Source organism: Rosa chinensis, chromosome 7 (assembly GCF_002994745.2).
Source record: "Rosa chinensis cultivar Old Blush chromosome 7, RchiOBHm-V2, whole genome shotgun sequence".
NCBI classification, from domain to species: domain Eukaryota; kingdom Viridiplantae; phylum Streptophyta; class Magnoliopsida; order Rosales; family Rosaceae; genus Rosa; species Rosa chinensis.
In genome coordinates this window covers 18330072-18381034 of record NC_037094.1, presented here as the reverse complement: position 1 = coordinate 18381034, position 50963 = coordinate 18330072, and the positions used below count along the sequence as shown (strand labels likewise).

The window sequence follows — 50963 nt, the reverse complement described above, 5'->3', positions numbered from 1 at the left end:
AGAATTTTATGATCAGTTGTCACAGTGTAGCAATTATAGATTTGAGCTCTCACATGAGAATGATACGTATATGGTGTATATTTCATTGAGAAAAAAAATGGAGAACCCCAAGGGTCATGAAATTATTTATGCTAAAGAGTCAGATTTTGTATCATGTGGCTGCAAAAAATTTGAGACGGTCGAGATACCATGTAGACATATTTTGGCATTTCTCATATTATACGACTTGTTGATAGATTGCCAGATCAATACATCTTAAAGAGGTGGATGAAATCAAGAAAAACTGAGACAGTTCTTGATGATGTCGGTGTGGAGATAACAGATAATAGAGATTTGCTTGCCAGGCGGAGTCGGTTATGCCAATATGTTGTAGATGTAATTGATAAGATTATGAGTAGCGAAGAAGTAACTGATTTGTTTGCAGATTCATTAAAGAGTCTTTTGGAGATGTAAAATTCCATGATGGCTGATGGTGAGACTGTTAAGTCTGCAATAGTGCCAGCTGAACAAAAAAGTCTTCATTCTCAAAACATTTATAATGAACCTATTCAAGTAAGGGCCAAAGGATGTGGGAAAAGATTGAAGGCAGGGAAAGAGAAGGGCAGATTGAAAGCTGTAAAGAAGGCAAATGGTAAAGGTATATTTTGTCATGGATGTAAAAAAATGACCAGCAACATGATAAAAGAAATTGTCCTGAGTTGAAGAATAAAAATGACATATCATTCCCTCAAACTGGGTAAGCATTTAGCTGTTGTATCTAATACTTATATTGCATTATCCCTCAAACGGCATACTTATATCAATCCCTGATGGTTTTTTTGGTTTCTCGTTTTTGATTTACAGAGAGGATACAAGTGACCCAAGTACGGATGAGGAAGAGAATTCCAACACAGGAGTTGATGAGTCTGCTTAGCAAGCCGAGCATGATTGTCCAAAATTCTTTGTCATTCCCTTGTTGATTTTGTTTGATTATGCACTCATCTGCAGTGCTAAACAATTTTCTCATGTAGGATTGTTTAATTTGTAACTATTGTTACTATTCAGAGATGCTGAAACTATTGCAAGTCCATTGTTATGCCTTTTCCTTGCGAAGACAAGTCATAATTATATATGCATTGCAGTAGAATAACAAGCTACTTGAGTTTTTCATGTTGATATTGTACTGCAGTAGAATAAGATCCTTCTACAATAGACATGCAAATTTGATTTAGCAAGCTATTTGAGTAGAGATATAAACTAGGCACTAAAAGCATTAGCTCCTTTAGTTGCTTGCAAGTTATGTTTCTACTTTGTACAAATTCTGATATTGGTATCCAGTTCATTCCACCAGAACTGTTGACATAAGGGATTAATTAATAAGAGCAAATATGTTTGCCTGACGATAATATGGACATTCTTCTCATTCTAAATACTTAACAGAATATGGAATAGAGGAGTGTGCCCGAATGATGCATAAACTACTAACAGAAAATGACATTTCTTGAAATGAACTGTTTGAGTACAACAATGGTAACTTACAGCTTCTTGCCTTTCCTATTCAACTTTAATCATTCCAAGCACTCTAGAGAGGGTAGATTGGATACAACCTTGTTTCCAATATATATACCCAAATAGCAATTGTAGAGTGCTTGGAAATACAAGAAAAGCTATTGAACAGTAAATTACCAACTTCACAAATCAATTCAGAGTTAAGGCTAATATAAAACTAAAAAGCTTCCTTATGATGAGGGTTACATCTGATCTGCAGGCTTATTTAGACCCTTTTGATCAACTTTTACACTTGGTTCCTCCATAGACCCAGATCCCATATCCAAAGCCTGCAGACATCAATGTCAACAATGATCAGTGTCAAAGCAGTTTCATATCAACTGAGTCCTGATTCTATCAGTTCTCTAATGCATTTAACTAACCTTTGCGCTTGTTGTAATTTCATCTAGTCTTGCATTATAGCCTCTAGAATTCTCTACAGCTCTTTTTTGAAATAGGCCACAGTAAACCAGAATTAGAAATTGCTGAGACAAGTGAACATGAAAAAAAGGATCAAAATGGTTCAATGTTTTGAATCCTACCAAAATCAGCAGCATTCAATACAAATGCAGAAAACATAAACATATAAACATAAGCAACAGCTACCAGAACTTGAAACAATACTAATTCAATTTTTTTTGTCATAATACTAATTCAAATTAGGCTTTGGATAACATCATATTTGAAATAGGAACATGGGAGAAAAACAAAAGAGCGGACTCTATGCTTATGCAAGAATGCAAAAGAGTAATCAAAACTTCCATTGAATGCAATGATCGTAAGTCCCTGATAGTTAAAAGGTATAGAATATCTTTACAAAAAGATATATGGGTCATAGAAATCATGGAAGTTATAAAAGATAAACTTGGATATCTGTTGGGATCATAAATTTACCAAATTATATTTAAAAAATCCCCAGACCTCTCCTTGATCTAGGCTTTTATAGACACTTCAATTTTCTAATAAATTTGTTATGCTCCCAGCCCTGGACCTATATCACCCCACTCTTCACCCTTACATGAAGTTTGAGAAGTGCATAACAATTATGATGAAAAGAAAATTTCAAGCAGCCTCCGAAGTGTAAATCTAATTCAAGTAAATTAGAATTAGAGAGATGAGTTGTGCGTGAAAACCCTTCGAAATTTCAGCTTCTACTTGCATACGATTATCTAAGATTGATATGGTAAATCTATTGAAAAGAAAGGAGCACAAATTAATGGGTAAGTAGCAAGGGAAGAAAGAGAACACACATATATGTACCAGTTATTGAGACATCTTGAATGAGAGGAGCACAGCAGAGGAGAAGATCGAGCACGGTAGAGGAGAAGAGGATGAGACGTCTTGAGCGTGGAAAACCTAGATTTGTGTGTTTGTTTTTTTTTTTCTTTCTTTTTCTTATTTATTAACCCGTGGGTTTTAACCTTGGTTAAGAGAGATGAGTTATGGTCCATTAGATTTAAGTCAATTGATCCAAGGGCTAAGAAAGGAGCCTCGCACTTTAATTTCAGAGCGAGACATCGCTCTAGATAGGATCTGTAAATATATATATATATCACTACACCAATAAATGAATCAGACGACAGTTTTTCACTGTCGTCTGATAAGGCCCTCTGCTGTTGTCTATCTCAATGCCGTCTGATGGATAATCAGACAACAGCACGTAACTGTCGTCTGAGAAAATTTTGCACAACATCAGCGGCTTACATGACTGTTGTCTGAACACCAGAAAGAACAACAGGGGCTTATATTCTTACTGTTGTCTGAAGGCTGTGTCAGACAACAAGTGCTTATATGTTTGCTGTTGTCTGAAGGCTGGGTCAGACAACATGTAGCTGAAAATCCCATTGTCTATCCATTATTGATATTATAGGTTTCTCCAAAAAACTGTTGTTTGTTGTTTTGCCAGACGATGGCTTTTTCATTCTTTTTTGTCCTTAAAAGTATTATAGTTAGATAGCTCATACAATAGTTTTTGCTAGGTATTTTATGATGATCAATTATTGGACAATAGTTTTTAGATGGAATAGAATGGTTTGAGAGACATGCATTCAAATGGCCTACATTTTGCATATATGGAATCCAAATGAGAACACATTCAAAAGAGATTCATTTATGTAAAGATCTGATACATTCATCCATATATTCAACAAAGTCATTCCATCCCAACATTAACCCTAACCATAAACTTTGTCCATAAATGTGATGCACATTAACCCTGCCTACACCTCACAAGTAAGTGAAAACAATGCACCAACAGCTTTAAGCCTTTACTCCTTTATGCCTGCTAAGATAATCATATTTACAACATCAACTGGCAAAGCATAAGCTGGATTTGTGGGTTTCACCATTGGATATTCAAGGAGGGAAAGCCCTGCATCAAAAAGCATGAACCTCAATTATGTGATGAAAACAGCGGCATACAAACTAATAATCAACCTCAATGTCCTGCAATTTTTAATAATTAACCACAACTCATAAAAATTCAGTCACAATTAAAATTTCACTTTGGAAACTCCTCAAGAATATTCCAAATGTACAAATAGGTTATGCAAAATCAGACAGTCTAAAATGAACTTGGCATATAAAAAATTATATAACGCAAAAGCCCTTTATCGTAAAATGCTTATCAGTTTATGCTGTGTACTTCAACAAACAGAGCTGCAAGTTAACATTATTCTATCAAAGTCAAAAGAGAAACAATTCGGTATACTATGAATCAGGCACCCTCAATATACACCAAAAAACCTATCTGTATATTTGCATACCTAAATGCATTCAAGATTTTTTTTTTTTTGGGGGGGGGGGGGGCAGTAAAAATTGGAAAACCCGGAATTGTTATAAACTACTCAGAGAAAGACAGGAGCCATGACCACCATTTTTGTAGCAAGCATTTTAATAAGGACATGAAGTGAAGGTCCAGCTGTGTCTTTGAATGGGTCTCCCACTCTGCAAAACAAACAAGAGGATATCATTTTTGAGAATTCAGAGACTGGTAAATGATTAACAGAATATTAGATAAATCATAATGACGAAAACAATAAGAACTTGGTCAAATCTGCTGCCATGCCACAGTACCACTAGACATCTCCAAATTAACAGAAAAAGGAGGACAGCAGGACTTACATGTCTCCTGTAATTGCACCCTTATGACAATCACTTCCTTTGCCTCCGGATAGTATCCAAATATTCAGAACGCAATACCTGCAAGGGATTCAAGCAATAATTATTCCTTCATGATCTAATTAATATGGAAGCAACAACAAACTTATCTCCACTCCATGCCCAAATTTATAAAAACATAATTGACCCACCAACTGCTATAGGTGAAATAATAGCCAAGGCACCAGGTTTTATCATCTCCCTCAAAGATGCAGATGCTACAATAGCAACACAACGTGCATAATCTGGGTTCTCCTTATATTCTTGCAGCAACATGTCAGAAAAGGCATTACTAAAAGGAATGCAAAACATCAAAAATTCACACTGTACCTTGAGCAATAGGTGAATAGGCAATCGAAGTGATCCCAAGTTCGTCACATGTAGCCTTATCTCCATTCTCCTCTGGTGCCTTGTATATGAGACTATAATTCACTTGCTTTGATACTAGTGGGATACCTGTCTTTTAGAGTTTCTCGTATGCATCATGCAATCTCTTTTCTAAAATAAGGAACTTTATGCATCTTCTATACTTACTAAACTAGTGGGATACCTATCTTCTAAAATAAGGAACTTTGATGCTAGTGGGATACCTATCTTCTATACTTACTAAACTAAAGAAGAGAATAAAATAGACAAGCTGCTTATAATGTAGAGAAAGTATTTCATTGTTCATAAGAACAAAACAATAGACTTGTCTTTCTTTGGAAAAAGCACAAGATAATATATAGAAGTCATAGAACCATGATAACTAGTTACTAGCTGCCACTACGAGCTGTCATGAATAACTGCCCTGCTATATTTGCTTTTAGATTGAAAGATGTGATCAATGTATAAATTACATGCTACAGAAACAAAACAAAAGTCCTCCATAAGCAAAATAAGAACTACAACTTCTGGAAGTCAAGAGACATAATAAGATAAATGTCTTACCACCCACTTTGTTAGAGTTTTCCTATCGACTTGTCCAGTCTTTTTTATGTCAATTAGTGGCCACACAAGCTCCACTTCTTCCTCGATCATAAACCTCAAGAGGTCCCACTCATCGATGTAAATACTTAGATGCGAGATACTTAACAAAAGTATTGAAAGGGCATGAAAATGTACAAAAAAGATAAGCACTTGAGTAAGGCATTTTTAGTTTTTCTCACTTGGCACCAGGCTCTGTGACGTTAAGGAGCAATTAAATTACTACTGAAGTTAAATTTCTATGCATCTCCTAGTTAAAATGACAGGTTAAGATATTAGTATAGAAAACGACAGGTTAACTTCCAAAAACACAAAGCCAAACAAATTAATATAACTTCAGACTGTTCTGGTTAAGGTACTAGTAGAAATGACAGCTGCATGAGTAATATATGTGCAGAATATGATTATCGAAGTTTAGAGGTGACAACCTTATTTAAATGTTCAGAAAGAAATTTTTCAAATACTCCAAATGGTAGGGCAACTGATGTAGGAATTCCAACCCAAGAGGGTAGTTTTCCTTTTATATAAGAAATATTACATGATTTAGCTCCAACCTGCCATCACCATAGACGTCACATAAAACTGTCAGAAATTAAGAAGATGCCTGGGTTTAAGGATATTCATTTATAGGTAGGTTAAAGGATTCATTTATAGAAGATGCTTGTCACAACACTTACTTAAAATCCAGAACACATAATAAGAACGAACTATTTATTTAGTATTGAAACTAGGACCTTTTTGGTTGGGAAGGGAGGACTGGAGGAGGAGGGAGAGGGGGAGTCAACTCACTGGACTCACTGGTCTACCAAGGTATTGCAATCCAGCAAGCTCAAGGCGGTGATGTAGTCTCCAGCTGAAACAAAAAGACATTGATCAGGAAGAGACAACCATCAGATAAATGCAGAAAACTGAAAATGAGAACATGATAAGAAAAACAAACCCAGATAGAAAAACCCAACACCCATCTTTCATATGGAGCACCCACTATCGCATGCATCGAAATTCAAAACCAATCAACCAAATTTGAAAGCAGGAATTATTATTGAATCAAGCCCCAAATTATAAATCCAAGCGTATAAAATCAAATCAAACTACCAGATCAATCAAAACAACAACAGATCAAGCCAAAGAATCACACTACATCCCACAACAAAACTCCAAACAACAGAAATATCAAACAACAAACACAAAACAAAAGCTTGAAACAGTGATACATTGGGTACCTGAATTATTCGATCCTCGATCCAGACCCAATAACACCCCCAAATCCAAAGTTACTGACTTACAAAACCACAAACCCATTGATATATACATGAAACTGAGCATTATTTCAATCAAAATTACAAGAATTGAAGCCCTGGAAATGGAGTCGTACCATGTGGGTCCCCGGCTCGCGGATCTGGAACTCATACTGGATGACCGCTGGAAAACCCTAGCGGTTTGGTAAATTTGGGGGGAATCGGGATTGGGGTTTTGGTTTCAGAGTGAAATTGAGCGATCTGAAATGGACGAGTCCAGAATGAAGTGGCCGCCATCGTCGAAGGTGGAGTCCACGTTGGAGCCGTAGTCGAAGACGTTGTCGACAGGAGAGAAGTCGAAGAGGGCGAGGGAGAGGGTAGAGAGAGAGAGAGCGTGAGGTTTGTGTTGGGAAACGCCATCGGAAATTCGAAGGTGGAAGATCCGACGATTACACGGGTAGGGGAATTTCGATGTTTGCTATGATGGATTGAGAGGGAGGACGAGAGAGACAGGTTTTGGGAGAGTTTTTTTTGTTTCTTTGTTTTCTTTTCTCAGCTCAATCTCGTGGGTTTTCATAGCAAACTTCAAAAAGAGGGAAGAGATGCACAACGAGAGAGAGAGGTCAACTGAAAAATAGAGGCGGGCGAGCAAAATTGCAGTGCGAATATGTGTGGGAAGAAAAAGTGGGAAGTTTAACTTTCGACCAAAAAATTAGGCGGGCTGAGCAAACTATTGAACCCTAAAACTCAGACAACGTCAATTTCAATACATTGTCTGAAATAAAGTCACACAATAGACAACTGAAAAACTGTTGTGTGAATCAAAACAACAGACGACATATTTTTCAACCATTGTATTAAGAGTAATTGCACAACAAAGAAGTAATAACTGTTGTGTGATTAAAAACAATCAGACAACATCTTTTATCCACCACTGTGTTAATCAACCTTGGACAACATCACATAATTACTGTTGTCTGAATTAATTCATTCAGACAACATCAAAAAAATCAACCATTGTCTGAAATGTTATTGCACAAGAGCAAAAAAAAAACTGTTGTTGGATTCGAAAACTTAGACGACAGAATATTTCTTGCTGTCGTCTGATTAATTCAGACGACAGTTAAAATGTTTGCTGTCGTCTGATATGTGTTGTCTGATTCCGAAATTGGTGTAGTGTATATATATATATATATATTAATGTCATAATTCTAACCCACAAAAGTATTAAAAAAATTGATAAAAAAGAAAGTCAAATTTAAAACTGATTCTACAAAAATGGAAAGAAAATATATTAATATCTGTTAAAGTAAAAATGGATTGGAATTGGTCTACTCATTTCATTTCATAGCCCCTTTATATAGGAAGAGAATTACAACGGAAAGAACAATTACAATGATGACATTAAACGCTAATTGATCCGTAATTGTGCTTATTGATGGTAATCACTAATTCCTTGATTCCCTCTCCGTCAGTCGCTTTGACGAAGGCACATAATGTGCTTTTCCTTTAACACTCCCCCTTGGGCCAAGTCAAAGACTAAATGGTGCATGAGTTGTTGCCTCACTAAAAACCTTGCCAAGTAACAATAAAAACTTTGTGGGACAAAAAATACACCTTGGTCGAAGGAAAAGAGCACAACGCACCTTTTACATTTGAGTATGACATGTGTGTGTTAGACTCCCCCTGACGTCTACACCTCCCCCTGATACTTACATTAATCAAGGGAGCTTGGGAAGTCTTCACATTCCTATGCTTTTCACATGTTTCTCAAATGTGGCCTTAGGCAGTGATTTGGTGAACAAATCTGCCACATTCTCCTCAAACCTTACTTGATTCATTTGAATCTTGAGGAGACCTTGTTGTTGCTGATTGTAGGAAGAGTTTGGCGATATGTGTTTTGTATTATCACCCTTGATATATCCTAGCTTCATCTGTTCGATGCATGCTGCATTATCTTCATAAATGCAAGTAGACTCTTTAGTGGTAGATTTCAAACCACTATTCCCTCTAATATGTGTAATGATAGTTCTTAACCATATACACTCACGAACCATCTCAAGTAGAGCAATAATCTCTGAGTGGTTCGAGGAGGTAGCCACAAGGGTTTGCTTGGTTGATCTCCAAGATATCGCCGTGTTCCCAATGGTAGGTACATAACCATTTTGGGAACGACCTTTATGTGGTTCAGAGAGGTACCCACACTATAAGAATAAGTTAATCACACGACACATGTGTTTTTTCTGTCGTCTGAGTTAGTCAGACGATAGATTTGTTAAACCAGTCGTTTGTTTGCTTCTTAGCCAACACATGGTCATATTCCATCTTTGTAATGAAATTGCCAAATTCCGGACAACAACAACAACAACATCTGTTGTCTGAGAAGCCCAAAAAAAAAAAAAAAAAACTAATATAAATTGTCCGAAACCAAAACACACACTCAAATGCCTTGGCTAGTTGGCTTTGTTTTAGGTCACTCCCGCACAAACTCTTTCCATTCCCGCCGCACAGAACTCCCTCGCTCTGAGCCCTAATTCCATTCCCGCACAAACCTTCTTCGCTCTCAACCTCTCCCTTTAATTCCATTCCAGCACAAATCTCTCACTCTTAGCCTTGATTCGATGAGTTAAGGCTCAGCTCTCACTCACAATCGTTTGCTAGAGGACGATTAAAGACACCGTCGACGAGCTCGATGACGATTAAAGACATCATCTGTAGCCAACTCTGTTCACACCAACAAAATCATCTATCTACAAATCTGGAAGCCTCTATATATACCGAAATTCGCTGTCTCTGGTTATTGGGTTCGGTTGTCAATCAAAGCTTTCAGAGTTTGATAACGTTCACTCCTCCAAATTAGTTGGTTCGGTGATTGATCAAATCTTGATAGAGTTTGGTTCTTCTTGATACCGTTACCTCTTCGATACTATCAGGTATGGTTATTGATGAAAGCTTGACAGAGTTTGGGTCTCTTTTGATGGACTTTGGATTTCTATTTCCTATTAAACCTGACAAAATCGTTTTCCTTTTGGGATTTTGTTGTTCATTGAGCACACAGATAAAGAGAGGGATATGAGAACTGGGGAAGGAGGAAAAGAAGAAGAAGAAGAAGAAGAGAGATTAGAAACTCTTGCTTGCTCGAGAGAAAACAAGTGGACGGTATTTTTTTAATCTCCTCAAATTTTCTGATTGAAGCTGTTTATGAGTTTTGTATTCAAGTGATTTTTTTCTCAGAAGATTTGTGTTTTAGGTGTGGGTTATTTGTTTTCTTGCATGTTTATGGGTAAAGTTTGAAGTAAAGAAATAGATTGAGGTAACTTTGTGAATTGAGAAAACTTTGTTTATGGGTAGTTTGTTCATTTTGGGTTTGATTGGCAGATTCTTTCTCTGCTATTTGAATGATCCCACCACGAACACTACTGAAGCTACTATTGCTAGCTTGTTAAACTTTTTATACATTTGGAACCTTGACAGCTATAGTCAATTATGCTCTTATTTTTCGATGGACCAAACTATGAATTCTTTGAATTTGTACAGTTATTCTGCATAAACATATGCATCGATATTCTGTTTGCTGTCAACAATTGCAGAAATATATGTGCTACTAACTATAGGGGGAAAACGCAATATGCTTTCCTCTGTGTGATTGTGTAATGCCCAAGCTCCAGAGGAATACTTTGTGCTTGTTTTTAGAAGCAAGGTGTTATTATTTTCATATCTGGAATGGAAAATGCAAAGAAAATGATGGTTATTGTTTTGGTGAATCAACTTGAGTGCATCTTTATTATAGGGAGGGGTTAATGGTTGAATTTTACTTTGGCTGGATGATGCGCTAGAAGCAAGCGCATAATTTAACCCTGAAATGTCGTTAGTAATATAAGTAAATAGGGATCGTTCTATTCCGGGGATTGAGGGTACACCTGTAATTGTGTAAGAAATAAAGAAAAGTATTATTTACAGAAATAAAATAAAGAATAAATATATACAAGTGAACAAAAATAAAGGGGGGGTTTTAAGAATTAAAGAATTGAAAATTAAAATAAAGAAAATATAAAAACACATGTACAAGAATGAAACATAAGAAACAAAGATTAAACCCTAGTTTATCATTGAATTCGAATTAACCCTACATTGTTCTTCCAAGTCATGTGAAAGGAGTTGATCATGTGAAACATTCGAAAGCAAATGAATTCCCATTTTTTTTACTTTTCAATGCTAATTAACCTAAGCGAAAGCACCTAGATTAATCCTATTAAACATGCAATCAAACCCTAGAAAGCTAGTCAATCATGTCATGTTTAACGCATTACACATAGAGAAAGGCTATCAACTCAAGTGTACAACTTAGTATGGAAAAGTCCACCTAATTGCAATCCTCTTTAATTAAATTCGGTCTTTGCACAAAACCTTTACTACTTTGATTCAAGTTTACACAAAACGAAAAGTCGATTTCATGTTCTTAAACCTAGCATCATTCATATCAAAACCCTACGCGTTTGCAACCACATAAGATTAAAATACAAAAGTTATCTATAACGCAAATTTAATTAAACAAACCCACATAAGCAAATTAGAATCAAAATTATGGAATTCGAAAACTTTATTTAAACATAGAAGTTGGGTTTAAACTTTACCCTAAACATTATTGTTAACTAGAAACAAGTTCATATGAATTCAAACAAGGAAAACAAAAGATCATTACAAGGAAAAAGAATGAATTACACCGTGAGGGGAGATGGAGATGGAGAGCTTGAACGTTGGAATCTTGAATCTTGGAAGCAAGTCTTCAAGGTGGACGATGGAGGCTATGTCCTCACGGCTTCTTCTTCTTCTCTTTACTTGAAAATGCAAAACTAAGAACTAGAGAATGGAAAAGGAAAATGGAAAGGAAATTGAGAGACAAAGAAGATGAGATGGATGAAGGAATGTGTGGGAAAATGGAAAGGAAATGGAGAGACAAAGAAGATGGAATGGATGAAGGAATTTGTATAGAAAAATGGAAAGGAAATGGAGAGACAAAGAAGATGGAATGGATGAAGGAATGTGTTTTAGAATGAGAGGAGAATGTGTTTATATAGGGAAGAAAAAGAAGAGTGAAATGATGAGTGGAAGAAAAATAATGAAAGTGGAGTATGAAAGTGATTTGTAGAATATGGAAAAGAAAGAGAAATGATGATTACACCCTAAAACATGGAATGTTTTTGGGTGATGATGATGGTGGATTAGTGTGAGAAATGATGGAGAAAACATGATGATTACACCCTAAAACATGGAATGTTTTTGGGTGATGATGATGGTGGATTAGTGTGAGAAATGATGGAGAAAACATGATGATTACACCCTAAAACATGGAATGTTTTTGGGTGATGATGATGATGGATTTCCTACTCATTTACTTCAATTTTATCTCCACCGAAAGTTTAGATTCTGCCCAAGACTTCTTCATAACAAATATTCCCCCATGAATGTAGATTACCCTGGTAAAATTTCAGATCTTTTAGAAAGGTATTTTGGCCGGAAATGCTTCCAGAATACGTTCAGGTCCGACTTTCAGTTTTCGTCTTTTAGTCAGAACTTTGGACCGATCTTTTGAAGGCCTTCCACTTCTATCTGGATCTTGCACTCTTCATATGAAATGTTCCTTTGGGTGTCTAGAATGGATCTGGAAAGTTTCAGCTCATTTGAAGTTCATTTGGTCAGGCGGCCGCTCCTTCTTCCTTGCTTGGCTTGGTTTCTCCTAGCCGGAGTAGGAAAATGTGTAAAATTGACATTTTAGTACATTTCCATTTTTCTCCACCATTTATAGGTAAGTGTGGACCTAATGCTCATTTCACCATCATTTACTCCAATGTACCTAAGAAAATAGAAATTGAGTTAAAAATCGATTCGTTAAGGAATTAACTAAGCAAAATGTGAGGAATTAACTATTAAAATATCACATTAAAATGCTCCTATCACTGGACCATGACTCCAATATCATTTTTCTATTTACCTCACCTTTGAAGTTGCAGTAACTTTGTATATATATGATATATATTTGTTTTGTTTCCTTACTTGAGCAATTCGAAATTCTGGAGTTCCTTTATTGCTTTTCAGATTTTGAAACTTGGTTAGAAGTTTTAGTAATGGTATTTAGTTTGACAAGAACTCCCTTACTTTCTGCCACTATATATTTATGAACGGTGTACTTGTGAATCCCTACACTTGTTGGAAGGATGATCATAAACTTTGAGGACTATTTAAGTGTCTTAGAACTTTCTTTGGATTGTTCTTACTTTGTCAATGAGGTTCCTGAAAAGAAACAGAAAAAATCTAGACGGCACTCTTTCATGGGGTATAGTTTCGCTTCTTCTTATAAATAACTGCTGAAAATTAAATGATCATGCATATATGTAGCTTAACAACTGTGTGTCATACTTCAGGGTTATTCGGAAAAGTCAAACTCAAAGCCAAGGCTGCCTGATAATCCCATTGTAAGATTTCCACTCGGAACTGTTTAGTTCATTCTTCCAATTTCATTTCAATTTTGCAGTCTAGATGAGAATGCAGAATGTAACAAGAATGTGATGTCTTTGAATGTATGTATTTCAGATATTTGCATCCGACAGCTTCTTAGAGCTAACGGAGTACAGCCGCGAAGAAATATTGGGAAGAAATTGCAGGTTACTAGTTAGTGTAATAGTGCTCACTGATGCGTTCAAGCTAAACTCTTGCTTGTTTGGATTTTGTAGATTCCTTCAAGGACCTGAGTCTGATCCAGCAACTGTGAAAAAAAATAAGAGAGGCAATTGACAACCAGACTGACGTGACTGTACAACTCATCAATTACACGAAAAGCGTTATGTTTAATTCTCCTGTAAAGGTTAAGTCCATAAAGCTCAGTGATTGTGTACTTAGCTAAAGTCTCTCTGTACTCAATCCAGGCAAAAAGTTCTGGAATGTCTTTCATCTGCAGCCTATGCTTGATCAAAAGGTAATATGTCTCCTCACATATTCTTTATTACATTACAAAATCAATGTTACTGTTGAATGCAAGCTTATTTTAAAAGGGTATAATAAAATTTCAAATTAGACAATTACCAGAATAGAAAAGAATATGGAACTGATTTGCCATTCTACTTGTTTATGTAAACAGGGAGAAGTACAATATTTTATTGGAGTACAACTTGATGGCAGTCAGCACATTGAGCCTCTGCATAACTCTATTCCTGAAGTTACAGTAAAAGAGAGTGAAAAACTGGTATGGAAGATACATTGTGCACTTTTCAGATGATTGTGATCATAAATATTGAATGTTCTTTTCCTTAAATTGTTTGGTTGGTTCGTTACGCAGGTCAAAGAGACTGCAGTTAATGTTGATGAGGCAGCAAGAGAACTTCCAGATGCCAATATGGTAATGCCACTTTCTAAATCCACCGTTTGTAAAATCTAAAGGTTTAAAAATTTGACAGAAGTTTTCTCTAACTGCAGAAACCAGAAGATTTATGGATGAATCATTCGAAGGTCGTTCATCCAAAGCCTCATAGACGGGACAGCCCCCCTTGGAGAGCTATTCAAAAGGTATTAATTGTTCAATTATATATGTATGGTATTGTCGAATAAAATTTTTATAAACTTCCATCGGAAAATATTGGTTTTCTTCAGTGTCTATTACTGGTTCATGGAAACATAACATAGACATACTCATCTCTAAAATTTTTCTTTTCTATCTTCAAGTGTTAGGGATTTGTTCTGTTGTTTTTCTTAAAACTATATCATGATAGATTGCTGATCGAAGTAACTCTTGATATTACAGATTCTAGACAGTGGAGAACATATAGGATTGAAGCATTTTAAGCCTATAAAGCCCTTGGGATCTGGTGATACTGGCAGGTTAGTATGTTAAACAGTTTTATACCTCAGGTTTGAAGTAGTCTATGGAAATTGAGGAATCTTAACTTAGATTCTACTTACTTGAACTATCTTTTGGAAATATTCAATGTCAGTGTGCATTTGGTCCAATTGTGTGGAACTGATCAGTACTACCCATGAAGGCTATGGATAAGGGTATCATGCTCAATAGGAACAAGGTATTGGATAGTTTGCTGACCATTAAGTGCAAATCAATTTGTTTCAGTGGGAGAAAAAAGGAAAGCAGCATATACCCAGCAGCATATTGATGAAGTCAAAAACGAGTGGGCAAAATTTGTTGTTAAAACATATATGTAAACTTGTGGTTGGTGATCGACTTATTTTGGTAACCTTGATTTTACAAGATATATAGACAATATTATTTTTACTTGCTAGATTGAGGTTACTTTTGGTTAGAATTGCTGGATTTGATTATATCTGGATATGGATATATACTTTTGGAAATGTTTTAGATTGGCAATGTAAGAACATATGGCATTGATATATGACAATGTTATATTTTGGATTTGTTCAGGATTTTTTTTTTTTGAAGGGGTTTGGAACCCTGCCTAACTGGGAGGCTCAGCCCCACGCCCGGTTTTAATTATTGAAAAAGAGAAAAATTACAAAAGGGAAAGGGGGACTAGACCAAAACCTCTCCCATAAAAAGAAAACAAAAGAGAAAAACCCAACCAAATCAACGATAATGGAGGACTCCTAAGGCATCATTACGAAGCTTAGAAAAAATCTCCATTGGAGGCGTAGGGAGCCAGCAAAGAGAAGGAAAGGCCAATCCCAAATTCACCAAGCAATCCGCCACTGAATTGCCTTCCCTATGAATATGACTGCAATAAAAATGCATCGAATTAAGACGAGATAAGCAATTGTGCCAATGAACACGCAGAGGCCAAGGGGGCTTGAAGGTAGAAGACCTCAACCCTTCAATCACACCCATAGAGTCACACTCTAACCAGAGAGTATGCCAACCAAACTGATAAGCAAACTCCACTCCAATAATCACTGCCATTAACTCCGAATAAAAAGCATTCTGGAAACCCAAGTTCTGACAGTAGCCTCCAACATAACGCCTACCAGAAATTCTAAATATGCCACCACATGCCGCTGCCCCAGGATTCCCTTTAGCAAGGCCATCAGTGTTGAGCTTAATCCAGGAATGAGTCGGAGAAAGCCACCTAACCATACGAGGGATGTGCACCTGTTGAATAATGGGCTGAACTCCAAATTCCTTAAGAATATTTACATCCAGTAATCCTTTCGAACTACCTGGAAAGTAGGGTGCCTCAAAACGAACCCAAGATTTAATTGAACAAAGAACACGCCAGAGAGAGGGCTGCTTATTATCAAAGACCAGCTTGTTCCGCACCTTCCAAATCTGCATCAGAGTAAAAAGACCCGCTGCTAACCAAACATTAGCTAATTGAGAAGAGAATCTCTTACCAATAAAAGCAGTCCAGAAGTAGTCAAGCGACCCTTGAGAAGGCAAAGAAGTGCCAAAACAACAAGCTAACCACTGCCAAATATGTTGAGCAAATGAGCAACTGAAAAAGAGATGCACTGAATCTTCCACACACCCCAAAGAGCATAAGGGACATTTCGAAACAAGGGTAACCCCATGACGCTGGAGCTGCAAATCCGTGGGTAACCTATCATAGAAAATCCTCCAAGCTAATAAGGAATACCGGGGAGGAATAAAAGAATTCCAAATGCTAGTAGCCCAACTTTTTTTATTGGACTTCTGACGAACCAACTCATAACCATCAGAAAAAGAAGGGACCCCAGAACTGGAGTGTTCCCAAATGAGGCAATCACTTTCAGCTTGGAGGGGAAGAGTAATGTTGTGGATCTTTTGTGCAATATGTGGATACAGAGAGTAAAACCGAGCTGGCAAGGACCATTGCTGGTTAGCAATAAAGTCAGAGACAAGAGCATGCAGTTGCGGAGAAAGTGAAACACGTTGCAACTCCTCTAAGATTGGAACATCCAACCATTTATCCGACCAGAAATTCACCATAGAACCATTGCCAATAAGCCATCTGGAGTTCTGATATATTAAAGGGAGAGAAACTTTCAAACCATGCCAGATTGAGGAAGTAAAAAACTTTAATCTCATAAACCGCGAAACGAAAAAACGGCGCCGAGCAAAGAGACCCCAAGGAGAGGCTGAGGTGAGAGTTCCCCAGCTAAACCGAAGAAGCGCTGCTTGGTTAAGAGCCTTAGGGTCCCGTAAGTCGAGCCCCCCCCTCAATCTTAGGAGTACAAACCTAACTCCAAGGTACAGTAACCATCTTTCGTATCGCCAGGTCTCCAGACCAAATAAAATTCCGAGCACAGACAGCCAAATGCTTTATAAGAGAGGAAGGCCAAATATACACTGTGAAAGTATGAAGAAGCATGCTTTGAAACACTGATTGAACAAGTTGTACCCTGCCTGCCATAGATAAAAGCTTTCCTTTCCAACCAACAAGCTTAGATTTAGCCTTATCAGCAAAGGCTTGGAGATGAATACGTCGAGGCTTACCACGAAAAATTGGTACTCCCAAATAGGTGAATGGGGTCACACCTCTCTTGAACCCCAATAACCGCTTGAAGTAACGCTGACGATGCAGATAAGGAGTACCCAAGTAGAAAGTGCTCTTGTTCTTATTAATTAGTTGCCCTGATGCTTCACCGTAAAGAGTAAGAAACTGTTGGAGACAACGAAGAGAAGAGACATCACCTCTGCAAAAAATAAATAGGTCATCTGCATAGAGGACATGAGAAATTGGAGAGCAACCCCTTGGAGTAGAAATAGAACGAATACGCCAGCAGAAAACAAGTTGGCAAGCCCCCGGCTTAAAACCTCTTCCGCTAAACAAAAAAGAATAGGAGAAAGAGGATCCCCCTGACGAACACCACGATCACAAGAGAAAAAACCATGAGGAGACCCAATAATAAGCACAGAAAGCCGAGCAGAGTGCAATATTGTTCGGACCCAATCCACAAAAGACTGAGAGAAACCAAACTCATGAAGCACTTGGAAAAGAAAAGGCCAACTGAGAGTGTCAAAAGCTTTAGCAATATCAACCTTTATCCCAACATTCCCACCACGTATCTTTTTCTCAAGAAGATTGAACCCCTCAGAGACCATACCAATGCAGTCAGAGATTCAGCGTCCCTTAATGAAAGCCGATTGTTCAGGAGAAATAATCCTAGAAACTATTGGAGCCAGCCGCATTGCTAGAATCTTCGGAATAATCTTAAAAAGAAAATTAGCTAAAGCAATTGGCCGATATTGAGAAATTGTGTTAGCTCCATCAACCTTGGGAATAAGAACTATAAAATTTGAATTCACATTGGGAAGCAACCAGTTATGATGAAAGAAATATTGCACAAAAGCAACAACATCCTCCCCAACAATATCCCAACAGTGCTGAAAGAAGAAGCCTGGAAAACCATCCGGCCCAGGCGCACTTGACGGGTCCGTAGAGAAGACTGCATCCCGAATTTCTTCCATGGAAGGCAATTTTGTTAAAGAGATATTTTCATCATCAGAAACCAAGGAAGGAATAACCTCACAAATAGTGAATGAACTGACACTTGAAGCACCAGAATTGTACAAAGACCTGTAGAATTGCACTATGTGACTAGAGACAGCAGCTGAATCAGTGAGTACGTCATCCCCATCCATTAAAGTATTAATGTGAGATCTAGTACGCTTAACTTGAGCATAAGCATGAAAAAATGAAGTGCACCTATCACCTTCAGTTAACCACTTGACACCTGATGCCGCATAGCTTCCAGAACAGCTTGTTCAGCAGCAACCTCCATCTCATACAGTTGTAAAGTAATACCAGATGTGGCAATTTCATGTTGAATATCAGAAAGAGCAAGACGAGCACCTTGAAGATTACGATGAACATCCCCAAAGACTTGTTTATTCCACATCCGTAAGGAAGCCTTTAAAGCTTTTAATTTTTGCACTGTAACAAACATAGGACAACCACAAACTTTAGTATGTTTCCAACAATTTGCCACAAGCTCTTTAAAAGTGTGATGAAGGGTCCACATAGACTGAAATCGAAAAGGCTTGGGACCATCCGAAAGTGTGTTGGTAGGTGAAAAGATGAGACAATTATGATCAGACACCACCCTTGGCAGAGCTGTACATGAAGAGAAAGACCAAGAGCTTAACCACTGATCATCACATAAAGACCGGTCAAGCCTGCGTTCCAACCGACCATTGAACCAAGTTCTTGACCAAGTGAAAAAAGAACCTACAGTGTCCAAGTGAGTGAGACCACATAATTCTGTGACACTGCGAAAATCCTCACAAGAAATGCGATTAGGCAAACCTCCTCCTGTCGACTCATGAGCTCCTAAAATAGAATTAAAATCACCGATTACCATCCAAGGTACAATAGTAGTTTGATGAAGAGCCAACAGCTCCTGCCATAGGGATTTACGGCCTAAAGTCGTTGTAGCAGCATACACCAAAGTAAACTGGGACAACACCCCTTCAAAGGTAGCTTGGATTGTAACTTGTTGAGCTGACATAGAAATCACAGAGTAGTCAATATGTCCCTTGCCAAGCAGCCAAATATTCGGGGCTGACTCAACCCGGGAATTAAAAGAAATCAAGTTAAGATTTAACGAAACCCAATAAGACACAGGTACAGAAGCAAAAGAAACCATAGGTTCATAGATATAGACCAAGTCCGGTGTATGAATACGATAGATGTTAGATAATTCAGAGCGTGAGTCACTGTTACCTATGCCCCGAATATTCGAGTAAAGTAACTTCATTGGAGACGAACAGACTTTTGAATGTTCATATTTGCAACAATTGTGCAAAGTTAATTCAGACAACATATATAGGTCAAATAACTGTAGTTTTCAAACGTATCACACAACTGAAGGGTTCACAAAACCATTGTATGAGATCCACTCATACAACACATCTAAAAACAGCAAATAATACATGTTGTCTAAACTTCATTTCAGACAACAGAAATAACAAATTGATGTCATGTGATCTCCATTCTGGTAACATGTATAGTAAAGTTCTGATATTCAAATCAGACAACAGATATAACAATAATATGTTGACTAAGATTCATTTCAGACGACAGAAATAACAAATTGATGTTGTGTGATCTCCATTCTGATAACATGTATAACAAAGTTATTGTCGTCTGAAATTGAAATCAGACAACAGATATAACAATAATATGTTGACTAAGATTCATTTCAGACAACAGAAATAACAAATTAATGTTGTGTGATCTCCATAAGACACAACTAAAACAACAATGACAGTTGTTGGAGATTCATTTCAGACAACAGTGTCATTATAACTGTGTGGTGTGAAATTCATTTCAGACATCATGTAGTTGTGTTGCTGTTGTCTGAGATTCATCACACATAACACAGTTTTCCTAAAACTGTTGAGGTAATATAGCTTTTCTCAACAGTTAATAAATGAACTGTCGTGTGAGTTTGTAACAGACAACAGTTAAACCTAATTATTTTAATTTGGAAATATTCAGACGACACATACTTAGCTATATATGTTGTGTGAATTTTGAACAGACAATGGTTTTTAACTGTCGTCTGAATGAGGTCAATCAGACGACAGGCTACCAGACAACAGCAGCTTTTTCATTCAGACGACAGTTCATTAACTGTCGTCTGTTTAACTTTGTGGTATAGTGCCAGTATCAGCAAAACCAACCAAAACGTCATTTGGTGTTTCAGTGTAGTGAGTGGCGTTTTCGCCATCACATTTTCTTTAGGGATTGTAGTTCCATATGCGGTCCCTCTTGTCTCTCTGTAGGGACCTCTTCGTCATCTTCCTTTGGACGAAATGGATCTTTCTTTACATCCAAGCTTCGACCGATCATGGGAGTGCTAGCAGGATGTGCTTTGTCCATGTTATATCGCCTGACTTTTGGACATATGCAGACTGATGGATTAGTATTCCACAAACTCAGTGTTCTAGTTCAAGGCCTAGATAGAATCGAGTTTTCCCAAGATCCTTCATCTCAAATTCGGATTTCAAGTAGCTTGCGGTTTCTCTTATTTCATCAAGAGTACCTATTATGTTCATATCATCGACATATACTGCTACAATTGCAAATCCGGAACTTGTTTTCTTTATGAATACGCATGGGCATAATTAATCATCCTTGTATCCCTTCCCAATCAAGTAGTCACGTAGACGGGTATACCACACCGCCCGGATTGTTTCAATCTGTAAAGTGAGCGTTTCAACTTAATTGCACGCACTCTGTGGTTTAGAGTCACTTGACTTGAGTAATGTAAGGCCATCAGGCACTTTTCAGATATATCTCTGAATTTAGATCCCCATAGAGATATGCAGTAACCACATCCATGAGCTGCATTTCCATTCCTTTGGAAATTACTAAGCTAACTGAGTAGCGGAACGTTATTACTTCCATTAAGGGAGAATATGTCTCCTCGTAGTCAATTCCAGGGTGTTGTGAGAAACCTTGCGCCACAAGGCGAGCCTTGTACCTCAGGACTTCATTCTTCTCATTACGCTTTCTGACATAGACTCATTTATATCCTACAGGCTTTACACTATGTGGGGTTAGCACTACCGGACCAAATGCCTGTCTTTTTGTCAAAAAATCTAATTCTGCCAGGATTGTTTCATTCCATTTAGACCAATCTGCTCTTTGTTGACATTTTACAACAGAGCGTAGTTCGATATCATCTTGCTCTGTGATCCCTTAAGCAACATTATATATCATCAATGTGTATGGAAGATCTTTCTATCAACTCATATGCACTCTCATAATCCTCTGAGATTTCTTTGTTCTCTGGAATCATTTTAAACATCAGAGCGTCATCCAGTATTGATTCATGGACATGACTATAATCAGAGACAATCTTATGAGAGGGATTCTATGCATTGATGATTGGTTTGTGCCTTACTCACTCTTTTCTTCCTTGGGTGAGTGTCAATCGAACCAAGTGACCTTCCCCTCTTCCTTGGGGAGCCACGGCCTCAACCACACCTCTACTAAGTGCGGTTGCAGTGCCTTTATCTGTGGCACCGTGCCCCTTGTTGGGGACTTCTAACCTTGCAGGCACATTTGCAGTTGGTATATGTGATCTCGTCACTTTTACGATATCAGTAAATGCATCAGCATCGAATCTGCTACGTTCTAAAGATCGATTATTCTTTTCACTTCACTTTCACATTGTGAAGTGCGAGGATCAAAATGAGACAGAGTGGGGACAAACTAGGACAATTCCTGTCGTTCCCTTGGAAAATCCTTTTTCCTATCTCCCCCTAACGACGGGAAGACTGTCTCATCAAAGTGACAATCCTCAAATCTAGCGGTAAAGAGATCGCCTGTCAAGGGTTCCAAATAGCGGATAATCGTTAGAGATTCGTATCCAACATAAATACTTAATCGTCTGTGAGGACCCAATTTAGTGCGCTGTGGGGGCGCAATAGGCACATATACTGCGCAACCAAATATGCGTAAGTGTGAAATGTCAGGCTCATATCCAGTTACCAACTAGTACGCAAAAAATGGTTGGCTAGTAGTGAATCTTAAACGAATAAGTAAAGCTGCGTGCAATATTGCACAACCCCATGCAGATGTAGGCAGGTTGGTGCGCATAACCAATGCCCTAGCCACCATCTGTAGCCTTTCGATTGTGGCTTCTGCGAGACCATTTTGTGTATGCACATGGGGTACATGATGCTCCACATCGATCCAATAAACATGCAATAATCATCAAATGCTTTTGATGTAAACTCTCTAGCATTATCAAGTCTTATAGACTTGATAGGGTTATCAGGGTGGTGAGCCCTTAAACGTATAATCTGTGCTAGGAGTTTTGCAGTATTTCTTGTGGACAATAAAGCGACATATGACCAGTGTGTCGAAGTATCCACCAGAACCATAAAGTACTTAAAATGGTTCGCATTCTGGATGGATAGGTCCACAGATATCTCCTTGTATCCTTTGTAAGAATGGAATGTTTTATTTTATATCTTTAGCATAGGAAGGTCTTGATCCTGTTTTTGCTAAAGAGCAGGCTTTGCAAAACGAGTGATGTGCCTTTGAAATAGTCAATGAGGCATAATGGGAGAGTGGTAGTGCTTCTGGTACTTCAGAAGGCAATGACTGCATTTGAGCAGTACTAGAACAGACACCGTGCAGTGTGAAGGATTTTTGTCCCATTTTATTTTTCACTTGAAAGAAGGGATGTCCATATGAGTTTTTTAAAATACGGATCATCATGTCACGACCGTGGTGCCCTAGGCGGTCATGCCAAAGCCTGTATGAGTCAGTGTCCCACATTTCATTGTTGGTCCGAATCGTAGTGAGGTACAGTCCACTAGATTGACTCATAAGTTTCTCTAAAATGCGTTTCCTTCCGCATTCATTAGAGTTAATATCAAGGTATTCAGTTCCATTCTCACAGTGTGTTTCTACTGGATAACCGTTGGCACAAATAACTTTGAAACTTAACAAGGTTCGATTAGCTCTTGGTGCATACAGAGCGTATCTCATATTCTTTAGAGTATTTGTATTTATGTAGAATGATAATCTTTTCATCCAAATAATTTGTTCTTTTTCTAGATGTATTGCTTTACATCTTTATAGTGCAATTTCGAACCATGTAAATATGTGTATAGTAAATAAATTTGAATAAATTCAGTGCTTCAGAATAAAATTCAAAATTTATTAATAAGCCAAAGACAATCAAATCAAGGTTTTATTCAGAAATCTTATTCATCAATCCATGATTGAAAATAAACTTTAAGACCAAGCAATAGTCTAATTAAAAATGAGGCATTATGCCTTCACATCTGTCTTTGGAAAATAAAACAGATCTGTCAAGATTGAGAGCATCCATTGACTTAGCAAGTTCCTCTTTGCCATTGAAGTCTGCAATTGTAAGGTTAACGTCTAGGCCATGACCTCCTTCTTCCATATAGTGAGCCTCTTGTTCTTTAGACTCTCTATTCCTCTTATAATTGGCTGCTACTCTGTTGTTTGCTTAGCATTTCTTGTACCAATGCCCAATGAATCCACACCTATAGCATGGTTCATTGTCAACTCTTTCCTTTTGCATCTTGTTTCCATGATCCCCATGTCCCTTTCCACGTAGTGCATGGTTGTCACGTGGGTAGGATTAGCAAGTCTAAACCCCTTTGCATTTGAGTTCTTTCCACCCTTCATTTTTTCATAATTAGCCTCGGGAATTTTCGTTGTCCTAGTGGGCCTGGCATTGTTGTTCAAGAGAATCTCATTATGTCTCTCAGCGACTTGCAATAGGCTTATTAACTTATTGAAAGTTGTGATTCTTTTGTTGTCATACTCCAACTTATACTGGTTCGCTAGTATAAATGTTGAAGTAGGAAAGGTGGTAAGAGTCTTGTAGATCATATCATCTTCTGTGATTTCCCTTCCACAGAAATTGAGACGTGCCTTAAGGCGCAACATGTCCTTGTTCAAGTCATTGACCCTTTTGTAGTCAAGCAAGCAGATTTCATTCCACTGAACGGCCAGTTCTGGGAGCAAAATGTCATGAATGTTCCCAAAACGTCCCTTAAGGGCATCTCACAATTCTTTGGGTGTCTTCAACTGTAGGTATTCCCAGCGTAGGCTAGTATCAATATGCGCCTCAGAAATATTAAGGCATTTGCTTTCACCTTATTAGATGGTTCATCATCTTTGGGGTCGGTAATGGTGGCAGTGTAGTCTTTTGCCACAAAGGCAGTTTCTACATCGAAAACCCAACAGTGGTACTCAAGTCCTTCTGAGTCCAAGATGTCAAATTCAGGTCGAGTTGGATTAGCCATCTACATAAACAAGAGAGAAGATATAAATTACGCAGTCATAATGACATCCACGTAAATTATTTTCCAAAAATGTGAATTAGATTTCAAGACCAAGATTTGTAATGGTCACATTTTTTTTCGATGCTATGTGACAATACTTCATCACAGTAAGTGTGTATTAATAATGCGCATGAACTTTCATTATCATGGCAAAACGCAATTCTTTTTGTATAGCATTCTAAACAAGTAATAATCATAGCACGTAATAAATAATAAAAACATAGCATATATTAAAATAAATTGCATGACATGCTCAAATTTTACAAATATATACCAAAATATATGTTACACATAATAATAGCAATAATATAACATTCGTAAAATAAAATATAAAGAATAGCATAATATAAAGGCATGCTTAGGAATAACTATATAAGAGTAAATAAAATTCACAAAACATGCTCACAATTGCATAATAATATACAACAAGATATATATCGCATGTTCAAAAATAAAGTATAAACTATAGCATAATTAAAATATGCTTAAACATAATTATGTAAAACATAAATAAGAAAACATGCTTAAAAAGATCAAAATTATCTAACTAAACATGCTCAAAAATTCTAATTATAAATAATGAAAATATACCATAGTATGAAAATAAATAAAAGAGAACATACTTGGTTGCGAGAAAATAAAACATTCCTAACGCACGCGCGTGTTGATGCAGGCGTGCGTAGCGATTGTTTTTGTTTTCAGCAGTGGGCCGGGGTCTTCTTCCTTTTTTTTTCTTTTTCTTCTTGTTGGGCTGATCACCAGTGAGGCCTGCTTTTTTTCGTCTGGTCCAGGTCACAATAGTGGGACACGGCCCTTTTTTTCTTTTTTCTGGGCCTTCAGTTCTTTGGGCCTCTTATGTCTTTTCTTTGTTTTGTTATTTCCTTTTTCTTTTTGGGCCGCACGGCCTTTTTTTTTGTTAATTTGGGCCGGGTCTTTACTTTGGCCCAGTCGTCCTTTTTTCTGTTTTTTTTTTCTTTTCTCTTTTTTTTTTCCTCTTTCTCTCTCTCTCTCTCTTTTTCGCCTGTTCTCTGTCCCTCTTTTTTTTTATTTTTTTGGCAGGGCAGCTGCTGTGGGCGTGGAGGCTAGGTCGAAGAAAGCCGCGGCTAGGCGAGGCAGTGGCTAGGTAAGGCAGCAGTTAGGCGGGATTGGTGAGCTGCTGGGATGGGCTGCAGGTGCAGGTTTGCCGACTGGACGTGAATGTGATTAAGGCCAATCCTTGTGAATGTGATTAAGGCCAATCTGCAGGTAGGAAGGAGCTGTGCTTGCAAGTGAGAGGCCGGTAAGGTGAGGGGGGCCGCACAGGGATGCAGGCACAAGGATAGGTTGCCGGAGGCCAGTCTGGCCTGCGAGGACGTGCTCTGGATGCCGGTAGAGAGCAGTACTGTTGTAGGCGGGATCAGAAGAGATCTGTAGCGGGATAGGGTGGGAAGGGCCGCCGGGGAAGAAGAGATTTTTTTTTTTTTTTGGTTGTTGGTGGCGGCAGAAAAAGAAGAAAATATTTTTTTCTTCTAGGGTTTTTTTTTTTCTTTTCGATAGAAAGAAAACTAGAAAAATAGGATTTTTTTTTATCTTTGGCTATTGGCTCTGAGCGTGCTGATAACGTGTTAAAGTAAAAATGAATTGGAATTGGTCTACTCATTTCATTTCATAGCCCCTTTATATAGGGAGAGAATTACAATGGAAAGAACAATTACAATGATGACATTAAACGCTAATTGATCTGTAATTGTGCTTATTGAAGTTAATCACTGATTCCTTGATTCCCTCTCCGTCAGTCGCTTTGACGAAGGCACATAATGTGTTTTTCCTTTAACAATCACTACACCATAGATTTTCATCTATAGCGTTTGAAAAACACTATGGTAGGATTCAATAGCGTTTTAGTAAACGCTATGTCTGCCTGAGCTATAATAGGTACAGGGTCAGTCATAGCATTTCCGGAAACGCTATAATACGTCTTATATTGATAGCTTTTTTGAAGCGCTATTGCTTGACCTCTAGAAGCGTTTGAAAAATGCTACTGTCGAGTTAATAATAGCATTTTCTAAGCGCTGTAGTTTGACCTATCATAGCATTTAACAAATGCTATTGTCTTGGTTTCCATAGCATTTCTCAAGTGCTATAAATTGACCTCTTTTGGTGATAGTAAACGCTATTGTTCAGTTTTCTATAGCACTTATCTAGTGCTATCAAATGAAAATTCATAACACATTTACATATCCTGTTTCATAGCATTTAAGAAACGTTGTCATTGTCTAGACATTAATTTATAGCTAGCTAGTACAAAATTTCATATAAAGCATGAAGATGATACAAAAATAAATGTCAATCGTCTCATCAATACTCAAACTTCATACATGAATTTCAAATACAATTCAATAAAATTGTCTCAAAAGCTAGCAATCGATCAGTTTGCATAATTAATCCAAGGAAAAGATAAACAAGTACTACAATGTCTCAATCAAAAAGTACTTATGCGCAATTCCTATCATTCATGACCACATCAGTCCATTAGTAGCTTCTAACCTTCATATATAGCTCTCTTAGCATCTCTGAACTGTCACAAAATAAGAAATAAAAAGCAAAGGCAATCAAACAAGTAGTCATTCTTCATTAACTTAGTTTCCTACAACTTACTGAGAACCAACTAGCTAGAGAAATTTTGTCAATGTTAACAAATTATTTGGGAAGAAATATAAACATAAGAGTTTAAATGCATACTGGAGCTCTAAAAGAAAACCACTTTGTCAGCTGGCCATGCTATTGGAGTACCAATAGCATCTTCAATAATTTCCAGCTCAGATGATGGCCTCCAAAGGGATGCAGTTGGTACTTTCGGTGTATCTACCCAAACTCTCATAGCATTAGGCCCCAATAAGGGAACAAAATGAACAACCTGATCTGGATCACTTAAGGACCAACATCCTTCAGCAACTATTTATCCCGATCCACTAACATCCAACAACTTGCACCTTTTCTTTGATTTGGAGTTGACACTCTACCAAGTTTATCAAGAAAAAATATATTGAGTTGAGGACAAGATCCACACACAATGTTCAGCAATGATAATTAACAATATACGAAAAAAAAAACAATTATTACCGAAGGAGAGGATGCAATTTCACCATCTTAACTTTCTGATATCTTTTCCAAAACAACTTTGTTAGCAGGCCATACTATAGCAGAATTCACGGCATCTTCAATGCATTTCATATCTATTGTAGGCCTCCATAAAAACGCTTCATGATTCTTTGGAATATCTACCCAAACTATCATGCCATTAGGTCCAAGAGGAATACCATTTACTAACGCTTTTGGATCACTTGAATGCCAACTTCCTTCTGCAATAGTTTCATCTTTTCCAGTCCAATCAAATAATTTGCACTTGTTCCTTGAGTTGCTGTACAAACTCTATCAACAATGAATATACAAGAGTCACGACATACTAGTTATATAATAAAGGATACAACAACTTAAGAAAAAAAAAAAGAGGATATGAATATTTTACCGAAGGCATAGATAAATTGTCTTGTTCGTCAGACTGCTGATCCATTTGAAAAATAACTCTGTCAGCAGGCCATGCTCTTGTTTTACCTTGAGCATATTGAAAACAAAACATATTAGATGTAGGCCTCCAAAGAAAAGCATCTGGTTTATTTGAGATATCAACCAAGACTTTCATTGCATTAGGTCCCAAGGGAATTTCATTGACAGACTCTTCTGGATCACTTGAAACCCAACGACCTTCAGCAACAATGTCCTCTGTTCCACTCCAATCTAGTAGCTTGCACTTATTCAATGAGTTGGTGTTGACGCTCTGCAATTTACGAATGACAAACACTATAATTGATATAAGTTTTGGTTGAATATTTAATGCCACATTTAGTTCAAAGATGCAACGAAAATAACTTTACCACTGGAGATGTTTTCTCCTCTTTCTCACTTTGTTGAATCTAACAATAGAACAAGTTTGGTTACAATTAATAAAAAGTTTCAAGCAATAGCTAGAATTTTTCCTTTTCACTAATCATAACATAAACAAAGCTTACCTTATTTTTCACTAATTAATTTATTGACCAAGTTCTCCAAATGATTTATCCTGTCTTGCATGTTAATTTGTTGCTCTTGCATCTTAGCCACATGCTTGTCCTTAGTCTGAAAGAATGCCAATTTGCTGATGGTCATTCCTCTTCCCATTCCTCTTAGTCGTCCAGGTTTATCGTGTCCTAAGACTTTAGACAGAGCATCTTCTCTCACATTAGTTGTTGAGGATGATGGCAAATCACTTTCAACTACATTTACCCTCTCCTAAATAATTGAACATATAAATAATATCAATTGTTAGAAACCCAAAACATTTAATTGGTTAATAAATTTACACAAAACTCTAGATACATAATGCATGCCCTTACTATAGTTTTAGAAACTTCAGTGTTTACTGGTTTACCATCCTTTCTAGTACGTGATCTAATCCAAACTTTAACTCTAGATACAGAAGAAGGGTCGGCACTATTCCTTTTCTATAAGAAAGAAGATAAATTTATTTCAGGTTATGAGAGATTAGTCATTGGAGCTCTAAAATATGTCAACTGCAACATAAAAATGCATATATATGTATCACCATATCTTCTGCCAATCGAGCCATTCCTTTTCGGCTACATGTGTGTGGGATTTGCTTGCGCCTAATTGCCTTATACTTATCACTGACAGCCTGAAATCATTTTATTTTTGCATGATTATAACTGTACAATCTTTCACAAGGAAATAGCTGCTGTAGGACTTTTTCACCGAGTACCCTAATGCTGGACTAGTTTTTGCACGGATGAACCTTTTCCACTCTACTCTACTTTGAATGTTCCTAGGTTGGAGTAGAAGTTTTTCTCCTTTGTTTTTGGCCTCCTGTATTTGGCTCACTAACCTTGACTTTGAGGCCCTCCATATACATCCCATCGATTTAAATACGACAACCTTCTGCCATTCCTCCTCCAAGTCAAATCTTGCCTGAAGATTATATACAATTAGCTAGAAGACATTTTAATAAAAGAAATAAAGAAAGCTAGAGGTAATTTGTATGAAATAGCCAAACTTATCATTTATAATAGAGATCACCGACCTAATATTTTAGAAAGTATTAGCAAAGTAATGCAGCAATATAACAAAATTATAAAATGCTAGTATGAATAACTTGTATGTCAGAGTGAGGCTAGAGTAATGGAACATAATACCTGAATTTATTTCCACAAAACTACTTTTATGTCATCACCAAGCTTCTTCTAATCGTAGAGTGTTACAGGTACGTGTTCTCGTACAAGTGGGCCTAAATAAGAAGACAAACTAGCTGAGCTCTCACCACATGGTTCACCTTTATCAGTAAATTCAACATGAATTCGACTTACAGGCTCCACAGCAATATCTTTCATTTTCGTTGGACCCCTAGTTTTCTTAAGTCCTCTCGGGTCTACAGCTAAATCTTGTGACGGTGGTGCATCTTCTTGTACCACTTCTTTTGTGGAAGGTGAGTGGTGTTGGATGTTAGGTTCTGGACTCTCATCACATGGTTTTAATGTATCTTGACATAGTTCTGGACTAACTTGTATATTCTTATCCCCTACATGAGAAACCTTTGATGCTTGTGTGGCTTCCCGAGTATGTTTCCTCTTATGAGAACTTCTCATCTTTGCATCACCAGCCATTGTTATTCACCTGTTCAAAAAAAAGAAAAAATAACTGTAAGTATATATTCATTAACTTAAAATTAGGCATATAATATATTAAAGAGACAAGCATAGTAAGTTCTATAAAAAAAGCACAGCAAATTCATGACACATGTTACTAACTTTGTCACTACTAAATTCAGCCAAAATGCAAGCTAAATCAATCACTCTTGAACCAAAAAATAACCCAGATCATGATAACTTCGTCACTACTATGCCTTTACACAAATATGACTTCACAATCCGCCTTAACATATCTAATTTCATCACTAGACTCGTCAATATCCATGTCAATTTCTGGTGGCATTGAGGCTACATCTGCATTTTCATCGTCGACCTGTAGCTCATGGTAACCTCTTGGTGGTGCCTTCAATACAACATACCAATTAGAGGAATCATCTTCTCTTGAATAAAAGACTTGTTTTGCTTGAGATGCTAGGATGTATGGATCTCTCGCAAATGATACTTGACTTTGGTGAAGGTTCACAAGGGTAAATCCATCTTCAACCTTAACGCCATTACCTTTCTTTGCCCATTGACACCTAAAGACCGGAACATAGAATACGTGATAGTCTAGTAATATTATATCTGTCAACATTCCATAGTAAGTAACCAAATCAGGCACTTATGCAGTATCTTTTGCGCTTGCCCTACACATGCTAGTTGCATCATAAGTCACCCCACTGTTTTGCGTTTCTCTGTCAATATTTTTTGTGTGAAACCGCTGCCCGTTGACAATATACCCAGTAAAAGACAACGCACTACTCCGTGGACCATATGCAATCCATTTTAATGTCTCCGAGTGATTATTTGAATCAATAGGAACCTGTTTACAGTGTAAAAAGATATGAATTATTTTAATTAAGTAGAGCTACTAAGAAAATGAAAATTAATAAAAATAAGGCAGGGAACAGTTCACCTAACCTTCTTTTTTATCCATTCTACAAATTTTTCAGTATGTCTATTCCAAAGTAAGGTTGCATCATTTCTAAGGTGTTTGTTTGACTCTTGTAACTCCTCCAAGTGTATGCTAGTAGTAGAAAACTAAATCAGTACTTCCAATTGATATCTAAACATACTGAAACACTGGAATAATATAAAATGTAATTTTACTTACTCTAAATATGGATCCACCACAACTGTATTCATTAACACAGCAAGATGTGCAATTTTCTTCTCTCTATCACTTAATGTGATCGATGTGGCTCCAGAAATTGGATGACCTTCGAGAATCACTTCATTGCCAAAATCATCATTGCGAACTTGTTTTTCCTCCACGTGTATTGTTTTTTTCAGAAACTCACTACAAAACCTCATGCACTCTTCTGCAAGATATGATTCAGCAATACACCCCTCTGGTCTTGCAGGGTTCCGGACGTAGTCTTTTAGTGTTTTCATATATCTGAAAATAAACAATACAACAGTAGTGTTGGTAATGCATCAACTACAAACTATTCAGTTTTTTTTTTTTTTTAGAAAATATTTCGTACCTCTCAAAGGGATACATCCAACGAAAATGAACAGGACCACATAGTCGGGCTTCTCTTCCAAGATGAACCGTTAAGTGCACAATAATATCAAAAAAAGAAGGTGGAAAGAACCTTTCGAGCATGCACAAAGTTTCAATGATCTCTTCCTCCAAGATTGCTATTTTTTCTCTATCTATAACACGCTGACATAGCTTGTTGAAGAAATCACATAACCGAAGTATTGCTTTTCTAGGCCCTTTCGAAATCAATCCTCTTAAAGCAACCGGAAACAGCTGTTGCATTAGAACATGATAATCATGGGACTTGAGGCCAATAACTTTGCATTCCTCCAAACATACACACTTCCCAATGTTTGAGCAATACCCATCAGGTCCCTTGAAGTCATACAATCTCCTGCATAATCTCTTTTTTTCTGACCTTGAGAATGTCCATGGAGCTGGAGGAAGGTATGTTCTACTTCCACGAGGTTGAGGATGTAGATCCTCCCGAATTTGCATATCTTGTAAATCCTTGTGAGCATTAAGTCCATCTTTTGACTTAGCACAATGCAACATTGTGCCTATTATGCTTTCACAAACATTTTTCTCTACATGCATTATGTCTAGGTTATGACGTAATGGAAGTTCCTACAAAAGCATTAAGTTTATTGTCAGTAATTATCATTTGATACTCTGCAACTAATTCAGAAAAAAAAATGCATTTAAGACATAAACACTAACCTACCAATATGGTAAATTAAAAAAGATTGACCTTTTCTTCCACCTTGATAGCTCCTCCTGATCATCATAGTCATCATTAACATCATCATTGTCTTCACATGATAATATGGATCAGCATTGTCATTCCTTTTTCTTTTTTTGTTACTACCTTTTCCAAAATCATTTGGAAAATTTCTAAGAGCAACTGAAATATTCCGACCTGTGAAGATTCTTAGCTTCCTTCCATGTTCCACATTGTTGTCAAACCAGGCCTTTTTTCCCCGATATGAATGTGCAAGTGAGAGAAATTTCCTATGGTCCATGTATGCAAATTTTCTACCATGAGTTAACCATCTATGATGTGTATTCTTTCCACAAAGAGGACATGCCATTTTTCCCTTTGTGCAACATCCTGCAAGGTTTCCATACGCTGGAAAATCACTTATAGTCCATAGCAAAATTGCTTTGAGATTGAATGTTGTTCTACTAAAAGCATCATAAGTCACCACTCCATTGTGCCACAAGTGTTCCAAGTCTTCTATAAGTGGTTGTAAATAAATGTCTATGTCGTTTCCAGGTTGCTTTGGACCCGGAATCAATAGTGTTAGCATAATATTCTCTTTCTTTAGGCACAATCCAGGAGGCAAGTTATATGTAACCAACATCACCGGCCAACAACTATATTTGGAGCTTAACATGGAGAAGGGATTGAAACCATCAGTAGAAAGCCCAAGTCTAAGATTGCGTGGATCAGCTGCAAATGATTCCCATTTATGATTAACCAAGTCCCATGTCACCTAATCAACAGGGTGACGCATTTTCCCATCATTACTTTTATTATCGAAATGCCACCTAAATCTTCAGCCATTTTCTCAGACCTGAACATCCTTTTAAGTCTTGGAATGATAGGAAAGTATCTTAAAACTTTAACCGGAACACCTCTTTTAATCTCATTGGTCCGCTTGTTTTTTTTCCATCTTGAGGCACCACATTTGGGACAATTGTCCAAGTCTTTGTACTCTTTTCTAAATAGACAACAATTATTCTCACAAGCATGAATTTTTTCATAGCCCATTTCAAATGTCTTTAGAAACTTTTTCACCGAGTACATCGACTTCTGAAGTACATTGTCCTTTGGGAGCATGTCTGGCAATGTCTCAAGAAGCTCATTAAAACTCTTATTAGACCACCCACTCTGAGTTTTAAGTCGATATAAAGCTACAATGGCTGATAACTTGTTGTAGTTTGAACAATTCGGGTACAAAGGAGTTTCTGCATCTTCTAGTTTTGCTATGAAATCATCATCATGTATGTCTTCAGTGGGCTCAACACAATCTTCATTAACAAACTCAGTAGGCTTGATATAGTCTTGATCCAAAAATTGGGCAGCTCTAAATAACTCATATATCTCATCATTGACCACTTCCTCATTTTTATGACCATTAATTATCTGCTCCCCATGCTCATACCAATCTTTTCTTTGTTTGTACTTGGCCTCCATTCCCCTTGTAACCAAATGTTCAACAACAATACTGCCATGCTGATGATCTACATTGCGACAATCTATGCAAGGACATAAGATCATTTCAGGGTTTCCCAGGTTCCTTGTGACCGTTTTAACAAAATTCCATGCCCCTTTTCTCGTACTCGGGATCAGCTCTATGATCAAACATAACAGAAAAAGAAAAGAAGAAAATAATGTTGTTCTATAATCGTAGGTTTTAGATTCTATATCAGCTAAGTACAATAGTTTTTACCTGTGAAGACGCACCCAACCTTTATCCAGCATCATATATTCATGTAATTTGTAGGCAAGCAAAATCTAAAATTCAAACAACAACTACTTACGAGTTATGGAAGTGCATAAAATTCGAGAGCAATTTCTTCATTAAGCAAACTATTCATTGTGGAATTAATTACATATGCTATCTGAGGTACATGCATAAATTAAAATCTATAAACATATTTATCATGCATATATAGAATATGGGAAACAAGTGAGACATGCAATAGGATGTTCTCACTATATTTTTTCAATTAATGTACCATAGTTTCTTGATACGTAAAAGGAAGAGAGAGGAAGGAGGGGGTGTGGAACTTACTACTTGTGTTGAGAAAACAATTTCAAACCAGCTATGCCACACGATCGTATATATTGTCCTTGAATATCCTAGCAGCAATGTTGAGATTTAATTAAGTAATAAATAATAAATCTAAAGTGTTAAGAAATTATGAGGTTCACGTATCAGATTGAGAAAGAAATAGCATTATAGAAAGAAAGAAAGAAAGAAGACGAAAAAAAAGGGTCTAACTGCGAAAACATTCAAGGGGTGTGTGAACAAATGAACAGGAATATGATAGAAGAGAACCTTGTCACAAATGCCTTAGTTATACCACACTAAACTTCATTAAAAATTATCTTTATTGATCTTACAACCTTTTCTAATAGAATAGGATGAGGCGTTAACTCCTAAGTCACTAAACAAGCTAATTGAAATGGCACATAATAACCACTAAACATGAGTCAAAGGCCAAGGTTCTGTGTGCAATTCACTTTGTGCAGAAAAGCTAATCACCCTAACTGAAGTCAACAACTTTATACAATTAGAATCATGTTAATTTATGGACAAAATACTGTTTACTCCCTATACTTATAGGGTCTCGACGTTTCAGTCCTTGACGTTTCAATTTCACCTAAAAAGTCCCTGAACTTTCCAATTTCATCTAAAAAGTCCCTACCGTCAATTTTCCGTTAAAAATCTGTTATCTTGCTGACGTGACACTATTTCAACAGTAAAATGACTATTTTACCCTTACTGACCCAAAAAAAAATTTACTCTTTTTTTTTTGCTTTTTTTTAAACTCTTTTTTCTCTATTTTTTTAGTTTGTTCTTTTTTTTTTTACTCTTTTTTCTCTATTTTTTTAATTTGTTCTTTTTTATTCCTACTTTTTTTTTCTCTATTTTTTTAATTTGTTCTTTTTTTTTTGCCTACTCTTTTTTCTCTTTTTTTTTTTAACTCTCTTTTCTCTTTTTATTTATTTATTTATTTGTTCTCTTTTTTTTTAACCCTCTTTTCTCTTCTTTTTTTTCCTACACTTTTTTCTTTAACTCTTTTTTCTCTTTTAAAAAAAAAAAACTTTTTTCCTCTTTTTTTTTATTTGTTCTCTCTCTTTTGTTTTGTTTTTTTTATTTATTTCTTTCTCTTTTCTGTTTACCTCTTCTTCCTCTCCCTCCTCTCTGCTCTTCGGCCTTCTTTTCCTCCTCCCTGATCTCAGCTCCAGTTTTCGGCGAGCATCACCACCTCTCCTAATCACCGTTGGCGTGCCCGCCGCTCCAAGCAAGTGCTGACCATTCCACCGTCCATCCATCATCCCCATCATGCTAGCAAGCATCACCACCTCTCCTAATCACCTCTATCCATACAGTGGTTCCAAATCAAATCGGAGCACACCCAAATCAAATCAATTCACGTTCCACCTCCCTTTCTTCGGTGCCAAAACAGTTCAAACATTTCTCTCTAAAGTTACGATCAGAAACTGCCAAATAGACCAAAACATGGAAACTTGCAAGAAAACTCAAATATCTTATCCTCTTTGAATCTCTATTGGCTCATCATCTCAGCAAACCAACACCAAAGAAACGTCATTGACGTCGAGAGAAAGCTTATGATATATCTCCGACACCACGAAGGGGCCGAAATCTGAAGGGAAGAGAACCCGACCATTCCAGCTTCCAAGCGTGGCCGAAAACTGGAGCTGCGATCAGGGAGGAGGAAAATAAGGCCGAAGAGTAGAGAGGAGGAAGAGGAAGAAGAGCTAAATAGAAAAGAGAAAGAAATATATATATATATATATATATATATATATATAAAAGGAGAGCGAACAAATAAATAAAAAAGAGAAAATAGTGTTAAAAAAAAAACAGAGAGAACAAATAAAAAAAAGAGAAAAGAGAGTTAAAAAAGAGAGAAAAAAGGGTAGGAAAAGAAAAAGAGAACAAATTAAAAAAAATAGAGAAAAAAGAGTTAAAAAAAAGTAGGAATAAAAAAGAACAAATTAAAAAAATAGAGAAAAAAGAGTAGGAAAAAAAAAAGAGAACAAATTAAAAAAATAGAGAAAAAAGAGTTTAAAAAAAGTAGGAATAAAAAAGAACAAATTAAAAAAATAGAGAAAAAAGAGTTAAAAAAAAAGTATGAATAAAAAAGAACAAATTAAAAAAAAAAAACAGAGAAAAAAGAGTTTAAAAAGAGTAAATATTTTTTTTTGGGTCAGAAAGGGTAAAATAGTCATTTTACTGTTGAAATAGTGCCACGTCAGCAAGATAACAGACTTTTTAACGGAAAATTGACGGCAGGGACTTTTTAGGTGAAATTGGAAAGTTCAGGGACTTTTTAGGTGAAATTGAAACGTCAGGGACTGAAACGTCGATACCCTATAAGTATAGGGAGTAAATAGTATTTTGTCCTTAATTTATTATATATATACATCTGACTTTTTAGGAGAGCAATGATCAATGAAAACACACACTTGAGACAGTAGAAAGATACTCAAATAGCTATGAACACACACATACTCGCACAAAAGCACAACCATTGAAGTTGCAGCTTCTATACTAATTGAAGCACAGTCATCTCTAAGTTGATACGGAACGGTTATCTGATGGCAAAACCCAAACTCTAAGTTTAACAATATTCAATGAGCATGTAAGGAGTTGGTCTACATGCGATCCCACTCTTTTCATAGAGACAGATCCATGTTTAGTAGCTTTCTATAATAAACATTCTTTTTCACTTTGCATTATCTAGAGTTTTGAGAGTTGAGAAGTACCTCTGCTGCTTACAAGCTCAGCCCATAACCCACTAGCTCCAGCATGGTTAATCTCCTGCAGCGAAAAGCATTTGAATACATCCAGAATCAATACAACATTGAACAAGCAACCACAATGTTACTCCTATAAACGATTTTTTTTTTTTTGCCAGATGAATTTAAAATTCCAATACGAAAAAAAAGCAGGAAGAGAATTTGCAGAATATGTTCACAACAAAACTAATTTAGCAATTAGATCCCAAAAGGATTCCAAGTGCTACTTACAAACAAAAGTGCTTTTATTTTACGAGAGTCAACCAAAACAAGAAAACCTACTCTCCACTACCCGTCACCCAAACTCTTCTAAAACTGAAACTAAAAGAACATAAAGCAAGACAACCTTAGATGCTAAACAACCCGAATGGAAACCCTTCACTTCTGAAAACTTCCTCCCTTTGCCATCCCACAATTCAGTTTCAATAGCAGAAAAATCAAACTCTCATTCCCATTCGTTCATCCTTCTTCTCCTTCTAACACTTAATCGAAACTCACACAATTCTATAGCTTTACTCTCCTCCAATCTAGAAATACCCAATCGCAGCCTTTGAAAAAAACCCCAAACTCACAAATTCTCTCTTCTCAATCCCTCTCCGTCTCCCCCTTTGTACTTCTCATTCTTCTTTCTTTTTCAACTAGTCGCACTCCCCTCCCCTCTCTTTTCTTTCTTCTTCCTCTTTTCATCTCCCTATTCTCCCTTTTCTTTTCCCATCCTCTTCCTCTTCTTTATGGTTTACAGTCTCAGGTTTAGAGATTATAAGTTTTACTAAAGGTTTACTGAGCACCTAGTTGCCCATATATATAAACTATGATACAATGCCGTCAATTCTTCAATTGATTAACCAACCAAATAATCTATCCATTACCACTGTCATCCATCAAAACTATAAAAACAAACAAAAAGGCAACTTACATACTACACCATTACACAAATAGTTCAATTAGATATTTAATGCCTAAAAACAAATAAAGGAAGAAGAAACGGTAAAAACAGACTTGTGATAAACATGATTGAATTGATAAAATCTGATGACGGAATTTAAATTTTGTGTCAATTGATTAATCCAAATGTTTTAAAGAAGAAACTTAATGCATAATTTTAATTAAAAACAGACTTGTGATACAATACTACACCTTTAGACAACAATGTAGTGTAAAATTTTAGCCTGTGTCAAATAAATTAATCAAAATCAAAGGATAGCTAAACATTAAAAACCACACAACTAATTGAAGGAAAACAGTTTACAGTCTCAGGTTTAGAGATTAGAAGTTTTACTAAAGGTACTGAGCACCTAGTTGCCCAGATATATAAACTATGATACAACGCCATCAATTCTTCAATTGATTAACCAACCAAATAATCTATCCATTACCACTATCATCCATCAAAACTATAAAAACAAACAAAAAGGCAACTTACATACTACACCATTACACAAATTAAAGATATGTTGCAGAAGAAATCTATTGGAATTGAAAGTTAATGGAACAAACACACATCAATTCAACATTGAATTTCACAAACCATCAAATTTTTATAGCCCAATTGGCAAATTGGCCTCTTCTTTTTGGTTTCTATCTCTCTCTTTCTTTTCTCTCAGCAACCAAAACCAACTCCAATAAATCAGTGAGGACATGCCCACACACAGAATAAGCAAAAGTCAAAAATAAGCAAGAGCTGTTGGAACAAAAATCGATCATGACCAAACGAATGAAGCAAAATGAACCTCCAAGAAAATTCCAAAGCGAGTTAGAGATACTGGTCGTTCGGATGATTGAGAAGCATCAACAAGCAGCTTTGCTGTCTAGTTTGAGAAAGAGCAGAGAGTCCCCTCAAATCGCCTCGCTCAATCAAAACTACAAAAATAACAAATAACTTTCACAAAAACACGAAATCAAAGCACCCAATCTTCAAGAGACATAAAAACCCATCGAAGAAATCAAGGGAAACAAAAACCCAAATAGATTAAAACTCAGTCCAAATATATACCCAATCTCACTTGTGAAAGAAAACCACCAGAACACGAAGCTTGGAAGAGTAAAACATAAGGAATAGAATAAACTCACCTCACAAGAATTGAAGAGAATGGCAATGACGGCAGCGGCAATGATGAAGGGGAGTAAGAGGATGAGAGGAGGAGGAGACAGAATGACGATGAGGGCAGCGGTGGAGTGAAAACGCTCTAATAAACTCCTGTTGTTTTTTTATTCATTCGATAAGCTAAACGCTCTAAATGAATAAGCCGAACTGCGAAACCAAATTTTTTAATCCCGCCTTCACTTTTCTACTGGCGGTAACCTTTCCAGTAATACCATAGCGTTTCAATATTGGGTTTTTTTTTTGGGTCTTAAAAGTGACAAATAATAGCACTTAAGGGAAAAACGCTATTAATTTGTGCTATCAATAAACAAAATTCTTGTAGTGAATATCTTAATTGTAACCCATCAAAATCTGGTAAAGTGAAGTAATATTCTACTCTTTTAATAAATGAATTTAATAGAATTAATAGAATATTAGTTTCCTTACACTAACAAATTAATTAGAAAATTCAAAAATTAAATTGAATCCACAAAAATGGAAAGAAAATGTATTGAAATCGTAATTAAAACCTATGAAATCTGGTAATTGAAAAGGTAAGGAAAAAACAAAATAATATATTTTTTTTAGAAGAAAGCTAAAATAATTTAGAGCCATTAGATTTTGAAAATAAGATGGTATTTTTAGTCAAGAATTACATGGCATGATTTGATAAATTAGTGATGTGTATAGATGACATGGCTTGACACCTAAGATTGATACCACAAATCTTAGGCCTCATTGAGGCCCTATATCATTGCCCTTATCAATATTGGAAGATAAAACTAAGTTATTCATTACACAAAGCGCACACAATCAATATAAGGACGGGATGGGTTAATTTAAACAACAAATTCTAGGCATCTAGCTAGCCTCCGGTGTAATCTGCAGACCCAAAAAAGAAGATATTTTCTGTCTTGATCAATACTACGTTGTATGTATATGTGCGTAGTAGTTCTTTGATTTGTTTTTTTGCGGCCTCTTTCTTCATATTCCCCTCCGTATAATTTTCATCTCCTTTACCTTATATGAATATCATATGTAACATGTTCAGATAACTCTCATTCACAGCAGAAAAATAGGATGTACCATGCTCATTAATTCTTCTTTCTCCACCATTTCTATTCTTAGCCTTCTTCTCTTCCCTCCTTCCTCCACTTCTCATTTTCTTTTGCTCAATATCTCCTTTACCATTGCTCTTCTTACCGCTCCTCTCTTTCCTCCCTCCACCCTCCATTTTCTTGATCTGATCCTCATCATATCCTTTTTCTACGTTACAATCCGGTTTGGATTCCTTCATATTTGAACCATCATGTTCGTTATTTCTAGTACTCTTAGCTCTTCTCCTCCTAGGTTTCCTCTCTTCTCCGTTCTTATTGGTGTTCTTTAGCTTGTCATGCTCCATAGCCACCTTGTCAGCATTGTTTACCTCTTGACTACTGGTCGTCGTGGGTTCAACCAATATTGATTGAAGAATATCTTCACCAACCTTTTCCATCGTCTTTTGCCTCACCACCATTGCTCCAAGAACACCCATCTCATCCTCTTCCACTTCTTCATCATCAACTTCACCTGTTTCACTAAGCTTTTCCCTCTGATTATCATTAACACCATCAACAAACTCCTCTTCGCTATCACTCCCTCCAACCACCTCATTCCTTTTTGCTTCCTCCAAAACCTCCAACAACTCCATTAACTTTGCAACCATGCGGAGATGCTTTTTTGATTGCTCATGATTCCTTCACTGCCGCTCACTCCTAAACACCTTCCTACAAACTACACACTCCCATTCGTCTCTCTCTTTTTCCTCATCCTCCTCCTTGTTTCTATATTTTCTCTTCCTCTCAACCGGTTTCGTCCACTCCTGCTCCTCATACTCCATAGCCTTCACCAACTTCTCTTTCTTCAACCGCTTTCTTCTCTCCCTCTCCTCCTCTATCTCCCTCTTTCTCTCCTCCTCCCTCTTTGCTACCATCTGCATGACCCTCCTGTCAATCCTTTTCGCAGTTTCTTGAGGAAGGACATACTGCTGCGTTAGTAAAGGAAGGATTCAGAATGAGTCAATGTGTTGATTTGGATGATTTGTGTAATCTGTCATAATTGTTTAGTTACATAAGTGCTTGATTGTAGGCCTAGAATTGTGGATCGTGTAGTTGTGCACTTTGTATAAAATCTGTATCTTCAAACTGTAAATGATATGAAAATATTCCTCAATTATTGTTTCTCTTGATGGTATAAGAGCTTCCTTGACCCTTTCCCATGGTAGCCTTCCTTCATCGAAAATATTCAAAGGTATGGTATCTACCATTGCAGAAAGTGCATTTGAGATTTTCACGACGTACAATTCTTGGTAGAATGATTTGTCTTGTTACACTTCTCACACTTTGCTGCTCCTTCTCCATCTTCATTTTCACGGCTGCCTCTCCTCACGGCAAATGCAGTGGCTTCTGGCTATGCCAAGGCTTTTCCGGTGGACAACTCAGCTTGCTTCTCGTGGCGGAGTGCCATTGAATAAGCCTTGTTTACTGTAGGAAAAGGCTCCGTGTTCACTATGCTGCTCCTGATTGTTGCATGGTTGTCGTTGAGGCCCATTAAGAATTTCATAGTCTTCTGCGTGTTCATGTAAGCCCTAATTTCCTTAGAAGCATCACAAATGCAGGGAGGAATTTCGCATAGCACATCCTTCTCATCCCATAAGCTTTTGAGTTTGGTAAAGAAAGAAGTGACCGAACTTGTTCCTTGCTCACAATCATGAATGGTATTTTCAATATGGAACAGCTGCACTATGTTAGTGTGAGAAAATCTCTCCTGTAACTCTTGCCACATACCTCTTGCAGTCTTGTAGTGGATGTCATGCTGTTCATGGTCGCACTCAAAGTTTTTGGCACCGAAGGCTCGGTCACCCTTCGAGCAAAGTTTCTGTATTATTTCCCTTTCCTGCAAATAAGGCTTGTGATACAAGCAACTGTTCTGTATGTCCTCTGGCTAAACAAACCAGAATGCCTTTTCCTTTGCATGTTAATTCTAGTGAATCTCCTTTTGAATTAATTCATGTTGATATTTGGGGTGGGTACCATATTCCTACATACACTGGTGCACAATATTTCCTCACCATGGTTGACGATCACACTAGGTGCACTTGGGTGTATTTAATGAAACACAAGTCAGAAGCACGCAGTCTCCTAGTCAACTTCATTCAACTAGTTGAAAATCAATTTGGTAAAAGAGTCAAGATTGTGCGATGTGACAATAGTCCCTAGTTTAAAATAGAACATTTTTATGCGTCAAAAGGGATAATCCACCAAACCAATTGTGTCAACACACCATAGCAAAATGGTGTGGCAAAGCGTAAGCATAGAAATTTGCTCAATGTTGCTCGCGCTCTTCTTTTCCAAGCTCATTTACCAAAATCTTTTTGGGGAGATGTTATTCTTACTTCTGCTTATCTCATAAATCGGACATCCACACCAATTCTCAAAGGCAAAACACCTTTCGAAATGTTGTTTCACAAGGTACCTAACTACTTACATTTACGGGTTTTTGGGTGTTTGTGTTTTGCGTCCACACATCCTTACAAACCATCAAAATTTGATGCCCGTTCCACCAAGTGTATTTTCTTGGGTTATCCCCACGGTCAAAAGGGATATAGTGTTTATGATTTAGAGAAACAAAAGGTCTTGGTTTCACGTGATGTAGTGTTTTATGAGGATTCTTTTCCTTTTCAATCTGCTTCTTATTCACACTCTACAAATCACGATCCCATTTTCTTGCCACAAACAGCTCCATCATCTTTTGATCATGAGATCTCATCAAACACTCAAGATTCTCTTCCTATAAATCCTCCAACTGACCTAACATCCAGTCCAAACACATCATATGAGTCAATCATTCCTTTGAATACGGAATCATCATTAGAGTCTGTCATTCCTTCATCACCGCCCACTAATTCTGCTCCTGTGCCTCTTTCACAATCACCACCAATACGTCGCTCTAGCAGACCTACCAAAACACCATCCTTTCTTCAAGATTTTCACATCGAAGATGCTCTTCCCTCTCGGCCTCCACATTCGTCTTCAACAAACAAGGCTCCTCAATGTACTACCCACTCTCTTTCTAATGTATTTTCTTATACTAGACTTTCCCCTAACCATAGAGCTTTTACTACTAAACTCACCATACAAAAAGAACCAACCTCGTTTTTGCAGGCTGTTAAATGTCTACAATGGAGAGAGGTGATGCACAAAGAGATTCAAGCTCTCCGGTCTAATCATACCTGGAGTTTGGTCTCACTTCCATCGAACAAACGACCCATCGGTTGCAAGTGGGTTTACAAGATAAAACTCAACCCGGATGGGTCTGTTGAAAGACATAAGGCTCGATTGGTCGCTAAGGGATACAATCAGATAGAGGAAGTGGACTATAGAGAAACATTTTCCCTTGTTGCTAAGTTAACAACAGTACAAGTTCTTCTCAGCCTTGCAACTATGAAGGGTTGGCACTTACACCAACTCGATGTGAACAATGCATTTTTGAATGGTGATCTTTATGAAGAAGTCTATATGCAGCTTCCTCCTGGTTTCGAACGAAATGGGGAGACAAGAGTGTGCAAATTGCACAAATCAATTTATGGCCTAAAGTAGGCCTCATGGAAATAGTTCATCAAACTTTCAAGTGCACTCAAATCTGCCGGGTTTCACCAATCATGGTCAGATTACTCTCTGTTCATCCGAAACTATCAAGGAAGGTTTACCATTTTATTAGTTTATGTGATACTGGGAGGGAACAGCTTGGATGACATTTTGAAAACTAAACAATCCTTTCAAGTTGTTTTAAGTTGAAAGACATGGGGCAACTTAAATACTTTCTGGGAATAGAAGTGGCGAGATCAAAGAAAGGAATTGCATTATGTCAGAGAAAATATGCTTTGGAGATCCTTGAAGACACAGGTTTCCTTGGTGCCAAGCCCTCACATTTCCCAGTTGAGCAAGGTTTATCACTCACTCAAGCGGATGGAAGTTTGTTAAGTGATCCTTCTCAATATCACAGGCTTGTAGGGCTGTTCATATATCTGATCATTACAAGACCAGATCTTGTTTACGCTGTCCATATATTGAGTCAGTTTATGGACAAACCACGGCAGCCACACCTTGAGGTAACACACAAGGTTTTGAGGTATATCAAGCAAATGCTAGGTCAAGGAATTCTGCTGCCTTCCACGGGTTCATTAGAGTTGAAAGCATTTTGCGACGCTGATTGGGCTCGATGTAGAGACATGAGGAGGAAATGCGTGCTCCTTGGAAATGCACCTATTTCATGGAAGACAAAGAAACAAAGCACTGTGACACGCTCTAGTGCTGAGGCAGAATATCTATCAATGGCCACAGTGTGTTGTGAAACAACTTGGCTGCGCAGCATATTGCGTGATTTGAACATACATCACAAGCAGCCAATTAAGTTATATTGTGACAATCTTGCTGCAATTCATATATCTTCAAACCCGGTGTTTCATGAGTGCACGAAGCACATAGAGATTGACTGTCATGTGGTGCATGAGAAAGTGCAAAGAGGAGTGATCAAAACAGCTGACATTAGAACCAAGGAGCAGCCGACTGATCTGTTCACTAAACCAGTGAGTGCAGCATGGTTTAAAGCTTTACTTGGCAAGTTGAGTGTAATTAACATACACTCCAACTTGAGGGGGAGTCTTGAGGAAGGAGATACTGCTACGTCAGTAAAGGAAGGAATCAGAATGAGTCAATGAGTTGATTTGGATGATTTGTGTAATCTGTCATAATTGTTTAGATACATAAGTGCTTGATTGTAGGCCTAGAATTGTGGATCGTGTAGTTGTGCACTTTGTATAAAATCTGTATCTTCATACTGTAAATGATATGAAAATATTCCTCAATTATTGTTTCTCTTGATAGTTTGAGTCAACTCCGCACCTTATTGTTGTATTCCTTCTTTGCTTTCTTCCTCGCCTTCATGTTTATGAGGGACCAAAACTTCACCCCTCTGCGAGAGATCTGACTTAGATCATACTCATCATATGGATCCTCCCAGTAGAAATCCATTATGGAACTAAAGTTGAGCCAGTAGTTGTAAAATTTAGCAACCTCAAGATAAGGGGTGTCGAGATTGCCCATGTCTAAAGGCCTGTGAACCGAACTCCACGACAGGTCGTTCTTCTTTTGGAAAGCGCGGTCGTTGGCTTAAATCCGTTGAAAAATGTCAAACCAGACCTTGTAGAAGCTACGGCCGAAGCTGGAGTAGCCGTTGAAGACGATGTTGTCAAAGGGGACTGCGAGGTCGGGGTTGAAAACTTCAGGGACAGCGTAGGTCTAGCGGTAGGCGTCGTTAGTTTCTCGCTTTGTGGGATCCATAAGGATTTTGTAGGCTTGTTGGACCTCTAGAAATTTAGCAGTGGCTTCTTCTTGGGACAAGCCGTATTGGGATGATCTACATTTGTCCCAATGGTACGTTAGGATTAGTTTCCTATGAGAAGCCTTGATTTCTTTTTCTGAGCAATTTGGTTCAAAGCCTAAGGTCTCGTAGTGGCAGACGCGTTTTGTGCTCTTCACCCTTGTAGTTTGGTCGCTTGAATATATTATGAATAGACCTAAGAGTAGGTAGTATGGTTTTATATAGAGTAATGAAATCCTGTTGGATTTAATAAGATAAAAAATAAAAATAAAAAATGAATCAATACCTTAATTGGACGAACTTTCCTAAATTATATTTAAACTTCTAAACTTAATTTTTTCCTAAAACCTTCAAACTGTTCAAGTAAACCCTGATTTGTGTTTGGCCCAAACTCTAAGTTACTTGACTTAGTGGTAATAGAGTTAAATGAGAAGGTTCTAGATTCCTATTCAATGTACGTTGAATAGGAATCTAGTTCCTTCTCATTTAACCTTATTACCACTAGGTCAAGTAACTTAGAGTTTGGGTGAAACACAAATTAGGGTTTACTTGAACACTCCCCCTTGTGTTGTCCAAACGCGGTGCTTCTCTCGTTGCCTCGTTAAAAATCTTACTGAGTAACAAAAACCCAGTGGGACAAAAATATCCTCTATCGAAGGGGAAAAAGAGCACAACACACCATTCACGGTTCGAGGCAAACATGTAGACATCTCCCCCTGAAGTCTGAGCCTCCGCTTGATGATTACGATCATAGGAGTTCAAATAATTTCCGCAAGCCAATTCTTGCCACATGTTTCTCGAATGTGGATTTGGGCAATGACTTAGTAAACAAGTCTGCCACATTGTCCTCAGATCGAACCTGGTTCACTTTGATCTTGAGAAGCTTCTGTTGTTGCTGATTGTAGAAGAATTTAGGCCATATGTGCTTGGTGTTGTCGCCTTTGATGTAGCCTTGCTTCATTTGTTGAATGCAAGTAGCATTATCCTCATAAATGCTTGTTGGCTCATCTGTGGTAGACTTCATACCACAATTACTTCGAACATGCGTATCTATGGACCTAAGCCATATACATTCACGAACTGCTTCGTGAAGAGCAATAATTTCTACATGATTTGAAGAGGTAGCGACTAAGGTCTGCTTTGTAGACCTCCAAGATATCGAGGTCTTTCCCATGGTGAAAACATAACCAGTTTAGGAGCGACCTTTGTGTAGGTCAGAGAGATACCCAACATCAGCAAACCTTCCAAAACACTTATATCGTTTGGGGATGGGGTGAGGGAACGTAGCCCACTATATGTGGCGTCCTTGACACTAGATGGGTCTGAATCCATCTTCTCTCTATAGGGATAAAACAAGCCCATATCGATCGTACCACTTAGGTATCAAAATATATCTTTAACACCAGTCTAATGGCGTCGTGTTGGCGCATAGCTATATCTAGCTAACAAGTTCACAGCTAATGAGATATCCAGTCTTGTGCATTGTGCTAAGTACAATAGTGCGCCTATTGCACTTAGGTAGGGCACTTCTGCCTCTAGCACTTCTTTATCGTCATCTTTTGGAACAAATGGATCCTTCTTTGGATCAAGACTACGGACAATTATTGGGGTGCTTGAAGGCTTAATCTTGTCAGTGTTGAAACGCCTAAGCATCTTTTGTGTATAAGCTTGATTGATGAATCAGGATACCATCTCTACAGTGCTCAAGTTCTAAACCAAGGTAAAACCGTGTTTTCCCAAGATCTTTCATCTCAAACTCGGATTTCAAGTGTTCAGCGGTTTCCCTTAACTCTTTAAGGGTGCCAATTATGTTCATGTCATCGACATAAACCGCTAATATTGCAAATATGGAACTTGTCATTTTTATGAACACACATGAGCATAGTTCATTGTTGACATATCCCTTTCCAATCAAGTAGTCACTTAGACGGTTATACCACACCCGTCCAAATTGTTTCAATCCATATAGTGAGCGTTTCAATCTAATTGCAAATGCGCTCCATGGTTTGGAGCAACTTGATTTGGGTAGTTGAATTCCATATGGAATTTTCATGTATATTTCCGTATCTAGATCCCTATATACATACACTATAACCGTATCTATAAGCTGCATGTTCAGTTTTTCGGAAACTACCAAACTGACAAGGTAGCGGAAAGTTATGATGTCCATTACGGGAGAATAGGTCTCCTCGTAGTCGATTCCAGGGCATTGTGAGAAGCCTTGCGCCACAAGGCGAGCTTTGTACCTTACAATCTCGTTTTTCTCATTACACTTTTTAACGAATACCCATTTGTGACCAACTGGTTTGGTGTTGGGCGGTATTGGTACAACATTGCCAAATACCTTTCTTTTCGCTAGAGAATAAAGTTCTGCCTGGATCGCATCTTTCCATTTTGCCCAGTCAGCTCTATGTTGGCATTCATCAACAGAGCGTGGTTCGATGTCATCGGTCTCAATAATCTATACGCGAATACATCATCAATGATGATGAAGTTTCTTTCCCACGTCTCATGTACACTAGTGTAATTGACAGAGATCTATACATTCTTAGGGATAGGTTCTGACATTGAGGCGTCCTCCAATGATGTCTCTTGGACATAACCATAATCCGGAACATTATCATCATGGGACGGATTTTGAGTATCGATGATGAAAGGATTTATTTGTGCCTCATTCTCTCTCTTTCTAGGGTGAGTATCCTTCAAACCAATCGGTTTACCGTGCTTCCTTGCTGGACCTGTAGCAATAGACGCCACATCATTGCCATTATGGGTAATGACGCCATCTCCTGGTGTCACTAGAGTGGCGTTATGTCCATTATTTGGGACATCAATCCTTACAGGCACGTTTGCAGCGGGTATATGTGATCTTATCACTTTGGCAACATCAGAAAACGCAACAGGCAAAGTGTCTGCTACGTTCTGGAGCTCGATTATTCTTCGCACTTCAAGTTCAGACTGTCTGGTATGGGGATCGAGATGAGACATAGTGGGGACAAACCTTTACAATTCATGTCGTTCCTGTTGAACATATGTGCTCTTATCTCCCCCTAACGATGGGAAGACTGTCTCATCAAAGTGACAATCCGCAAATCTAGCGGTAAAAAGATCGCATGTCAAGGGTTCAAGATAGCGGACGATAGTTGGAGATTCATATCCAACGTAAATGCCCATTCGTCGTTGTGGACCCATCTTAGTACGCTGTGGCGGAGTAATAGGCACATAAATGGCACACCCAAAAATGCGTAAGTGCGAGATATCAGGCTCGTACACAGTTACTAGCTGTAACTTAGAGTAAGATTGGGTTGCAGTGGGTCGTAAACGAATTAGCGTCGCTGCATGTAGTATTGCATATCCCCAAGCAGAAACAGGGAGATTGGTGCGCATAACCAATGTCCGCGCTATCATCTGTAGTCATTTGATAGTAGCTTCTGCGAGACCATTTTGGGTATGAACATGGGGAACTGGATGCTCTACATCAATCCCTAGTGACATGCAATAGTCATCGAACATTTTCGATGCAAACTCCCCCAGCATTATCAAGTCGAATAGACTTAATAGGATGATTAGGGTAGTGAACCCGTAGACGAATAATTTGGGCGAGGAGTTCAGCATAAGCAGCATTTCAAGTGGACAACAGCGTGACATGTGACCAGCATGTTGACGCATCAACCAATATCATAAAGTATTTAAAAGGTCCGCATGATGGTTGAATTAGTCCACAGATATCCCCTTGGATTCTCTGTAAGAACGGAGGCAACCAATGAGTATTTTGTAGGGCTGGGCACGGGCCGGGTCCAATAAGATTTTTACTGGGCCCGGACCCGGCCCGTTTTTTACGGTTCGGGCCTAAAACCCGTTTTACACCCAACAAGGACCGGCCCGGGACCGACCCGTTTCATTTCGGGCCGGGCTTTCGGGCTTGCGGGCCCAAAATACATGTTTTTATGTCCATTTCCATATTTGCAGCCCATTCTACAAAATTTCTGAAAATGGTAAAAAAAAAAGAAGAAAAAAATCAGAACAATGAGATGCTTTACATGGCTCCATCCTCTATAATGAGATTTTTCTCTTTGATACCAACAGCTAAGAAACTGAACAAATCCTCACTGAACTTAATTAGAGAAATGTCTCTTTCTAGGTTAGGACCCCTCATTTATTTTTCCATATAAAAAACAATACAAATAATACATCTTCATATCAGTATACAATGATTCCAGATCTAGGCATGTTAACTAAAATCTAGAAATTCCAAGCCGTCTTCTACTCAGAAGCTAGGTAATCCTTATAGCTCAAAACCCCGCCATTGGCCCTTTATTAATTCAAGATTCCAAGCCGCATCTCACCTTAGTCGATCTCCCCTCTCTATCCTCGATTGCGACAAAATCATGACCCCATCTCAGAGCATCATGAGAAAACTTCAGAAGAAGAAGAAAGAGAAAACTCTTGTGCGGCAGAGTGAGGAGTGAAGAGAGAAGAAGAAAGAGAAAACTCTTGTGCGGCAGAGTGAGGAGTGAGGAGTGAAGAGAGAAGAGAGGAAAGAGAGAGAACTTTAGAAGAAGAACAAAGAGAGTTCTCTCTTTGAGCTTTGTGCGGCAGAGTGAAGGGAAAAATAGATTAGCGTTAGGAATTATATAGTAGAAGAGAGTAATATGGTGTGGGGAGGTACACCTAAGTTTTTTTTTTAAGTGAACGGTTCAATCACATAGAGACACATGTCTCTTATTAACTAATCTGGGCCTTACGGGCCTTTTTCTTTTCAAATCTCTATGCCCGGGCCCGAACCGTTTTTTGAAAACCTAGGCCCGAACTCAGACCGTTTCACTAAAAAAAAAAAGGGCCCGGACCGTACGGGCCAATTCTTGACGGGCCGGTTTGGATTTTCGGGCTTACGGGCTAAAATGCCCAGCCCTAGTATTTTGGGATCCTTTGCGTAGGATGGTCTCGGTCTTAATTTCCCAAATGAACAGGCTTTGCAAAATGAGCGAGAGGCCTTGGAGTCCACCAATAAGGATTTTGGTTGGGCCT

At 37.7% G+C, this 50963-nt stretch overlaps 1 protein-coding gene and 3 long non-coding RNA genes across 5 annotated transcripts; 1 reads left to right on the top strand and 3 right to left on the bottom strand.

The window, feature by feature from the left end:
* Positions 1-1607: 1607 nt before the first annotated feature.
* Positions 1608-2982, bottom strand: LOC121050496. Its single transcript, XR_005803172.1, has 3 exons — positions 2788-2982; positions 1911-1971; positions 1608-1817 (listed from the first exon to the last, which is right to left on the bottom strand). It is a non-coding gene; the product is annotated as an uncharacterized LOC121050496 (long non-coding RNA).
* A 591-nt stretch (positions 2983-3573) lies between these two features.
* LOC112176732 lies at positions 3574-5452 on the bottom strand. 2 transcript variants are annotated; one of them, XR_005802556.1, is made up of 3 exons: positions 4839-5452; positions 4651-4728; positions 3574-3898 (listed from the first exon to the last, which is right to left on the bottom strand). It is a non-coding gene; the product is annotated as an uncharacterized LOC112176732 (long non-coding RNA). The 2 variants fall into 2 exon arrangements; XR_005802557.1 differs by lacking the exon at positions 3574-3898 and adding an exon at positions 4325-4473.
* A 739-nt stretch (positions 5453-6191) lies between these two features.
* On the bottom strand, positions 6192-7715 carry LOC112176733. The gene is made up of 3 exons (XR_002927078.2): positions 7028-7715; positions 6387-6505; positions 6192-6206 (listed from the first exon to the last, which is right to left on the bottom strand). It is a non-coding gene; the product is annotated as an uncharacterized LOC112176733 (long non-coding RNA).
* A 5390-nt stretch (positions 7716-13105) lies between these two features.
* On the top strand, positions 13106-15180 carry LOC112176729 (phototropin-1). The gene is made up of 10 exons (XM_040511355.1): positions 13106-13177; positions 13313-13363; positions 13482-13552; positions 13622-13674; positions 13814-13863; positions 14026-14130; positions 14224-14283; positions 14361-14450; positions 14686-14762; positions 14876-15180. Exons 1-10 carry the CDS (start codon positions 13106-13108, stop codon positions 14919-14921), a joined length of 675 nt encoding a protein of 224 aa, XP_040367289.1. The 3' UTR covers positions 14922-15180.
* Positions 15181-50963: the final 35783 nt, after the last annotated feature.

Coding starts and splice junctions, on each gene's coding strand:
- LOC112176729 (XM_040511355.1), top strand. CDS start 13,106: ATGATCATAAACTTTGAGGACTATTTAAGTGTCTTAGAACTTTCTTTG. Junction 13,675..13,813: donor TGTGAAAAAAAATAAGAGAG/GCAATTGACAAC, acceptor TACTCAATCCAG/GCAAAAAGTTCTGGAATGTC. Junction 13,864..14,025: donor AGCCTATGCTTGATCAAAAG/GTAATATGTCTC, acceptor TTATGTAAACAG/GGAGAAGTACAATATTTTAT.